Source organism: Hypanus sabinus, unplaced genomic scaffold, assembly GCF_030144855.1.
Source record: "Hypanus sabinus isolate sHypSab1 unplaced genomic scaffold, sHypSab1.hap1 scaffold_599, whole genome shotgun sequence".
NCBI classification, from domain to species: Eukaryota; Metazoa; Chordata; class Chondrichthyes; order Myliobatiformes; family Dasyatidae; genus Hypanus; species Hypanus sabinus.
Genome location: NW_026781455.1, coordinates 120407 through 192495, shown reverse-complemented (window position 1 = coordinate 192495; position 72089 = coordinate 120407). Strand labels below are relative to the sequence as shown.

Genomic DNA, 72089 nt, shown 5'->3' with positions numbered 1-72089 from the left:
GAGCGGCTGCAGGATATTCTCAAGGGGGAGGGTGAACATCCAGAGATTGTGGTGCATATTGCCACCAATGACATAGGCTGAACAGGGGAAGAGTTCCTACACAGTGAGTATATAGAATTACGAAAGGGTCTGAAGAGAAGGACCTCCGAGGTAGTAATCCGTGAATTACTCCCAGTGCCACGGGCTAGTGCAGGTAGAAATGGGTGATAACACAGATGAATGAGTGGCTGAGGAGATGGTGCAGGGACAGGGTTTCATGTTCTTGGATCATTGGAATCTTTTCTGGGGAAGGGGTGACCTGTACAAGAGGGACGGGTTGCACCTGAACTGGAGGGGAACCAATATCCTGGCCGGGAGGTGTGACCTGTACAGGAGGGATGGGTTGTACCTGAACTGGAGAGGAACCAATATCCTGGCCGGGAGGGGTGACCAGTACACGAGGGACGGGTTGTACCTGAACTGGAGGGGAACCAATATCCTGGCCGGGAGGTGTGACCTGTACAAGAGGGACGGGTTGTACCTGAACTGGATTGGAACCAATATCCTGGCCGGGAGGTGTGACCTGTACAAGAGGGACGGGTTGTACCTGAACTGGAGGGGAACCAATATCCTGTGAGGGAGGGGTGACCTGTACAAGAGGGACGGGTTGTATCTGAACTGGAGGGGAACCAATATCCTGTGAGGGAGGGGTGACCTGTACAAGAGGGACGGGTTGTACCTGAACTGGAGGGGAACCAATATCCTGGCCGGGAGGTGTGACCTGTACAGGAGGGACGGGTTGTACCTGAACTGGAGGGGAACCAATATCCTGGCCAGGAGGGGTGACCTGTACAAGAGGGACGGGTTGTACCTGAACTGGAGGGGAACCAATATCCTGGCCCGGAGGTTTGCTGATGCTACTCGGGAGAGTCTCAACTAGTTTTGCAGGAGGCTGGGAACTAAAGCCCCAGGTCAGTGATGGAAACATCGGACCAACAGGTAGATGTTAGGGAAAGAATTGAAAGGCAGATTTGAAATAACGTATGATGGGCCGGATAGTTTGAAGTGTGCGTATTTTAATGCTCGGAGTATTATGGGTAAAGGTGATGAACTTAGAGCATGGATCAGTACATGGAACTATGATGTTGTGGCCATTACTAAAACTTTGTTGAAAGTGGGGCAAGAATGGATGATTTATGTACCAAGTTTATGATGTTTAAGAAGTTAGAGAATGAGGTGAAAGAGGTGGTGATTCTGGTGGGGGGGGGGTTGCACTACTACTCAGGGACAGTATCACAGTTGCACTCAGGGGAGACATAACGGAGGGGTCAGACTCTGAGTCCACTTGTGTAGAACTCAGGAGAAGGAAGGGAGAATTCACACAGATGGGATTGTACCACATATTGTACCACAGGCCACCCCCCCCCCCCCCTTCGCCAATAGCCATCGGGACATTAAGGAACATATATGTAATCAAATTAATGAAATGTGTGAAAATAATAGGGTTGTTGTCATGGGGGTTTCAACTTCCCTCATGTAAACTGGGATTTTCTACATTTAAGGGGGTGAGATGGAGAAGAATTTAAGTGTATCCAGGTGGGATTCTGAAATCAATATGTGGACGGTCCATCGAGAGGAGGGCCTGTACTGGACCTGGTGTTGGGTAATGAACCTGGTCAGTGGGTGAGCAGGTCGGGCACAGTGACCACAACTCCTTTGCTGTCAGGATAGCTGTAGATAAGGATAGGTACAGTCCTTGTGGGAGAGATTTAAATTGGAGTAGGGAAAATTGTGTGGGGATTAGGCAGGAACACGTTTTTTTCTGGCAAGTCCACACCAGACACATGGGGGCTGTTTAAAGATCAATTGGACAGAGTACCGGAACGGTATGTACCTGTTCGAAGGGAGGATAGAGCTGGAAAGACAAGAGAAACTTGGATGACCAGGGAGGTGATAAATTTTGTCAAGAAAGAAAAGGAAAAGTATGTAAAGCTTCTGAAGTCAGGATCAAATGAAGCACATGAGGAGTATAAAGAAACCAGAAAAGAATTAAAGAAAGGAATTCGGAAAGCCAGGAGGGGCAAAGTAATGTCCTTGGCAAGTCGGATTAAGGGGAATCCCAAGGCATTCTATACATACATCAAGGAAGAGGATAACTAGGGAGAGGGTAGGAACACTCAAGGATTCTTTGCTTGGATGCAGAGAATGTGAGTGAGGTACTTAATGAGCACTTTGCTTCAGTGTTTACCGAGGAAAGGGATGTGGAGGACCAGGGGATCACTACTGAGTGTATAAATATGTTAGGGCATTTAGAGGGCAAGGAAGAGGAAGTGTTGGGCCTCCTGATGGGTATTAAGGTGGTTAAATCCCCAGGTCCCGATGGGATTTCTCCCAGGTTATTGTAGGAGGCAAGAGTTGAGATTGCTGGGGTATTGATCAGTAGCTTTGTGTCATCTCTTACCACAGGTGAGTTCCCAGAGGACTGGTGAGTAGCTAATGTTGTGCCTAGAATGAAACAAGGGAAAATCACGGGAACTATAGACTAGTGAATCTCACCCCACTGTCATCAGACTCTTGAACAGACATCTTGTACGATAAGAGGATCTGTCCAGGGACCAGTATGTAAGTGTCATTACAAAGAAGGCATGGCAGCTCCTCGACTTTCTGAAAAAAATTCCACAGATTCAGTCTGTCACCTAAAGCTTTGACCAACGTCTATAGATGTGTGGTGGAGAGTATTTCTGACTGGTTGCATGACAGCCTGGTATGGAAACACCAATGCCCAAGATCAGAACAGTAGTGGATACAGCCCAGTCCATCACAGGAAAAGCCCTCCCCACCATTAAACACATCTACAAGCAGCATCCATCGTCTAGGACCCCACCATCCAGTCCATGCACTCCTCTTTTCTTCAGGGAGATGGAAGGGAATGGGGGAGTGAAGGAGCATGGAGGAGTAGAAGAGGAAAGACGGCTGGTTGGGAAGTGGGAAGGGCAAGAGAAGGAGAGTGGAGAGGAGATGACAGGGGAAGGGGGAGCAGAAGGAGACTGGAGGTTGGGATGGGAGAAGGGTCTGGTGCGCAGGATGTAGGGGACTGAAAGAGAGCTTCCTTAGGGAGGAGGGCTTAGGAAGTTTCTGGAAGTTTCCCTCAAAGACAGACTCACCCCTGACTTGGAACTACATTGCTGTTCCTTCAGTGTCACCGGGTCAAAACCCTGGGCTCCTGAACATCACTGTGAATGTCCCCACACATCAAGCACTGCAGCAGTTCAAGAAGTCAGCTCACCACCACCACCTTCTCAAGGGCACCTCTGGTGGGGCAGTTAAACACTGGCTCAGTCTCTGAAACTCACGTCCTTTTGATGAATTAAAAAAAAACAAAATTATTGTTGCCCAGGGGTTGCTGAGTGGAAGTGCAGATGGGAGTTGTGGTTGGCAGAGAAAGAGGATGGGGAACGTGAGCTGTACATTAACACTGAACATCATTCTGTCCCTCAGTTACAGACTCCGCACTCGGTGATCCGTGTGTAAACCACACCGTCCTGGATCAGCCCTGGAGGAGCACGAATTGTTCCAACACTGAGTGTACCGGTGGTCAATGGATGGATGATGGAAATCTTGAAGTGGGATGGTACAGATTTAACAGGTAAAGTGAGGAGATAATCACTGAGAAACTGGACACAGAAGGGGTATGTAAACAGGGGAACAAGGGGTGTGTGAATGGGAAATGCAGGGAGACTGGGATCATCAGTGACTACACTGAGATGGGGAGTAAATACAGGGAGAGGGGAAATCCCACATTCTTGGGGTAGAGACATGGGGAGAGACAACAGAGAGGGAATTTCCAGGATTGGGGGGTTATTGACCAGAGACAGGGTATTATGGACAGGGTGAGTGTAATTTCCCACGTCTCTCTGAGTGAATAAACTCCCTCAGATCAGGGACTGACTCTCTGATTGTTGTTTCAGTTCCGGAGGATGGAAGATTCCCGAGACGGTCGTTCCACAGTATCGCTGTTCCGGGGAGACCCCAGGCTGGTTAAACGGTAGGGTCAGAGTTTACATCAGTGGGGCTCGGTTATTTTTGGGGAGGGTCAGATTGATAACCCAGATCTCTTCAGGTACGAACACAGAACTCAAACTCCCTAAGGGGACTTCTCACAGTCACCCAGACCACGCTCCATCCCGGCATCCTCGTAGAGTCCACTGGAGGAGTTCCAGCTTCCTGGAGTTGGTCTGTGGTTCCATGGATTCAGAGCTGGTGAATTCTCTGAATGTCGGTGAAATGTTTACAGTGGCTGAGTCTGGGCTTTCCAGCTAAATCTAAGTTGGGACCATCAGGGGTGGGGCTTCACCAGATGTCAGTCACATCAGTGGTGGGCTTTCACCAGCTCTCAGTCATACATGGGGTGGGGTTTCACCAGCTCTCAGTCATATTGGGGGTGGGGTTTCATCAGATGTCAGTCATATTGGGGGTGGGGTTTCATCAGATGTCAGTCATATTGGGGGTGGGGTTTCATCAGCTGTCAGTCACATCTGGAGGAGGGCCTCACCTGGTGTTCATCACATCAGGAGTGGGACAGCAGCATCTGCCAGCCACAGCTGGACCTGAATCTCTTCAGAGGGTCCCAGCATGGACACAGAACCCCATCTCCCTGAGAGGTCTCCCCACAGTCACTCAGACCGCTCTACGATCCTGTATCGTCATGGAGTCCGGTGGAGGAGTGACAACTTCCTGGAGTTGGGTTACAGAACTGATCTGCCCACTGACCCCATTCTGGATACGACCCGGAGGAGTTTCAACGACCCCAGACTCATTTCAATGTGGGGCAATCTCCAGGGAGTTGGGGGAGTCTGCAGACATCATCGTTCGCCAATTAGTGGGATAAATTATTGGTTACCATGGTAATGTAGCGGTTAGCATGTCACTATTACAAAGTTCAATTCCAGCGTCATCTGTCCTTTCACAGTCCCATGTCGTGCTGGGTAGGTTAATTTTTCATTGTAAATTCTCCCATGATTTGGTTAGGGTTAATCAGAGAGAGTGAGAGAGAAAATCCATCCATCCATCCATATTGGTCTCTCTTTGTGCTGAGCAGAGCTGTCAGTTTTCTCTGTGGGCAGGCTTTACAGTCGACCTCTCTCTCGCTCTCTTTCATTGTCCATCAGTTCAGTTTAGTGTCCTGCAGCGCCATGGCAGAGTGTTCCAAAAATATAAAACGTACTTCACCCCGGACTACACTAAAATGTACCAAAAATATAAAACGTACTTCACCCCGGACTACACTAAAGTGTACCCCTGCCTGAGAGGGGTCAAAAATAATGACAGTGTTGATGGCTGCACTGTTTGCAACAGAGACTTTTCTACTGCCCATGGTGGGTTAAATGACTGTAAAAGACACGTTGAGGTGAATATAACAAGGGTCATTCGTTCATTAGAATAGCTAAAGTTAATTAATCCAGCTGCTAAGGAGCTACTCTATTGATGTCCTACGTGATGAGGCCAAACTCCCTGTAGACTTGTTTAAAGTTGCAATAGTAGAAACAAAGACTCCATGATAATATAATATGATTGTGAATCTGATGTCTTGCAAGATTAACAAATTCATTGACACAGACTGCTGTGAGGTTGAGACTTCTGGCAAAATGCTCAAATCTGCCAAGCAAGCCACATCACAGTACAAGGAAAGTTTGCAAAAAAAATATAAAGCCCACTTGGATTAGCATTTAGCTATCAGCATTGAGACTGCCAACAGAATACTCAACAAGGAATATATATATATCAATGTGTAAATGTTTCAATATGTGATCAAATAAATTGTTGTGTTCTTTCATAATCAAATGTCCTGTATACATACACCCTTGGCGGTCGACCGGGCTGGGGGGGGGATATGGGGTTGCAGGGGGCAGGGGTGATGGTGCTACCTCCCTGAAATGAGTTTCTGCAGGGTGGGATGTCTGACAATGTATCACTAAATAAATAAATTATTAGTTAAACTTACCAAATGTTCAGTTCAATTGTGGAGAAAATATCGGGAAACTGAATAATTCTGGAAACTACAGACAAGTATGTCTCAGGTCAGTGATGGGGAAGCTAGTGGAGATGATTCTTAAGAATTCAATTTATGATCATTTGGAAGGTCATGGGTGAATTAGGGACAATGAACATTTCTTTATGTGGGGCAAGTCATGATTTACTGACTTAGTTGAGTTTTTCAAGGGGTTGACAGAGGTGATTGATGAAGGCAGAGCTGTGGATGTTGGCTTCATGTTGTCACCATGAGTTCATAAGACAGAGGAGCAGAATTAGGCCACTCGGCCCATTGAGTCTGCTCCACCATTCCATCATGGCTGATTTACTATCCCTCTCAACCCCTTTCTCTTGATTTCTCACTGTAACCTTTGATGCCGTCATGAATCAAGAACCTATCAACCTCAGCTTTAAATATACCCAATGATGTGGCCTTCACAACCGTTTATGGCAATGAATTCCATAGACTCACCACCCTCTGGATAAAGAAATTCCTCCTCATCTCTGACGTAGAGGGAGGTGCTTGTGTTCTGAGGCTGTGCCCTCTGGTCCCAGACTCCCCCACTATAGGAAACATCCTCTCCATGTCCACACTATCCAGGCCTTTCAATATTCGATAGGTTTCAGTGAGATCCCCCAGACGTTTGACAAGGCCCCTCATGGGAGGCTCATTCAGAAAATGAAGGTGCTGCTGGGGGGAGGGTGGGGTGGAGAGGGAGAGGGCAGCAGCTCAGTGCTGACTGAGGCCGGACCGGACCGTGGGTTGTGAACCACTGATTTACAGTGGGTCCTGATTCACATTCCCCGCTGTACTGTGGGACCGGGTACATTTTACAGTGTTTATAACTCTCATTCCAGGTTCCCATCCCAAGGTGGGAGAGGGGGAGGTGACCAGGACCATCTGCTTCACCCGGGATACAAACACCTGTTACTGGAGTCTGGAGATCAGGGTGAAAAACTGCTCTGGTTACATTGTGTATTGGCTGAAGCTGACACCCCAACTTTGGGGTACCGCTGTGTACTGTACAGGTAGGTCACCATTTCCCAGTGACAAAGCAGTTTGGTAGTTGTGGGGAAATTCTGGGATGTCCTGAGTCACCAACACACACCACGGGCTGAGTTTTCCAGTCGGCTGCCCTGCCCGTGGTCTGTGATCACCTTTCCCGTATTCCCCTTCACACCGGGGTCAGAATGAAACTGCCTAGTCTGACCTGTGACAGAGACAGAGACACCTGTGACAGGCCCTTCAGCCCACAATGTTGTGCAGACCTACTCTGAGATCATCTAACCCTTCCCTCCTATATAACCCTCCATGTTTCTGTCACTCACATACCTATGAGTCTGTTATACACCCCTAATGTATCTGTCTGTATCACCACCCCTTGCAGGTTGTTCCAAACACCCACCACTCTCTGTAAAGAACTAATCTCTGACATCCAACCACACTTACCTCCAGTCACCTAAAATTACACCCCCTGGTATCAGCCACTTCCTCCCTGGGGAAAAAAGTCTCTGGCTCTCTACTTGAACTATGCCTCTTACCAGCTTGTACACCTCCATCAAGTAATTTCTCATCTTCCTTCACTCCAAAGAGAAAAGCCCTCACTCACTCAATCTCACTTCACAAGACCTGCTCTCTGCTCCAGACATCATCCTGGTAAATCTCTTCTGCAGTCTCTCTGAAGCTTCCACATCCTTCCTACAATGAGGTGACCTGAGACTCCCGGGCTGCCAGGTTACACATAGGGACCATGTGAAGATTGTATTGGGGTGGGGGTAAGGGACATTGAGGAGAATGAAGGAGTAAGATGGAAATGATTGGGGTGGAGGAAAGTGGGAAAGTGGTGAGGAGGGACAGTGGTGGGGAGAGACGGGAATGAGGACAATATTGGGAGTGTGGGTGGGGATGGGAGAGAGGTCTAGGGCACAAGATGGGGTCTGGAGGAAGGAGCGGTGCTGAGAGGGAGCTGTAGACAGTTGTGGGGATGGTGGGGAGAGAAACAACAGATGCTGGATCGTCCGCAGCTCAGGAATTGGTGGTGGGGATCATCGAAGGGAATTCTGATCCCAGTGGTCAGTCCCAGAATTTCATCCCGACTCCAAATGGTGAGAGTCACCCGAAGTGATGATGAAGATTTTGGATGAGATTCAGTGGTGGGAGAGAGGGACAATGTTCCGGTGATTTTCTTTCTCCCCCATCTCTGTTCCTTTACCCTCGACCTGGGAACCTCTCCAAGGGAACAGGTTAAAGCGTGACTGACTGGAGGGGCCACCCAGGAACCGCCCTCTGTCCCATCGGGAGACATATCCTCAGGTGGTAAGTCCTGTGACAGTGGAGAGGGGGGTCATTCCACAACTCTGTGGTCGACTGGCTCTCGTGAGCTGATTCAGTGGTTATCTGTGTTTCTCAGTGGGATGTGAACGATGGAGTCCATTCTCTCCGCACTGACAATCTCAGGAGTACATGAGCTCTCCGGAAAGGGTGATTCACTCATCTGGAATGAACTGCTTTGGACGGAGGCCGGTCTGGAAGACATGTGGAGACGGCTCAGTGACAGAGCAGGGGGCTGAGACCTGGTGCTCAGGGGTGGGGGAAATGAAAGTGTCCAGTGGGTGAGGTTTGGAGTGACGTTCAGGCAGGATATTTTCACTGTTGTTTAATTGTTACCACTGCTGTCTGTAAGGAGATTGTACATTCTCCCTGTGACTGTGTCAGTTTCCTCCCACATTACAAAGACGTCTGGGTTAGTAGGTTAATTGGTCACATGGGTGGTGCAGGCTTGTGGGGCCAGTTACTGTGCTGTATCTGTAAATAATTGATGGCCCAGTCCATCACGGATAAAGCCATCCCCACCATTGAGCATATCGACATGGAGTGTTGTCAGCATTCATCATCAGGACCTCCACCACCCAGGACATGCTCTCTTCATGTTGTTGCCACCAGGAAGGTGGTACAGGAACCTCAGGACCCACACCACCAGGATTCCAGAGGTCCAATCAGTGTCAGGAGCAGAAAACTTCAAAGAGGTTGCTCACAGTCCGGTGAAGCTTGTATAAAAGGAGAGATTTGTGGGCATTTGGACACTCCAGAGGTCCAATCAGCGTTGGGAGCAGAGCACTGAGAATTAAATAAAAGTACAGAAGGGGCAAACGGGGCAGCTGTTGTTGAGAGTGGGCCAGTGGTGAGAGTAGGAGCATCAGGCTTTGTCTTAAGAGGCTTCGATGAGATGAGGGTGAGGCCGACGAAACAGGTGAGAAGATCTTGTCTCGGTTGCCCATTGTACAGTTCAGGCAGGAAGGCAGGTATGGCAGTGGAATGCTCCTCCTGTAGGATGTGGAAATTCATGGAAACTGATGGTCTCCATGATGACTACACCTGCAGGAAGTGACGCCAACTCCAGCTGATGAAAGACCGCATTAAGGAGCTGGATCTAGAGCTGGATGAACCTAAGAATATCCAGGAGGCAGAGCAATTGATAGATACAACGTTTGAACAGGTGTTACACACCCAGAGTGCAGAATTCGGGTAGTAGATGGGTGAACAGTGAGAGAGATAAAGGGAGAAGGAGGTCAGTGCAGGGTCTCCCTGTGGCCATTCCCCTCAGCAACAGGTAGGATACTGCTGAGGGGGGTGACCTGTCTGTGCAAGGCAGCAGCAGCCAGATCAATAGCACCGTGGTCAGCTCTGGGCCTCAGAAGAGGAGGGTGAAGTCCGGCAGAGCACAAGTCGTGGGGATTAGGGGGGACAGACAGGAGATTCTGTGGCAGCAAGAGAGAGGCCAGGCGGAGGCCGTGGTACATGTTAGGACCGATGACAGAGGCAGGAGAGGGGTAGAGGTCCTGTGCAGTAAGTTTAGGGAGTTAAGAAGGAGGCTGAAAAGCAGGTGGTAATTACCAAGGTGGTAATCACCAAGGTGGTAATCTCCGGATTACTCCCAGTGCCAAGAGCTCGTGAGGATCAGGACAGGAAGATAGTGCAGATGGCTGAGGAGATGGTGCAGGAGGCAGGGTTTCAGGTTCTTGGATCTTTGGAACCTTTTCTGGGGAAGAGGTGAACTGTACAAGTGGGACAGGTTGCACCTGAACTGGAGGGGAAACAGTATCCTGGGAGGGAGGTATTGAGAGTTTAAACTAGTGAAGAGGCAGAGGATGGTATAATTAGCGCACCAGTAGTGACAGCTTGTCAGGAATTATGAGGCAGGATAGGCAGATGATAGAGCAAAGAAGCACTCAGCCAGATGGTTTGAGATGTGTCTGTTTTAATGCAGGAGTATCATAAACAAGGTGGATGAACTTGGAGCGTGGATCAATACATGGAACTATGATGTTGTGACTGTTACAGGGTCTTAGAATGTCTCGGGCAGGAATGGCTGCTGAGTGTGCTGGGCTTTAGATGTTTCAAAAAGGGCGGGGAGAGAAGCAAAAGAGGTGGGAGAGTGGCACTGCTAATCAGGGAAAGTATCATGTTTGCAGAAATGGAGAAAGTCATGGTGGGATTGTCTTCTGAGTCATTGTGCGTGGAAGCCAGAAACAGGAAAAGGACAATAACTTTTTTATAGACTCCCCAATAGTAACAGGGACATCAAGGATCAGATAAGGAGGCAGATTCTAGTGTGGTGCAATAATAATAGGGTTGTTGTGATGGGTGATTTAAACTTTCCTAATATTGACTGGCATCTCTTTAGAGCAAGGAGTTTATAGACAATAGACAACAGGTGCAGAAGTAGACCATTCGGCCCCTCGAGTCTGCACCACCATTCTGAGATAATGGCTGATCATTCACTATCAATATCCAGTCCCGCCTTGTCCCCATATCCCTTGATTCCCCTATCCATCAGATATCTATCTAGTTCCTTCTTGAAAGCATCCAGAGAATTGGCCTCCACCGTCTTCCGAGTTTAGATGGGGTGGAGATGGTTTGGAAGGTTTCCTGACATAGATAAGCCAACTGGAGGAAATGCTGTACTTGATCTGGTATTGGGAAATGAACCTGGTCAGCTGACAGATCTCTCAGTGGCAGAGAATTTTGGAGGTGGTGATCACAACTCTATCTCCTTCACCATGGCGCTGGAGAGGGATAGGAGCAGACAATTTGGGAAAACATTTAATTGCGGTGGAGAGAAATATGATGCTATTAGGCAGGAACTTGGGACGTTAAATTGGGAGCAGATGTTCTCAGGGAAAAGCACAGCAGAAATGTGGCAAATGTTCAGGGAACATTTGCATGGTGTTCTGCATCGGTATATTCCATTGAGTCAGGGAAAGGCTAGTGGAGTAAAAGAACCATGCTGGACAAAAAGATGTAGAAAATCTAATTAAGAAGAAAGGAAAAACTTATGAAAGGTTCAAGAAACTAGGTACTATTAGAGCTCTAGAAAATTACATAGGTTCCAGGAAGGAGCTCAAGAATGGAATTAGAAGAGCTCGAAGGGGCCATAAGAAGGCCTTGGTGAGCAGGATTAAGGAAAACCCCAGGGCATTCTATAAAAATGTGAAGAGCAAGAGGATGAGCCGTGTGAGAATAGGATCAATAGTGGAAACGTACATGGAGTCAGAGTAGGTAGCAGAGGTAATTAATGAACGTTGTTCCCTTGTTCAAGAAAAGGAGTAGAGGTAACCCAGGAAATTATTGACCAGTGAGTCTGACTTCAGTGGTGGGCAAGTTGTTGGAGAAGATCCTGAGAGGCAGGATTTATGAGCATTTGGAGAGACGTAACCTGACTAGGGATCATCAGCATGGCTGTGTCAAGGGCAGGTCATGCCTTATGATCCTGATTGAATTATTTAAGGATGTAACAAAACACATTGATGAAGGTAGATCAGTGGATGTATGGATTTCAGTAAGGCATTTGATAAGGCTCCTTCAAAAAATAAAGAGGGGCGTAGGATCCAAGGAGACCTTCCTTTGTGGATCCAGAATTGGCTTGTCCACAGAAGGCGAAGGGTGGTTGTAGATGGTTCGTACTCTCCATGGACGTTGGTGACCAGTGATGTCCGCAGGGATCTGTCATGGGACCCCTCCTCTTTGTGACTTTTATAAATTACCTGAATGAAGAAATGGAAGGGTGGGTTAATAAGTCAGCTGAAGACAGAAAGGTTGGGGATGTTGTGGATAGTCTGGAGCGTTAGCAAAGGTTACAGTGGGACATCGACAGGATGCCGAACTGGGCTGAGAAGTGGCAGATGGACCTCAACTCAGATAAGTGTGAGGTGGTTCATTTTGTTAGGTCAAATATAATGGCAGAATATAGTATTCATGGTAAGACACTTGGCAGTGCAGAGAATCAGAGAGATCTTGGGGTTAATGTCCAATAGACACTCAAAGTTGCTGCGCAGGTTGACAGTGTTCTTAAGGCATACAGTGTGTTGGCTTCATCAACCGTGGGATTGAGTTCGAGAACCATGAGGTAATGTTACATCTATATAAGACCTTGGTCAGACCCCATTTGGAGTACTGTGTTCAGTTCTGGTCACCTCACTACAGGAAGGATGTGGACACTATGGAGAGAGTGCAGAGGAGATCTATAAGGATGTTCCCTGGACTGGAGAGCATGCCTGATGAGAATAGGTTGAGTGAACTTGCCTTTTCTCCTTGGAGCGATGGAGGATGAGAGGTGACCTAATAGATGATGAGAGGCATTGATCATGTGGATAGCCAGAAGCATTTTCCCAGAGCTGAAATGGCTAACATGAGGGGGCAGGAGAGAGCATGAAACCTCTATCTTCCTGCTAATTTTTGCTTTGTTGTCTGCCCTCTCTTTTGCTTTTACATTAGTTTTGACTTCCTTGTCAGCCATGGTTGTGCTATTTTGCCATTTGAGTGTTTCTTCACTTTTGGAATACATCTATCCTGCAGCTTCCTCATTTTTCCCACAAACTCACTCCATTGCTGCTCTGCTGTCATCTCTGCCAGTGTCTCTTTCCAATTTACTCTGACCAGCTCTATCCTACCACTGTAATTTTCCTTCACTACACTGAAAATCTGCTGTGTCAGTCTTCACTTTCTCCCTATCAAATTTCAAGCTGAACTTGATCAGATTGTGATCACTGCCTCCTAATTGCCTCCGGTTCATGATATAACACCCAGTCCAGTTTAATTGATGCCCAGTAGGCTTAACGACAAACTGCTCTAAAAAGCCATCTCGAAGGCATTTAATAAACTCACTCTCTTCAGATACATTATGAACCTGATTTTCCCAATAGGTGTACATGTTAAAATCTCCCATAACTATCATAACATTGCCCTTTTGACACAATGTTTCTATTTCCCATTGCAATCTGTGGACCACATCCCTGCTACTGTTGGGAAGTCATCAAAGTCTTTTTACCCTTGCAGTTTTTTAATTTAACCCACAAGGTTTCAACATCTTCCAGTCCCATCTCCCATCTTTCTACTGATTTGATGCCATTTGATTTGAGCTGAGCCAGGTCCCTCCCTCTGTCTACCTTCCTATCCCTCCGATACACCATGTAACCTTGGATATTCAGCTCCCAACTACAATCTCCTTCAGCCATGATTCAGTGATGGCCACAACATCAGTAATACTGCATCAAGAGCATCTGCCTTATTTATTATGCTCCATGCATTGAGATATAACACTTTGAGTATTGCATTTGCTATCCTTTTTAATTCAGCATCCCTAATGCACTGGAACTCGCCCTGCTCCCTGCAACTATGTCCCATCATCTGCTTGCCCTTCCTGACAGTCTGACTGCAAGCCATCTTTACTTTTTTTTACTTTCCATCCTATCCTGAGTCCCTTCACTCCAGCTCCCTCCCCCCTGTGGAATTAGTTTAAACCCTCCCCAACAGCTCTAACATAACTGCCCATGAGAATATTGGTCCCCCTTGGGTTCAGGTGCAACCTGTCACTTTTGTACAGATCATACCTCTCCCAGAAAAGAGCCCTGTGATCCGAGAACCTGAAGCCCTGCCCCCTGCACAAGCTTCTCAGCCACACATTTATCTGCCAAATCATCCTGTTTGTACCCTCGCTGGCACGTGGCGCAGGCAGCAATCCAGAAATTACTACCCTGGAGGTCCTGCTTCTCAGCTTTCTGCTGAGCTCTCTAAATTCTCTTTTCAGGATCTCTTTCCTTTTCCTTCCAAGACATCTGGCTGCTCTCACTCCCCCTCCGAAATGCTGTGGATACGATCTGAAATGTCCCTGATCCTGGCACCCGGGAGGCAACATACCATTCAGGTGTCTGTTCACATCCACAGAATCTCCTGGCTAATCCCCTGACTATGAGTCCCCATTCAGTACCACTCCCTTGTTCTCCTCTTTTCCTTTTGCACCATGGACCCTTGCTCAGTGCCAGTAATCCAGTCTCCATGGCATTCCCCTGGGAGGCCATCCCCCACACCAGTATCCAAAACTTCATATTAATTATTGAGGGAAATGGCCACAGGGATGTTCTGTGCTAACTGCCTATTCACATTTCCATTTCTTCTGACAGTCACCCAGCTCTCAGCTCCTGCAACTTAGGGGTAACTACTTCACCGTAACTTTGATCGATTATCCCCCCCAAGGACCTGGACTTCGTAGGAGACTGGACAATAAATAATCATGAAGCCTTGAGGGGGCATTTGTTTCATCATTAGCTGCTGGTGACTGGGAGGGAAGGAGGGATAGTTGGAAGGAAGAGGAAGAGGCAGGGGAGGACAGGAGAGAGTGTGAACAAGGAGATCGAGGGGAATGTGTCAGGGAGAGTATGGTGAGTGGAGGGATGGAAATGGGGAGAATGAATGGAGAAGTGAATGGGAAGGAGGGCTAATGGAGTGGAAAGGGAAGTTGGAGGGGAGAATTGAGTATGAGATGGTCCCATAGAGTTGGAGAGGGATGGGTGGAGATGGTGATGCTGAAGATTCACAGGTCCACAGCTGGACAGTGCAGATCAGTGGTGGGGATCATTGAAGGAAACACTGTGGAGATGATGGTCCATCGATCTCCACTGGTGCCTGAAATGTGGTGAATGTTGTTCTGTTGTTTAAGCAGGGCCGCAAGGACGAGCACGGTGGATAGAGGGGAACAGATAGATGATATTTACTTAGATTTCTAGAAGCCCTTTGATAACCCGCCACATAAAAGACTTATCCATGAGATAAGGATGCATAGAGTAGGGGGTGATGTGTGAGCATGGATAGAGGATTGGTTAATGAATGGAAAGCAGAGAGTTGAGATACATGGGTGTTACTCTGGTTGGCAATCAGTGGTGAGTGGTGTGCCACAGGGGTCGGTGTTGGGCCCACAACTGTTCACAACGTACGTTAATGATCTGAAAGAGGGGACCGAGTGTAGTAAGTTTGCAGATGATACTAAATTAAGTGAAAAAGCAAATTGTGCAGAAGATGCGGAGAGTCTGTAGAGAAATATAGATAGGTTAAGCGAGTGGGAAAGGGTCTGGCAGATGGAATATAATGCTGGTAATTACAAGGTCATCCACTTTGGAAGGAAAAATGGAGAAGCAGATTATTTAAGTGATTAAAAAATCACAACATGCTGTTGAGCAGAGAAACTTGGGAGTGCTTGTGCATGAATCACAAAATGTTGGTTTGCAGGTGCAGCAGGCTCTCGAGAAGACAAATAGGATGTTGGCCATTGCTAGAGAGATTGAACTTAAAAGCAGGGAGCACGCAACTGTACAGGGTACTGGTGAGGCCACACCTGGAGACTGCATGCAGTTCTAGTCTCCTTACTTGAGGAATGATATACTGACTTTAGAGGCAGTGCAGAGGAGGCTCACCAAATTGTTTCCAGAGATGAGGGGTTTAGACTGTGAGGAGTGATTGAGTCGCTGGGACAATACTTACTGGAATTCAGAATGAGAGGAGATCTTACAGAAATATATAAAATCATGTAAGTAATAGATACGATAGAGGCAGAAAAGTTGTTTCCACTGATAGGTGAGACCATAACTCGGGGACACAGCCTCAAGATTTGGGGCAGTAGATTTAGGACAGAGATGAAGAGAAATTGCTTTCCCAGAGCGTAGTGAATCTGTGGAATTCTCTGCCCAAAGAAGCAGTGGAGACATCCTCAGTAAATGGATTTAAGACAAGGTTGGATAGATTTCTGCATGGTAAGGGAATTAAGGGTTATGGGGAAAAGGCAGGTCGGAGATGAGTCCAAGGCCAGATCAGCCATGAACTTATTGAATGACAGAGCAGGCTCGACAGGCCAGATGGCCAACTCCTGCTCCAATTTCTTATGTTCTTATGTGAGGACGTGACAACGATAAGCGGAGATCAGGGGAACACTTGGTAATACGGGGCTGATCATATGGGTGGAATTGCGATGGGGTGGCTAAGGGAATGGAGACCGGTCATGTTGGGATTGGAGGAGTTGCCTGGAGAAATGTAGCCAAGTTGGAGGGCTGGAATACACAGGAAACCTGAATATTGGACTGTGCAAGAGATGTTCAGAGAGAGGTCAGAGAGGAAGACTGACAGATCAGAGGGAAGAGATTGGTGAGGAATGAGAGAGGAGAGGCATGAATCGTGACAGGATGGAGAGGGAAGGTGGAGAGATGGTGGACCCCAGTTGTTGGACAGAGCATTAGAGGAAAGTGTGATGTACTGGGTGATAGCCGAAGGACTGGGGAAACAGTGTGGTGGTGACTGGGCTGGAGAGGGATGGAGTGTCTAACAGGAGAAAGATGGAGTGAATGATGAGAGTTGTATGTGGTGTTGGGGAGAATTGAGAGGAGGGATTTCAGTGTCTCTAATGGGAGGGATGGATGGTAAAGACTAAAGACTGAGATATGAGGTGAAAGAAGAGCTTTGACTAAAGAGGGAGGTGTGAATAGTATCGGGCGGGCTGTGTGGGGTTAGAGGTTTGACCTCTTTGATGCTGGTCGATGGTTTCTGCCCATCTCCCCAGTGCCGTTACCCCACACCGCAGTTCTCTGACTGGTTCATATTCATACTAATCTTGTGGGAATCCAGGAAGCAATGACTGTAGAACCTGGGCTGGGTTTGTCCACCAGCCGAGCTGGTGTCAGTGGAGGATCATTCCCCATTCAGTCTGGGAACAGAGATTCATAATTACTTGAAAATGGCATCACAGGTAGATAGGGTCGTGGAGAGCTTTTGGAAGTTTGGCCTTTGTAAATCAAAGTATTGAGTACAGGAGTTGTGATGTTTTGTTGAAATTGTATAGGACATTGGTGAGGCTGAATTTGGAATGTGTAAAGTTCTGGTCACGTGCCTACAGGACAGATATCAATAAGATTGGAAAGAGTGCAGAGAAAACTTACACGGATATTGCTGGGTCTTCAGGACCTGTGTTACTGGGGAAGCTTCAGTAGGATGGAACCTCACTTCCTGGAGTGAAGGAGAATGGAGGGAGATTGGATGGAAATATATAAAAAGATGAGGGATATTGGTAGTGTAAATACAATCTGGGTTTTTTCCACTGACGTTGTGTGAGTGCAGAGCTAGGGGTTATGGGTTAAGGGTGGAAGGTGATGTAGTTCAGGGTCAACTTAAGCATCGCCTTCTTCACTCGGAGAGTACTGTGAGTGTAGGAGTACTGTCAGTGGCTTTGGATTAGAAATGTGGGCTTCCGGGATCACTGATAGGTCTGGGCTGATCAAATGGGTAGTGTTAAGACGGGATGGATGAGGGACAGGACAATGATCATTGTGTGTTGGGGATGGTGGGAAACACCGAGAGGGCCAAGGCCCCAGTGGCCGAGTGGGAACTCATTGGATTCCTGGTGAGTTCATGGAGGTTAGTGATATTGGGGAGCACTGTGTCAGTGTTCAGGGGTGTTTTTGACGTTGGGGCATTGGAGGGCATTGTTGGACTTGTCAATGGAGAATGCTGAATGTTTGAAGTAATTTGGTATCTCTGAGTAAAAATTAACATCATGGTGTTATGATAAGGATCTGGATTGTGGTTAGGTTTGGGTTGGCTTTGAGGGGAGGAGGCAGTGTAGGTCTTGGAGAGGATGAGAGAACAGAAAGAGGTGGAGGATGGAGTGGAGAGGTTGAAGGTGAGAAGCAGATGCAGATTTGACCATCAGCCCAGAGGAGTCTGCAAGCTCAGGAATCGGTGGTGGGGTTCACTGAAGGGATCTCTCATCTCCATGTTTGTTTGCAGAAATTCACCCTGACTCTCTGAGGAGAGAGACCTGGAGTCATGGTGGTTTGGGAGGGAGAGTCAGTGTAGGGAGATGGATAATGTTGGTTTCTTCACACTCCCCGTCCCCTTTCCCCCAGACTCATGTCTTGCCTAATGATCTGTTTCGGTGTTTCCACTCTCCTGTTTCTCCATTCCTTTACTCCAGAACCTGGGACTTCCACAGGGAGACAGTTTGAAGGGTCATCCACTGGAAATTTTTACAAGAAAACGTCTTCTCTCCCAGCTGCAATGCAGCAATGTTACCTGTTGCCTTGTACTGTTGCCGCAGAAATAAATCCTGACATAGTGATAGTAAACCTGATGGTCTGTGTGGACTGAGAGTGGAAAGGGGGCAGGGAGAGGGGAATCATGGTTGGGACAAGGTGAAGGAAGAGAGGAGGGAGCAAGAAACACATTCTGTAAAGGGACAGAAGTATGTGAGGTTGCCATTATGAGGGAGAAGGTTCTTGGGAGAGTAAAAGGTTTGAGGGCAGATAATTCACCAGAACCAGATTGTATGCAGCCCAGAGTTCTGAACGAGGTGGCTGAAGAGATTGTGGAGGTATTAGTAATGATCTTTCAAAAATCAATTGATTCTGGCATGGTTCTGGAACAAGGAATAATTGTCCTGCACTCCACTGTCACTCCACTCTTCAAGAAGGCAGAGAGGCAGGAGGAGGAAAATTATTGGCCAAATGGCCTAGTTCTGCTCCTGTACCATATGGTTTTATGGTCATTGGGAAGAGGTGACTAGAAGGGGAGGAGAAGGTGAGGAGGCAGGGGAGGGCAGAGAAGAGTGTAAACAAGGAAATGGGGGACAGTGTATCAGGGAGAGGAGGGGATGGAGAATGATGAATAGAAGGATGGAAACGAGGAATGTGAATGGAGAAGTGGGCAGGAAGGAGGCTAATTGGAGTGGAAGTCAGGCTGGAGTGGAAATGGGTAGGAGAGGGTGCCATAGAGCTGCGGGGAGGGGGAAGACGTGGGTGAAGATGGTGATGCTGAAGATTCACAGGTCTACAGTGGACAGTGCAGATCAGGGATCAATGGTACGGATTATTGAAGGAAGCAGTGTGGAGCCATGGGTGGGAGTACACTGGTCACCTGCTAAATATTGGACGTTATATGCAGATTGGGCAGGACTGTGGTATTTGGTGATTTTTGAAGTGTTTGGGTATCAGAGGGCATTGGGGGACTTGGTCATCAGAGAATATTGGAGGTTCGATGGGTCTTTGTGAAAAGGTTGTATCATGGGGTGATGAATAGGGTCAGGACTGGGTTGAGTTTGATAGATGTCAGTGAGGTAGTGAGCCACTGTGGGATTTAGACAGAGTGAGAGAGATGATTGAGCAGAGAGTGATGGAGTAAGTGTCAAAAGGATGTTCTGAGAGGTCAGAGAGAAAGACTGACAGATCTGAGGGAAGAGTGTGGTGAGGAATGAGAGAGGAGAGGCAGGAACTGTGACAGGATGGAGAGGGAAGGTGGAGGGATGGTGGACCCCACTAGATGAAAGTGGGATGTACTGGGCAGATGGAGACTGAAGAGACAGTGCGGTGGTGAATGGGGGGGAGAGGGACGGAGTGTCTAACAGGAAACAGATGGACTGATACTGGAAGTGTACAGACCCACAGCTGGACAGTGCAGGTCAGGAATCAGTGGTGGGGATTATTGAAGAAACCCTGATCCCCATGTTGATCCATGAACTTCATCCCGACTCCCACTGAAGGGAATGATCAGGGGTGACAGGGAATTGGAAGAGACAGTGGAGAGACCCTGTGTGATGTTGGTTTCTACACGCACCTATTCCTCTGTTCCTCTGACTCATGATGATTGCTTCAGTGTCTCCACTCTCTCACTCTCTCTGTTCCTCTATTCTACACACAGGTAGTTCCACAGGGAAACAGACCGATGGGTCAGTGTCTGGAGAACACACCAAGAAATCATCTTCTGTTCCAGCAGGAGACACGAGCTCAGGTGTGAATTCTTCTGTCTGTATGGATTCAATCTCACACTGTAAAATACAGCGACTCAGGGATCAGTTTACCTGCTGGATGCAGGGGATGGGGGGGTGAATGATGGAGTGAGAGGTTCCTCTCTCCTCCTGTGACAAATTTCTGCACCATCCAGGATCACTACGAGAGGGTGTTGTACAATTATAACGTGGGCAGTAATGACCTTGGTCTGAGTTTAGTTCATGGGGCCGGGTGAGGTGAGGTGGTGACCAGAGCATGAGGACTGAGTCCCTTGGCTTTGCTGAGTGATGGATGTGATGGTCACTGGGGATGTCTGAGTCACCTTCAGGAAGGGTCAGGATCTGGGTGAGGGATGGACACGGTCCTCACTGAGGGTGATGGTGGGGTTGACAAGCAGCGGCAGGGTTACGTGGTCCGTGTCACGGGAAATAGATACATAGGCTTCAGGGATTACTGACTGGGTCTGGGCTGATCAAATGGGTAGTGTTAAGACTGGATGGATGAGGGATAGGACAATGATCATTGTGTGTTGGGTATGGTGGGAAACACCGAGAGGGCCAAGGCCCCAGTGGCCGGGACGGAACTCACTGAATACCTGGTGAGTCAATGGAGGTTAGTGATATTGGGGAGTATCTGAAGAGTTGGGGCATTAGAGAACATTGTTGGACTTGTCAATGGAGAATGGTGAATGTTTGAAGTAATCTGGTATCTCTGAGTAAAGATTGCCTTCATGGTGTGATGAATAGGGTCTGGATTGTGGTTGGATTTGGGTTGGCTTTGAGGGGAGGAGGCACTGTAGGTTTTACAGAGGATAAGAGAGCAGACCTGGAATCATGGTGGTTTGGGAGGGAGAGTCAGTGTAGGGAGATGGATAACGTTGGTTTCTTCACACTCCCATCCCCTTTCTGCCAGACTAATGTCTTGCCTAATGATCTGTTTCAGTGTTTCCACTCTCCTGTTTCTCCAATCCTTTACTCCAGATGTGTATAAAGCAAAAAGAATCATCACTCCTGTGGGGCTAAGGTACAAGAGAAAGTAATGCAGCAATTTTACCTGTTGCCTTGTACTGATAGTAAACCTGATGGTCTGTGTGGACTGAGAGTGGAAAGGGGGCAGGGAGAGGGGAATCATGGTTGGGACAAGGTGAAGGAAGAGAGGAGGGAGCAAGAAACATGAGAGACCTGGGGGGAGGGGTTCTGACGTGGTTCTGGAAGAAGGAAAAGCTGTCCTCCACTCCACTGTCACTCCACTCTTCAAGAAGAGAGAGAGGCAGGAGGAGGAAAATTATTGGCCAAATGGTCTATTTCTGCTCCTGTACCGTATAGTTTTCTGGTCATTGGGAAACGGTGACTAGAAGGGGAGGAGGAAGGTGAGGAGGCAGGGGAGGGCAGAAGAGAGAGTAAACAAGGAAATGGGGGACAGTGTATCAGGGAGAGGAGGGGATGGAGAATGGTGAGTGGAAGGATGGAAACGAGGAGTGTGAATGGAGAAGTGGGCAGGAAGGAGGCTAATTGGAGTGGGGGTCAGGATGGAGGGGAGAGTGATAGGAGTGGGTGCCATAGAGCTGGGTTAGGGGTGGGGAAGATGTGTGTGAAGATGGTGATGCTGAAGATTCACAGGACTACTGATGGACAGTGCAGATGAGGAATCAGTGGTGGGGATTGTTGAAGGAAACATTGTGGAGACAAGTTTTCATCACTCGCCACCTCCACACCTCTGCAACATCTGTTCACAGGTTGTGGTTTTCCATTCCAAGACATCAGAGATGTCCTCATTTAATGAACGGAGTTTCCCCTCCCTCACCCACAACTCCTCCATTTCACGTACATCTGGACTCACTTTATCTTCCCACAGTCATAATAGTGATGGAGTCCTTCTTGTCCTCATCTACCACCATCAGCCTCCCTCTCCAACAAATTATGCTCTGAAACGTCAGCCATATCCAAAGAGATCAGACCACGAAACATATCTTTACCTTCCCCCCCCCCTCCACCCCTCTGCTTTTCACAGTGGTCGCTTCTTCAACAATTGCCTTGTCCATTCATCCCTTCCCACTAATCTCCCTCCCAGCACTTACCCTGCAAGTGGCCTAAGTGCTACCACTGCCCTTACACCTCCACCCTCACCTCCATTCAGGGCCCCAAACAGGTTAACCGTGAATCTGCTGTCTGTTGTGTCCAGTATTCCCGGTGTGGCCTCCTCTACAATGGTGAGACCTGTCGTGAGCTGGAGCAACAGCTTCTCGAGCACCTCCGCACTATCCATCATAAGCGGGATTTCCTGATGGCCAAACATTTTAATGACTATTCCCATTCCCGTTCCAACATGTTGATCCATGGTCTCCTCTTGAGCCAAGATGAGGCCACCCTCAAGGTCAAGGAGCAACACCTTATATTCCTTCTGTGTACCCTCCAGCCTGATGGTATGAATATTGATTTATCCTTCTGCTGAACAAATTCCCCCCTCCTCCCCCTACTTCCTCTATTCTCCACTCTGACCTTTTATTTCTTCTCACCCAACTGTTACTTACCGCTGGTTCACTTCCTCCTCTCCTTTCTCCTGTTGTCCACTCTGGTCTCCTATCAGATTCTTTCTTCTCTGGCCCTTGACCATTTCCACCCACCTGGCTTCACCTATCACCTTCCAGCCAACCTCTCTCCCCTACCCCCACCTTTTAATTCAGGCATCTTCCCCCTTTCCTCTCAGTCCTGAAGAAGTGTCTTGGTCTGAATCATTCAGTGTTTACTCTTTTCCACAGATGTTGCCTGACCTGCTGAGTTTCTCCAGCATTTTGTGTGTTTTGCTTTGGATTTCCAGCATCTGCCGATTTTCTCGTGTTTGTTACAGTAATAAACAAGTGCATCGATAATAAATTTAATCTGAACTTTAATCTTTGATGCATCTCCTTTTGAAAATGTCCTCGATGATGGGGAAGATCGTGCCCATGATGGAGCTGGCTGAGTTTACAACCCTCAGCAGCTTTTTCCGATCCTGTGCTGTGGCCCCTCCACACCAGACAGTGATACAACCCGTCAGAATCCTCTCCACGGTACATCTGTAGAAATTTGCTGGAGTCTTTGGTAACAAGGCAAATCTCCTCAAACCCCAAATGAGATACAGCTTTTGGTGTGCCTTCTTCGTGATTGTGTCAGTGTGGTGCCCAGAATAGATCTTCAGAGATATTGACGGCTTCTCTCCACCCACCACATCCCAACCCGTTCCACACTATTTACATCCACTGACCGATTTACAATTCTGAAATGTTACTTTGTGACTGACATAATGAAACGTCCTTTGTTCTCTCACAAAAAATTAACCTGTGATATGTTTCTATCAGAATTGTAATGGTTGCAACACCTATATACAATTATTCAGAAGATATGGTGTAGGAACGTGTAAATCAGTCTAGCAGCCCCATGACAGTAATTGATGGTGTCTGGGGAGTGTTGTACAATAGATGGTCAAGATGGTGTCTCGTTACTGGGGAGTGTTGTACAATAGATGGTCAAGATGGTATCTCGTTACTGGGGAGTGTTGTACAATAGATGGTCAAGGTGGTGTCTGGGGAGTGTTGTACAATAGATGGTCAAGATGGTATCTCGTTACTGGGGAGTGTTGTACAATAGATGGTCAAGGTGGTGTCTGGGGAGTGTTGTACAATCGATGGTCAAGATGGTGTCTGGGGAGTGTTGTACAATAGATGGTCAGGGTGGTGTCTGGGGAGTGTTGTACAATCGATGGTCAAGATGGTGTCTGGGGAGTGTTGTACAATAGATGGTCAAGGTGGTGTCTGGGGAGTGTTGTACAATAGATGGTCAAGATGGTATCTCGTTACTGGGGAGTGTTGTACAATAGATGGTCAAGGTGGTGTCTGGGGAGTGTTGTACAATCGATGGTCAAGATGGTGTCTGGGGAGTGTTGTACAATAGATGGTCAAGGTGGTGTCTGGGGAGTGTTGTACAATCGATGGTCAAGATGGTATCTGGGGAGTATTGTACAATAGATGGTCAAGATAGAGTCTAGCTGTGCTCTCCATCAAGGTAAAGTCTCAGATTTAGTTGTTTTTATAAGTTTGTAGAGATGGTATTGGGGACAGAGTGGGAAGTTAGTCATCAGGTTAGAGTTTAGGGAGAGGTATTTGGAGGAATTCGACGTTAGGCCACCACTCTATGTTTGAAGGCCAAATATCTTGCAGGTGAGAAGGGACATGAGGAGATGAGGCCTTTTGAAGATGTCCTCGTTGGTCGGGAGGCCAGTGACCATGATGGAGCTGGTTGAAGTTACAACCCTCAGTAGCTTTTTCAATCTTGTGCTTTGGTGTCTCCATCTCAGACAGTTATACAACCAGTTACAGTGCTCTCAATAGAAATCTGCTGTGTCTTCAGCTATAATTTATTATTATAAACTGATTATTATTAGAGCATTAAAACACATTATTAGAATATTAGAATTACTATGGCAAGAAGTACAGACAGACATTGTTTACCCTTCTTGCTGCCTCAGTAAAGCACCCAGCGTAATCAAAGACCCCACCCCGGACATTCTCTCATCTCCCCTCCCATCGGGCAGTAGATACAGAAGTCTGAAAGCACGTACTACCAGGCTCAAGGACAGCTTCTACCCCCACTGTCATCAGACTCTTGAACAGACATCTTGTACGATAAGAGGATCTGTCCTGGGACCAGTATGTAAGTGTCATTACAAAGAAGGCACCTCGACTTTCTGAGAAGTTTGCATAGATTCAGTCTGTCACCTAAAGCTTTGACCAACTTCTATAGATGTGTGGTGGAGACTATTTCTGACTGGTTGCATCACAGTCTGGTATGGAAACGCCAATGTCCAAGATCAGAAAAGTAGTGAATACAGCCCAGTCCATCACAGGAAAAGCCCTCCCCACCATTAAACACATCTACAAGCAGCATCCATCATCAAGGACCCCACCATCCAGTCCATGCTGTCTTCTCACTGCTGCCATCAGGAAGGAGGTACAGGAGCCTTAGCTCCCACACTACCCCTCAAACCATCAGGCTCCTGAACCAGTGTGGATAATGTCAATATTTATCTCAGTGTTTCTTAAATACCCCTAATATATCTGAATCTGCCATCACCCCTGGCAGGACATTCATGCACCCACCACTCTCTGTGTGTGTAAAAAAAAATAAAGAAAAAACTTGGCTTTGAACATTATGGCCCCTGGTATTTGCCACATCCATCCTGGGGGAGAAATAGCTGGCTGTCCATTCGATCCATTCCTCTTCCCATCCTTCACACCTTTATCAAGTCCCCCCTCATCCTCCTTCACTCCAGTGATAAAAGCCTGAGCACACTCTCGAAAGCTTCCACATCCTTCCTATAATGAGGTGAGCAGAACCACCCAACCCAGTCTGCCCTTTCACACATGGGGAGCAGGGAAATATTGTAAAGGCCACGGTGGGGAGGAAGGGAATGGGGAAGAGTGAAGGAGAATGGATGGGAAGGAAGGGAAAGACTGGGGTGGAGGGAAGACCATGGGGAGATGAAGGAGGGTGAGGAGGAGGCATCAGGGGAAGGGAAAGTGGAGGGACACTGGAGGTGGAAAATGGGATTAAGGGTGATTCACTCATCGGGAATGACCTGCCTTGGATGGAGGCCAGTCTGGAAGATGTGGAGACGGCTCAGTGACAGAGCAGGGGGGCAGAGACCTGGTGCTCAGGGGTGGGGGAAATGAAAGTGTCCGGTGGGTGAGGTTTGGAGTGACATTCAGGCAGGATATTTTCTCTATTTGTTTAATTGTTACCGTCACTGTCTTTAAGGTGATTGTACATTCTCCCTGTGACTGTGTCGGTTCCCTCCCACATTACAAAGACGTCTGGGTTAGTAGGTTAATTGGTCACATGGGTGGTGGGGCTCATTGGGCCGGTTACTGTGCTGAATCTGTAAATAATTGATGGCCCAGTCCTTCACAGATAAAGCCCTCCCCACCATTGAGCATATCGACATGGAGAATTGTCAGCATTCATCATCAGGACCTCCACCACCCAGGTCATGCTCTCTTCATGTTGTTGCCATCAGGAAGAAGGTACAGGAGCCTCAGGACCCACACCACCAGGGTCAGGAACAGTTATTACCCCTCAGACATCAGGCTCTCGAACCAGGGGGGATAACTTCACTCAACACTCAACACATTACTGAACTGTTCCCATAACCTATGGACTCACTTTCAAGGACTTTTCACCTCATGTTCTTGATATTTATTGTTTATTTACACATTATTTTTATTGGTCTTTTGTATTTGCACAGTTTGTTGTCTTTTACTCAATGTTTGCCCACATGGGTGTAATAGGACAGCACAGACTTGTTGGGCCAAAAGGACCCGTTACCCTGCTGTAACTTCCAATAAATGAGTGAATATTTTTAACAAATTTAAAGGAAATTTTAGTTTTCCACTGCACTGTTGCTGCAAAATGACAGATTTCCAGTGATGCCCAATGGTGATTATTATTCTGATTCTGAGGATATATAAAAATGTATAGAAGATTACGAGGTGTACAGATAGTGTCGACTCAGACTGAAAGTAAGATTTATTATCAAAGTACTTCTTTGTCTCTATATACTACCCAGAGATTCATTTTATTGCAGTCATTTACAGGAAAATAAAGAAATCCAACAGAATTTATGAAAAACTATGCAAAAGTAATGACTAACAAACTGCCAATGTGCGAAATAAGGCAAATTATGGAAATAAAATATGAAATAATACTGAGATAATGTGTAGTACATTCCTTGAACATGAGTCTGTAGGTTGTGGAATCAGTTCAGAGTTGATGTGAGTGAAGTTATCCGCGCCGGTCAGGCATCTGATGGTTGTGGGTGATAAATGTTCCTGAAGCTAAGAGATTAAAAACACTTCAAGCGGATATTATTTTTGTGCAAGGGACTCATGTACAGAGACAGCTTGAAGATCGCTTTTTTTAAATTTGGAACGGACCTTTATATCATTCTTTATCAACAATAAAGTTAGAGGGGTATCTAGTTTTGTTAATTCTAAAATCCCTTTTGTACATTTTAACACTGTTACTGATTCAATTGGAAGATATTTCATTGTCACTCATTTATTATGCATTCAAAAGATAGCTCTGGTGTGTGTTTATGCACCTAATTCAGACAGTTCTGATTCTTTTTAAGAAGCTTTTTTTCTGAGCTACTGAATCTAAATGAATATAAATTGATCCTGTGCGGAGACTTTAACTGTTGCCTAAATCCGGCGATTTTCAGGTCATCAACCAATCCGTCGCTTCCTAATAAAGCGGCAACCTGTATTAACTCTTTTCTTTTAGAATATGGCCTGGTCGATATCTGGAGATATAAACACCCTAATGACAAAGATTATTCTTTTTTCTCACACATTCATCAGAAATATTCAAGAATTAATTATTTTTTTCTAGATACACTGTTGTTATATTCTGTTGACGAGTGTGTGTATGATGTCATTGTGCTGTCAGATCATGTGCCTGTGAAGTTAACCCTGGCACTCTCTGATAATTTTTTGAAAATGTCACTATGGAGATTGAATCCCATATTGTTAAAGAATCCAGGTTTTGTTAGTTTTATCAAGGAGCAAATTTGTGTATTTTTTTAACTTAATTCAATTGACGGTATGTCAAATTTGGTTATGTAAGATACGGTGAAATCCTTTATTGGGGACAGGTAATTTCATATTCAGCAGATCTAAGAAGGAAAACCAAAGCGGAACTCTCAGTGATTACTAATAAAATTAGAGAGATAGATAAAGCATACTCAGTAAGACCTAGTGAAGACCTATATAAGGAAAGGGTTGAACTCCAAACACAATATGATCTGCTTTTGACCTTCCCCATTGAACAGCAAATTTTTAAATCTAAAAGTCAGTTTTATATACATGTTGTTAAATCATGTAAACTGTTGGTTGGTCAGTTAAAGGCAAATATGGTCAGAAGACAGATTTTGAAAATATGTAGTTCAGATAGAACTGAAATATTAGACCTGTATGAAATTGATAAGATATTTATGGATTTCTATTCTAATCTTTATAAATCTGAATTCCCTGATAATACTATTATTATGAATAGAGTTTTGCAAAAAATAAATATACCTAAAGTTTCTACTCAAGATATTAATGTATTAGATGCACCTATTAAACAAGAGGAAATAGCCAAGGCTATATCCTCTATGTAATTAGCGAAAGCACTGGGATATGCAGTGGAATTTTATAAGACCTTTAATGAAATGCTTACATCACATCTTTGTCAAACTTTCACTGATTGTATATCTTATGGGAATCTTCTGAAAACTTTTTATGAGGCATCAATTTCATTGATTCCTAAAAAAGGAAACGATTTTTCTGAATGTGCCTCTTATAGACCAATTTCCCCATTGAATGTGGATTTTAAAATTCTCTCTAAGATTTTAGCTAATAGGCTTGAGAATAATTTGCCCACTGTTATCTCAAATGATCAAACTGGATTTATTAAAACTAGGTATTCACATTTTAATATTCGATGACTGTTTAATATTATTCATTCTCTCTTAGTCAAATAATCTGAATGTTGTTTCTCTTGGTGCAAAGAAAGCTTTTGACAGGGTGAAATGGCCTTATTTGTTTCAGGTTTTGGAGAGCTTTAACTTTGGACTGGGATTTATTTCCTGGATTAAAACTGATTTATCAAGCCCCAATGGCTGCGGTTATAACCAACAATCAAAAATCTCCATATTTTAGATTATATAGAGGAAATTGTCAGGGATTCCCTCTTAGTCCTTTATTCTTTAATTTGGTTCTAGAACCACTTGTTATTGCTCTTAGGGATTCTAACTCTGTTCAGGGTATTAAGAGAGGGGATAAATTACATAAAGTTTTGTTATATGCAGATGATTTATTTCAGACCCTAGGAAATCTATTCCCTCTCTGATATCCATATTTACTGAATTCAGTATTTTCTCTGGATATAAAATAAATGTAGATAAAAGTGAATTATTTCCTATTAATAATTATTCTGATTTTTATGATCAAATACCTTTTAATATTGCTAAAAATTACTTTACCTATCTTGGTATTAAAATTACTAAAAATTTTAATGATTTAAATATAATTTTCTTCTTCTAATTGAATATACAAAACTAATGCTTTCTAAATGGTCACCTATGACGATGTCATTAATTGGTTAATAAATGCTAAAAAATGGTAATTTTACCAAAATTTCTATATACGTTTCAAGCTGTTCCATCCATTGTCCCGACAACTTTCTTTGATAGAGTACATTCTATGATCCTGTCATATATCTGGAATAATAAGCGTTCTAGATTGAGTGAACCTTTACTGCAAAAATCAAAAAAAGATGGAGGATTGGTGTTACTAAACATTAGATTTTACTATTGGGCAATTAATATTCGTTGTATTACTTTTTGGATTTACGGTATAGATAATCAAGATTGTCCTTCATGGTTTGACTTGGAGGAGAGCTCAGTAAGGGGGTTTTCTTTGGCTTCCTTACTGGGAGCTCCTCTTTTTTTGTTTTCTAGGATTGGTAGACAAGCTCGTAATCCTATTGTTAGACATACATGAAATATTTGGTATCAGTTTTGCAGATTTTTTGATTGGAATAACTTTGTTCTCTCTAGTAATATTCATCTTAACTAGTTTTTTTAAACCATCAATTCTAGATGAGGCCTTTTTAATATGGAAAACTAAGAGAATTAAAACTTTTTTAGATTTGTTTTTAGAGAATTGTTCAATGTCTTTTTCACAGCTTGTGGATAAATATGATATATCTAACGGAAAATGTTTTAGATATTTACAAGTTAGGAATTTTCTACGAGATTTATGACCAAATTATCTATTTGCTCATTTACCAAATATGATAGATGTTATTTTTCAGCTTAAACCACCTCATAAAAGATTGGTAGTCATTATATATAAAATGGCTTATGAATTTACGAATGATGTCTAATGATAAGGTTAAACGTGCTTGGGAACTGGAACTTCAGGAGTCACTTTCAGATGGTCAATGGAACAAAATTTATCAATTAGTTAACAATTTATCTATCTGTGCCTGTCACTCCTTCATTCAGTTCAAGGTAGTGCACAGGGTGCATATGTCAAAAGCTAAACTAGCACATATTTTTTCTAATATAAATCCCACCTGTGATAGATGTAGTGCTGAGGTGGGTACCGTAACTCATATGTTTCGGTCTTGTATAAAGTTAAATAATGTTTGGAGAGATGTTTTTAGAACGTTATCCAAAGTCATAGGTTTGGACCTGCAATGTAATCCACTTACGTCACTCCGAAGGAAGCAGAAAATGTTTCTGCATCCGCTCAACGTATTATAGCTTTTTCAACTTTCTTGGCTAGGAGAGCTCTTCGGTTGTATTGGAAAGATCCTAATCCACCTACTATTTTTTTGGTTCTCCTCCATTATGTCATGTTTAAGCCTGGAGAAAATTAGAAGTCGGACGTTTGATACATCTTTTGAATTTGACCAAACCTGGTGACCTTTCATTCAATATTTTCATATGATTTTAATGTTCTTCTTTTTTACTTTTTTCTGTTTTTTAGTTAATCTTTTTTCTTCTTCTGCGTGATGTTTCAGATTTGACCGGAAAGATTTTTCACTTTTTTTTGTAATTAGATCCTGAAATGGACTGCCCAGTCTCCTTTTTTTTTTGTTTTATGTTAGTTTAGTGGGTTTATTTCTTCATAATAATAGAAATGTTTTAGTCTTTTTTTGAATTGTTAAGAGGAGTTGTGGTTCCTTTTATATGTTAGCTCAATATTATACTATATATGATTTTAATAGTCTACACTCATTTGTTGTTTGTACTTTTCTTGGAATAGGTTTTTGATATAACCACTCCTCTGATTGGTATTTGTCTTTATATATATATTTTTTAAATTCAATAAAAAAAGATTAAAAATAAATGAAAAATGAATGTTCCTGAATCTGGTGGTCTGGTCTGGATTTCTCCTTCATCCCTTTATCTCTTCCACATATCACCTCCCAGCTTCTCATATCAGCCTGCTCATCACCCAGATATCTTCTCACTTGCCTGACTTCAGCTATCACCTACCAGCTTGTTCTCTCCTCACCACCTTATCATGGCTTCTGCCCCCTTCCTTTCCAGTCCTGACGAAGTGTCTTGGCCCAAAACATCGACTCTTTATTATTCTCCAGATGTGCTGCCTGACCTTCTCAGTTCCTTCAGCATTTTGTGTGCATTGCTCTAGATTTACAGCATCTGAAGAATTTCTCGTCTGTACAAATTATTGTCCCTGTTGTGTTGTTTAATCTCTGCCCATTTCCCATCTCTCTGTTACTTTGTTGCAGACCTGGAGACTTCAACATTGGAACAGTCTACAGGATTGCCTACTGGAGAACACACTCAGGAACTGTCCTCTGTCCCAGCGGGAGACACATCCTCAGGTACCAAGTCTCATGTCTGTCTGTGTTCATTCAGTCTCTTTCACTCTGTGAGGTTGAACCTCCCATGGACCAGTTCACCTACCGGATGTACAGTGCATTGTGGGTAGGGTTTTGAATGATGGAGTCAGTGGTTCCTCTCTCCTGTCTGTTGGGTTGGGTTTGGTGAGTCGTGAGGGATGAGGCTCTGTTGGGGTTGGAGTGAGTGGGGTGTGAGGAATGAACAGCGAGGGGTGGAATGAATGAGAATGACACAGGAGGGAGGAGGGATGATGGTTGTGTGAGGGGAGGATGATCACAGAGTGGAAGGGAGGAATGACTGTGAGCAGTTACATGGTGACTGATGAGACATAGAAATGACCGGATTGGGATTTGAGTAATTCAGTACATGGACAGAAGGAAATGGGTGAAAACACACTGGAGAGAGGGATGGGGAGATTGGTGGGATGCTAGAGTGGGAGGAATGAGGCAAGTGAAGAGAGAGTGATGACTGTGTGAGAAGCGCTGGGCAGAAAGATCAGTGAGAGTGACGCTCCAACTGGAGAGAAGGAAGGAGAGACTGACGGAGGTGATGCAGACAGAGTGAATGCTGAGAGAGGGGGGTGTGAAGAGAGGGATTTGAGAGACAACGGTGGAGGGATTAAAGAGCAAAGGAGAGGGGAGTGTGTGTTTTTCAGAGGACAGATTTGACCTGGACTTGAGCCTCCTGTTCCTGACATTGAGTTCCTTCCTTATGTACTGCATATGTTAATTCAAAATGGCGTCTTTGTTCGTTAAATGTAAATCTGCTTCTTTGTTATGCTAACTAGTGAGAGAGTGTTGTCTTGCAGAGCATTCTCGAAGCTTCTCGCAGCCTGTTTAGGTTTAGAATTGCTGGCCGGGCCTGTAGATCAGAAGGGTAGGGATAGAAGAAAGAGGACCATAGTAATAGGGGACTTGATAGTCAGGGGTTCAGACAGGTGGTTCTGTGGAAGTGATCAGGAGTCCCGGATGGTAATTTGCCTCCCTGGTGCCAGGGTTCAGGACATTTCTGATCGCGGCCAAGATATCCTGAAGTGGGAGGGTGAGGAGCCAGAGGTCGTGGTACATGTAGGTACCAATGACATAGGTAGGAAAGGGGAAGAGGTCCTGAAACGAGAGTATAGGGAGTTAAGAAGGCAGTTAAGAAGAAGGACCACAAAGGTAGTAATCTCGGGATTACTGCCTGTGCCACGCGACAGTGAGAGTAGAAATGGAATTAGGCGGAGGATGAATGCGTGGCTGTGGGATTGGAGCAGGGTGCAGGGATTCAAGTTTCTGGATCATTGGGACTTCTTCTGGGGCAGGCGTGACCTGTTCAAGAAGGACGGGATACGCTTGAATCCTGGGGAGACCAATATCCTAGCGGGGAGATTTGCTAGGGCTACAGGGCAGACTTTAAACTAGGAAGATGGGGGGGGGGGGCGGGAATCAATTTGAGGAAACTATGGGAGAGGAGGTTAGTTCACCAGTAGAGCAAGTAAAGAGACAGACTGAGGGAGGAAAGTCAGGTGATGGAGAAGGGATGCACTCAGCCCGAAGATGTAGGGGAGATGAAAGAAAAGGATAATAAATTTGAATGCATTGTTAGGGATAAAAAGAGAGGAGGAGGTGGAGAGTAACTTAAATGTATCTATTTTAATGCTAGGAGCATTGTAAGAAAGGTGGATGAGCTTAAAGCGTGGATTGATACCTGGAATTATGATGTTGTAGCTATTAGTGAAACATGGTTGCAGGAAGGGTGTGATTGGCAACTAAATATTCCTGGATTTAGTTGCTTCAGGTGTGATAGAGTAGGAGGGACCAGAGGAGGAGGTGTTGCATTGCTTGTCCGAGAAAATCTTATGGCGGTGCTTTGGAAGGATAGATTAGAGAACTCCTCTAGGGAGGCTATTTGGGTGGAGTTGAGGAATGGGAAAGGTGTAGTAACACTGATAGGAGTGTATTATAGGCCACCTAATGGGGAGCATGAGTTGGAAGAGCAAATGTGTAAGGAGATAGCAGATATTTGTAGTAAACACAAGGTGGTGATTGTGGGAGATTTTAATTTTCCACACGTAGACTGGGAAGCTCATTCTGTAAAAGGGCTGGATGGTTTAGAGTTTGTGAAATGTGTGCAGGATAGTTTTTTGCAACAATACATAGAAGTACCAACTAGAGATGGGGCAGTGTTGGATCTCCTGTTAGGGAATGCGATAGGTCAGCTGACAGATGTACGTGTTGGGGAGCACTTCGGGTGCAGTGATCACAATCGCATTAGCTTCAATATAATTATGGAGGGGAGGACAGGACCTAGAGTTGAGATTTTTGATTGGAGGAAGGCTAACTTTGAGGAGATGCGAAGGGATTTAGAGAGAGTGGATTGGGTCAAGTTGTTTTATGGGAAGGATGTAATAGAGAAATGGAGGTCATTCAAGGGTGAAATTATGAGGGTACAGAATCTTTATGTTCCTGTTAGGTTGAAAGGAAAGGTTAAAGGTTTGAAAGCACCATGGTTTTCAAGGGATATTAGAAATTTGGTTCGGAAAAAGAGGGATGTCTACAATAGATATAGGCAGCATGGAGTAAAGGAATTGCTTGAGGAATATAAAGAATCTAAAAGGAATCTTAAGAAAGAGATTAGAAAAGCTAAAAGAAGATACGAGGTTGGTTTGGCAAATAAGGTGAAAGTAAATCTGAAAGGTTTCTACAGTTATATTAAAAGCAAGAAGATAGTGAGGGATAAAATTGGCCCCTTAGAAAATCAGAGTGGTCAGCTATGTGTGGAGCCGAGGGAGATGGGAGAGATTTTGAATGATTTCTTCTCTTCGGTATTCACGAAGGAGAAGGATATTGAATTGTGTAAGGTGTGGGAAACAAGTAAGGAAGTTATGAAACCTATGACAATTAAAGAGGTGGAAGTACTGGTGCTTTTAAGAAATTTAAAAGTGGATATATCTCCAGATCCTGACAGGATATTCCCCAGGACCTTGAGGGAAGTTTGTGTAGAGATAGCAGGAGCTCTGACGGAGATCTTTAAGATGTCATTAGAAACGGGGATTGTGCCGGAGGATTGGCGTATTGCTCATGTGGTTCCATTGTTTAAAAAGGGTTCTCGAAGTAAGCCTAGCAATTATAGACCTGTCAGTTTGACATCAGTGGTGGGTAAATTAATGGAAAGTATTCTTAGAGATAGTATTAATAATTATCTGGATAGACAGGATCTGATTAGGAGTAGCCAGCATGGATTTGTGCATGGAAGGTCATGTTTGAAAAACCTTATTGAATTTTTTGAAGAAGTTACGAGGAATGTTGATGAGGGTAAGGCAGTGGATGTAGTCTATATGGACTTCAGCAAAGCCTTTGACAAAGTTCCATATGGAAGGTTAGTTAAGAAGGTTCAGTCGTTATGTATTAATGCTGGAGTAATAAAATGGATTCAACAGTGGCTCGATGGGAGATGCCAGAGAGTAGTGGTGGATAATTGTTTATCGGGATGGAGGCCGGTGACTAGCGGGGTGCCTCAGGGATCTGTTTTGGGCCCAATGTTGTTTGTAATATACATAAATGATCTGGATGATGAGGTGGTAAATTGGATTAGTAAGAATGCCGATACTAAGGTAGGAGGTGTTGTGGATAATGAGGTGGGTTTTCAAAGCTTGCAGGGAGATTTATGCCGGTTAGAAGAATGGGCTGAACGTTGGCAGATGGAGTTTAATGCTGAGAAGTGTGAGGTTCTACATTTTGGCAGGAATAATCCAAATAGAACATACAGGGTAAATGGTAGGGTATTGAGGAATGCAGAGGAACAGAGACATCTAGGAATAACAGTGCATAGTTCCCTGAAGGTGGAGTCTCATGTAGATAGGGTGGTGAAGAAGGCTTTTGGAACGCTGGCCTTTATAAATCAAAGCATTGAGTACAGAAGTTGGGATGTAATGTTAAAATTGTACAAGGCATTGGTAAGGCCAAATTTAGAATATTGTGTGCAGTTCTGGTCACCGAATTATAGGAAAGATATCAATAAATTAGAGAGAGTGCAGAGACGATTTACTAGGTTGTTACCTGGGTTTCAGCACTTAAGTTACAGAGAAAGGTTGAACAAGTTAGGTCTCTATTCATTGGAGCGTAGAAGGTTGAGGGGGGATTTGATCGAGGTATTTAAAATTTTGAGAGGGATAGATAGAGTTGACGTGAATAGGCTGTTTCCATTGAGTGTAGGGGAGATTCAAATGAGAGGACATGATTTGAGAGTTAGGGGGCAGAAGTTTAAGGGAAACATGAGGGGGTATTTACTCGGAGAGTGATAGCTGTGTGGAATGAGCTTCCTGTAGAAGTAGTGGAGGCCAGTTCAGTTCAGTCATTTGAGGTAAAATTGGATAGGTATATGGACAGGAAAGGAGTGGAGGGTTATGGGCTGAGTGCGGGTAGGTGGGACTAGGTGAGATTAAGAGTTCGGCACGGACTAGGAGGGCCGAGAAGGCCTGTTTCCATGCTGTGATTGTTATATGGTTATATGGTTATAACGGGGATTGTATTCATTTGTTAACCAGTGGGGTTGGATGTCATTTTTTCCTTGTGGATTTGGGAACTGGGTTTTTGCGGTCTTTTCGAGAGTCGGGAAGAAGATGCCGAAGAAGGTGGACGTGTGCCGCACTGCTCGGTCGACCACCCGTGTGGTCCCAGGTGCGAGGTTGTGGAGATTGGAGGAGAGCGAAGAGCCGTCGAACGGTTCGATGGTTGATCTCCAATGATGTGCACTAAACTGACTAAACTCTGATACGTTTTGGCGCCTTTTTCTTTACTTTCTTTTCCTTCATATATACTGTATCGTTAGTAATCACTTAGTTCTAGTAAAGTCCTTAAAGTATAATCTATAACTGTATCCGGTGTGAGCTTGATATTGTGTGTGCGACGCTGTGTTAACTTGTTTTCCACAGCATCTGCTTATACGGGAGGCGGGGTTGGCAAGTGGCTGGAATTTTCCCCTTGACATATACCAGCCCATCGCATAAACGTTACATGTAAAACTTGTTTACTACTTTACCCTTCCTTTGTATTTTTTCTTATTGCAGAACCTCTGTCGGACACAACTCAGGAACGCCAGGGATCGGTGACCGGACAGCCTGGTCCAGGGTTGACCACCAGCCCAGCAGGGTCTTTGAGCTCAGGTACAGTTCCCAGTCAGACACAACTTGGGAAGCCCAGGAAACAACGACAGGAGAGCCTGGTCTGGGTTTGACCAGCAGCCCAGCAGGGTCTCTGAGCTCAGGTATTCATGATGGGGTTTGTGAGGGTCAATGAATAGAATGATCTTTCCCTCCTTTAGTCCTCGATATTCATCTGGACTTTGTCTGAGAGACGTGTCCAGTCACAGAAATTTTGGGAGGGAGAGGTGGTGAATGGTGACTACATGGTTTTAGTTTCTTTTCAAATCAGAGATCTCTTTGTCAAATTCTTGTTCCGGTGGCTACCCAATTTAATTCTACTTACCATTCCCTTCTGATATGACTGTCCACAGCCTCCTCTGACTTGATGAGACCACCCCCAGGTTTGAAGAGCAACACCTCATAGTCTGTCAGGGTCACCACCAACCTGATGGCATGAATATCGATTTCTCTTACATCCTGTAATTTCTTCTCCCTCCCACTTCCCTCTTTTTCCATTCCCATTCTGGCTCTCCTCTCAGCCCTTCCCCTCACTTCATCTGCCCATCTCCTTCCACTGGGCCCTCTTCTCCATCTCTTTAATCCATTGTCCACTGTCCTGTCTCGTTGGATTTCTCCTCCTTCATCCTCTTCCACATATCACCTCCCAGCTTCTCGCATCATCCTGCTCAGGTTCCCAGACACCTTCTCACTGCCTGGCTTCACCTATCACCTGCCAGGTTGTACACTTTCCACCTTCTTATTCGGGCTTCTGCCCCCTTCCTTTCCAGTTCTGAAGAAGTATCTTGGCCCAAAACTTTGACTGTTTATTCTCCTCCAGAGGTGCTGATGGACCTTCAGCATTTTCTGTGCATTGTTCTAGATTCACAGCATCTGGAGATACGCTCGTCTGTACAACTGCTTGACCCTGTTGTGATTAAGGGTCTGCCAATCTCCCGTCTCTCTGTTACTTTGTTCCAGACTTGGAGGCTTCAACATTGGAACAGTCTACAGGATTGTCTACTGGAGAACACACACAGGAACTGTCCTCTGTCCCAGCAGGAGACACATCCTCAGGTACGAAGTCTCATGTCGGTCTGTGTTTATTCAGTCTCTGTCACTCTGTGAGGTTGAACCTCCCATGGACCAGTTCACCTACTGGATGTACAGTGCATTGTGGGTAGGGGTGTGAATGGTGGAGTCAGTGGTTCCTCTCTCCTGTCTGTTGGCTTGGGTTTGGTGAGCCATGAGCGATGAGGCTCTGTTGGGGGTTGGAGAGAGTGGGGTGGGAGGATTGAGTGGAAAGGTGTGGAGTGACTGAGTGATACTGGAGGGAGTGGAGGAGTGATGGAGGTGAGAGGGAGGATGGTCACAGAGAGGAAGGGAGGAATGACTGTGAGCAGTTACACGGTGACTGATGAGACGTAGAAACGACCGGAGAGGGATTTGAGTAATTCAGTACGTGGACAGAAGGAAATTGGTGAAAACACACAGGAGAGAGGGATGGAGAGAGAGTTGGGATGCTGGAGTGGGAGGAATGAGGCGAGTGAAGAGAGAGTGATGACTGTGTGAGGAGAGTTGGGCAGAGAGATCAGTGAGAGTGATACTCCAACTGGAGGGAGGGGAGGGGGGACTGACAAAAGAGATGTAGTCGGAGTGAATACTGAGAGGGAGAATTGAAGAGGGGGATTTAAGAGTGAAAGACTGAGGTATTAAAGAGCAATGGAGAGGGGAGGGTGTGTATTTCAGAGGACAGATTTGGACTCTGGTGGGTGTGGGGGAGTAAATTTTACTTACTGGAAGGAGAAATGGATATTCATACCAATCGGTAGGAGACTACCCATGTAAGGTGTTGCTCCTTCATATTGAGGGTGGCCTTATCTTGACTCAAGTTGCACCACCACATCTCTGCAACATCTGTTGTGGCTTTCCATTCCAAGACATCAGAAATGTCCCCCTCATTTAAAGAACTGGTTTTTCCCTCCCTCACCCGCAAATCCTCCATTTCACGTACATCTATCTTCCCACCGTCATAATAGTGATTGAGTACTTCTTGTCCTCATCTACCACCCATCAGCCTCCCTCTCCAGCAAATTATGCTTGGCAACTTCAACCATATCCAAAGAGATCAGACCAAGAAACATATCTTTCCTTTCCCCCCACCACCCCTCTGCTTTTCACAGTGGTCGCTTCTTCAACAGTTGCCTTCTCCATTCATCCCTCCCCACTAATCTCCCTCCCAGCACCTACCCCTGCAAGTGGCCTAAGTGCTACCCCTGCCCCGACACCTCCTCCCTCTCCTCCATTCACGGCCCCAAACAGGTGAGGCAACACATCAACCGTGAATCTGCTGTCTGTTGTGTCCAGTGTTCCCGGTGTGGCCTCCTCTACAATGGTGAGACCTGTCGTAAGCTGGGGGAACAGCTTCTCGAGCACCTCCGCACTATCCATCATAAGCGGGATTTCCTGATGGCCAAACATTTTAATGACTATTCCCATTCCCGTTCCGACATGTTGATCCATGGTCTCCTTTTGTGCCAAGATGAGGCCACCCTCAAGGTCAAGGAGCAACACATTATATTCCTTCTGTACCCTCTAACCTGCTGGTATGAACATCGATTTCTCCTTCTGCTGAACAAAATTCCCCCCTCCTCACCCTACTTCCTCTATTCTCCACTCTGACCTTTTATTTCTTCTCACCCAACTGTTACTTATCCCTGGTTCACATCCTCCTCTCCTTTCTACTATTGTTCACTCTGGTCTCTGATCAGATTCTTTCTCCTCTGGCCCTTGACCTTTTCCACCCACCTGGCTACACCTATCACCTTCCAGCTAACCTCTCTCCCCTACCCCCACCTTTTAATTCAGGCATCTTCCCCCATCCCTCTCAGTCCTGAAGAAGTGTCTTGGGCTGAATCATTGAGTGTTTACGCTTTTACACAGATGTTGCCTGACCTGCTGAGTTTCTCCAGCATTTTGTGTGTTTTGCTTTGGATTTCCAGCCTCTGCAGATTTTCTCGTGTTCGTTACAGTAATAAACAAGTGTATCGATAATAAATTTAATCTGAACTTTAATCTTTGATGCATCTCCTTTTGAAATTGTCCTCGATGATGGGGAAGATAGAGCCCATGATGGAGCTGGCTGAGTTTACAACCCTCAGCAGCTTTTTCCGATCCTGTGCAGTGGCCCCTCCACACCAGACAGTGATACAACCCGTCAGAATCCTCTCCACGGTACATCTGCAGAAATTTGCTGGAGTCTTTGGTAACCAGGCAAATCTCCTCAATCTCCGAATGAGATATAGCTTCTGGTGTGACTTTTTCATGATTGTGGCAATGTGTGTTACCCAGAATAAATCTTCAGTAATGTTGATGGAATCTCTCCACCCACCACCTCCCTACCCATTCCAGATTATTTACATCCACTGACCAATTTACATTTATGAAATATTACTTTGTATCTGTCATAATGAGACGTCCTTTGTTCTCTCACAAAAATTTAACCTGTGATATGTTTCTATCAGAATTGTAATGGTTGCAACACCAATAGACAATTATTCAGAAGATATGGTGTAGGAACGTGCAAATCAGTCCAGCAGCCCCATGACAGTGATTGATCGTGTCTGGGGAGTGTTGTACAATAGATTGTCAAGATGGTATCTGAGGAGTGTTGTAGAATAGATGGTCAAGATGGTGTCTGGGGAGTGTTGTACAATCGATGGTCAAGATGGTGTCTGGGGAGTGTTGTACAATCGATGGTCAGGATGGTGTCTGGGGTGTGTTGTACAATCGATGGTCAAGATGGTGTCTGGGGAATGTTGTACAATAGATGGTCAAGATGGTGTCTGGGGAGAGTTGTACAGTAGATAATCAAGATGGTATCTGGGGACTGTTGTACAATAGATGGTCAATATGTTGTCTGGGGAGTGTTGTACAATAGATGGACAAGATGGTGTCTGGGGAGTATTGTACAATAGATGGTCAAGATGGTGCCTTGCTGTGCTCTCCATCAAGATAACGTCGCAGATTTAGTTGTTTTTATAAGTTTGTAGAGACGGTATTGGGGAGAGAGTGGGAAGTTAGTCATCAGGTTAGAGTTTAGGGAGAGGTATTTGGAGGAATCAGATGTCAGGACACCACTCTATGTTTGAAGGCCGAAGATCTTCCAGGTGAGAAGGGACATGAGGAGATGAGGCCTTTGGAAGATGTCCTCGATGGTGGGGAGACCAGTGACCATGAGGGAGCTGGTTGAAGTTACAACCTTCAGCCTTTTTCAAGCTTGTGCTTTGGTATCTCCATATCAAACAGTGATGTAACCAGTTACAATGTTCTCCGCTGTACATCTATAGAAATCTGCTGTGTCCTCAGTTATAATTTATTATTATAAACTGATTATTATTAGATCATTAAAACACATTATTAGAATATTAGAATTACTTTGGTAAGGGGAAGTACAGACAGACACTGTTTACCCTTCTTGCTGCCTCAGTAAAGCACCCAGCGTAATCAAATACCCCACCCCGGACATTCTCTCATCTCCCCTCCCATCGGGCAGTAGATACAGAAGTCTGAAAGCACATACCACCAGGCTCAAGGACAGCTTCTACCCCCACTGTCATCAGACTCTTGAACAGACATCTTGTACGATAAGAGGATCTGTCCTGGGACCAGTATGTAAGTGTCATTACAAAGAAGGCATGGCAGCTCCTCGACTTTCTGAGAAGTTTGCACAGATTCAGTCTGTCACCTAAAGCTTTGACCAACTTCTATAGATGTGTGGTGGAGAGTATTTCTGACTGGTTGCATGACAGCCTGGTATGGAAACACCAATGCCCAAGATCAGAACAGTAATGGATGCAGCCCAGTCCATCACAGGAAAAGCCCTCCCCACCATTAAACACATCTACAAGCAGCATCCATCATCAAGGACCCCACCATCCAGTCCATGCTCTCTTCTCACTGCTGCCATAGGGAAGGAGGTACAGGAGCCTTAGCTCCCACTCTAACCTTCAAACCATCAGGCTCCTGAACCAGTGTGGATAATGTCAATATTTATCTCAATGTTTCTTAAATACCCCTAATATATCTGACTCCACCATCACCCCTGGCAGAACATCCGTGCAGTCACCACTCTTTGTGTGTAAATAAGTTGGAACAATTTGATTCATATTAGGAAAAATGATTTAACTACATAACTCCTCATCGGCCTGATTTTATTCTCACAAGTCAATGAAGATGTTGTAAAAAAAAATCACTCCCTACTTTATACGTGGTTTTCTTATTTTGATTGTTCTTTCTCTCCTTTCTCTAAGTATATGCCTTACCGTATTTGTGACAAATATGATTATATGATATATATGTACAGTATCTGAACTTAACCGCACCTAAGGCATTTAAACACACATTGCTCTGTGACGATACTGATGCCAAGCTCTATGGGTCCTATTGCCCTTCCCTTGGACAACATCGGTGGCGTGGACAGGGGAGATTTGCAGCTTGGGCAACTGCTGGTCTTCCATAAAAAAAAACCATGCCCAGGCTTGTGTCCTGGAGACTTTCCAAGGTGCAAACCCATGGTCTATCGAGACTAACAGAGGCCTACACACACAGTATCTGAAGTACATCTTATGGAAATATTTGTTTAATGATAAACTTCAATAAAAAATAAATTACTAAAAAAAACAATCATACTTAGCTTTGAACATTATGGCCCCTGGTATTAGCCACATCCATCCTGGGGGAGAAATAGCTGGCTGTCCATTCGATCCATTCCTCTTCCCATCCTTCACACCTTTATCAAGTCCCCTCTCATCCTCCTTCACTCCAGTGATAAAAGCCTCCTATAATGAGGTGAGCAGAACCACCCAACCCAGTCTGCCCTGACACACATGGGGAGCAGGGAAACATTGTAAAGGCCCCGGTGGGGAGAAAGGGAATGGGAAAGAGTGAAGGAGAATGGATGGGAAGGAAGGGAAAGACTGGGGTGGAGGGAAGACCATGGGGAGAGGAAGGAGGGTTGGAAAGAGGCATCAGGGGAAGGGAAAGTGGAAGGAGACTGGAGGTGGGGAATGGGATTAAGGTCTGGTGTTTGGGATGAAGCGAGGTGATTGGAGGCGGGGTGGAGTAATTCCCTTCTTACCCCTCCCTTCTTCTCAGTGTCCCCTCCCCTCTTCCCTTTGGGATCTTCACATGCACATGTATGTGTGACAGTGTCACAGGTCACCTCATTGTAGGAAAGATGTGGAAGCTTTAGAGAGAGTGCAGAATACATTTACCAGGACAATATCTGGATGAGAGAACAGGTCTTATGAGGAGAGGTTGAGTGAGTGAAGACTTTTCTCTTTGGAGTGAAGGAGGATGAGAGGTGATTGATGGAGGTGTACAAGAAGGTAAGAGGCACAGATCAAGTAGACAGCCAGACTTTTCCCCAGGGAGGAAGTGGCTAATACCAGGGGGTATAATTTTAAAATGACTGGAGGAAAGTATAGGGTGGATGTCAGAAGTGAAAGTCTTTACATTGAGAGAGAGGTGGGTGTGTGGAACACCCTACAAGGGGTGGTGGTAAAGACAGATACATTCGGGGCATTTAACAAACTCATAGGTAAGTGGTTGACAGAAAACTGGAGGGTTATATAAGAGGGAGGGGTTAGAGTGATCTCAGAGTAGGTCTGCATAACATTGTATCTGTCTGTACCAGCTCCCCTTGCAGGGTGTTCCACACACTCACCACTCTCTGTGTAAAGAACTTTACCTCTGACATCCACCCTATACTTTCCTCCAGTCACATAAAATTACATCCCCTGGTATTAGCCACTTCCTCCCTGGGGAAAAGTCTGGCTGTCTAATCGATCTATGCCTCTTACCATCTTGTACATCTCCATCAAGTCACCTCCCATCCTTCTTCACTTCAAAGAGAAAAGCCCTCGCTCACTCAACCTCTCCTCACAAGACCTGCTCTCTAATCCAGACATCATCCTGGTAAATCTATTCTGCAGTCTCTCTAAAGCTTCCACATCCTTCCTACAATGAGGTGACCTGAGACTCCCGGGCTGCCAGGTCACACATAGGAACCATGTGAAGATTGTTGGGGGGAAGAGGGGAGGGGAAGAGGGGAGGGGAAATTGAGGAGAATGGGGGGCGGGTCAGAGGGGAATGACTGGAGTGAAGGGAAGTGGGAAAGTGGAGAGGAGGGAGAGGGGAGTGAGGAGGAGGAATGAAGACAAGGGAGGGAGATTGTAGGTGGGGATGGGAGAGAGGTCTGGGATACAAGATGGGGACTGGAGGGAGGAGGGGTGCTGAGAGGGAGCTGTAGACAGTTGTGGGGGTGGTGGGGGGAGAGACAATGGACATTGGACAGTCCACAGCTCAGGAATTGGTGGTGGGGATCATCAAATCGAATGCTGATCCCCGTGGTCAGTCCCAGAATTTCATCCCGACTCCGAATGACGGAGTCTCTCAGTGTCTCTCAGTGGGATGTGAACGATGGAGTCCGTTCTATCCCCACTGACAATCTCAGGAGTACATGAGCTCTCCGGAAAGGGTGATTCACTCACCCAGAATGACCTGCCTTGGATTGAGGCCGGTCTGGAAGACATGTGGAGTCGGCTCAGTGACAGAGCAGGGGGGGCTGAGACCTGGTGCTCAGGGGTGGGGGAAATGAAAGTGTCCGGTGGGTGAGGTTTGGATGAAGATTTTAGGTGAGATTCAGTGGTGGCAGAGAGGTACGATGTTCTGGTGATTTTCTTTCTCCCATGTCTCCATTCCTTTATCCTAGACCTGGGTATTTCTCCAAGGGAACAGGCCAAAGGGGCATCGACTGGAGGGGCCACCCAGGAACCATCCTCTGTTCCATCGGGAGACACATCCTCATGTAGAAAAGCATGTGACTGGAAGAGGTGGGTGGGTAGGGGGTTCATTCCACAACTCTGTGGTCGACAGGCTCTCGTGAGCTGATTCAGTGGTTATCTGTGTCTCTCAGTGGGATGTGAACGATGGAGTCCGTTCTATCCCCACTGACAATCTCAGGAGTACATGAGCTCTCCGGAAAGGGTGATTCACTCACCCAGAATGACCTGCCTTGGATTGAGGCCGGTCTGGAAGACATGTGGAGTCGGCTCAGTGACAGAGCAGGGGGGGCTGAGACCTGGTGCTCAGGGGTGGGGGAAATGAAAGTGTCCGGTGGGTGAGGTTTGGAGTGACATTCAGGCAGGATATTTTCACTATTTGTTTAATTGTTACTGCTGCTGTCTGTAAGGAGTTTGTACTTTCTCCCTGTGACTGTGTCGGTTTCCTACCACATTACAAAGACGTCTGGGTTAGTAGGTTAATTGGTCACATGGGTGGTGGGGCATGTTGGGCCAGTTACTGTGCTGCATCTGTAAATAATTGATGGCCCAGTCCATCACGGATAAAGCCCTCCCCACCATTGAGCATATCGACATGGAGAATTGTCAGCATTCATCATCAGAACCTCCACTACCCAGGACATGCTCTCTTCATGTGGTTGCCATCAGGAAGAAGGTACAGGAGCTTCAGGACCCACACCACCAGGTTCAGGGACAGTTATTACCCCTCAGACATCAGGCTCTCGAACCAGGGGGGATAACTTCACTCAACACTCACCGCATTACTGAACTGTTCCCACAACCTATGGACTCACTTTCAAGGACTTTTCACCTCATGTTCTTGATATTTATTGTTTATTTACACATTATTTTTATTGTTCTTTTGTATCTGCTCAGTTTGTTGTCTTTTACTCAATGTTTGCCCACATGGGTGTAATAGGACAGCACAGACTTGTTGGTCCAAAAGGACCCATTACCCTGCTGTACCTTCCAATAAATGAGTAAATATTTTTAATAAATTAAAGGAAATTTTAGTTTTCCACTGCACTGTTGCTGCAAAATGACAGATTTCCAGTGATGCCCAATGGTGATTATTATTCTGATTCTGAGGATATATAAAAATGTATAGAAGATTACGAGGTGTACAGATAGTGTCGACTCAGACTGAAAGTAAGATTTATTATCAAAGTACTTCTTTGTCTCTATATACTACCCAGAGATTCATTTTATTGCAGTCATTTACAAGAAAATAAAGAAATCCAACAGAATTTATGAAAAACTATACAAAAACAATGACTAACAAACAGCCAATGTGTGAAATAAGGCAAATTATGGAAATAAAATATGAAATAATACTGAGATGATGTGTTGTAGATTCCTTGAACATGAGTCTGTAGGTTGTGGAATCAGTTCAGAGTTGATGTGAGTGAAGTTATCCCCGCTGGTCAGGAGTCTGATGGTTGTGGGTGATAAATGTTCCTGAAGCTAAGAGATTAGAAACACTTCATGTGGATATTATATTTGTGCAAGAGACTCATGTACAGAGACAGCTTGAAGATCGCTTTTTTTAAATTTGGAAGGGACCTTTATATCATTCTTTATCAACAATAAAGTTAGAGGGGTATCTAGTTTTGTTAATTCTAAAATCCCTTTTGTACACTTTAACACTGTTACTGATTCAATTGGAAGATATTTAATTGTCACCCGTTTATTTGCGTTCAAAAGATAGCTCCGGTGTGTGTTTATGCATCTAATTCAGACAGTTCTGATTTTTTTTAAGAAGCTTTTTTTCTGAGCTACTGAATCTAAATGAATATAAATTGATCCTGTGCGGTGACTTTAACTGTTGCCTTAATCCGGCGATTTTCAGGTCATCAACCAATCCGTCGCTTCCTAATAAAGCGGCAACCAGTATTAACTCTTTTCTTTTAGAATATGGACTGGTCGATATCTGGAGATGTAAACAGCCTAATGACAAAGATTTTTCATTTTCTCACACGTTCATCAGAAATATTCAAGAATTAATTATTTTTTTTCCAGATACACTGTTGTTATATTCTGTTGACGAGTGTGTGTATGATGTCATTGTGCTGTCAGATCATGTGCCTGTGAAGTTAACCCTGGCACTCTCTGATAATTTTTTGAAAATGTCACTATGGAGATTGAATCCCATATTGTTAAAGAATCCACGTTTTGTTAGTTTTATCAAGGGGCAAATTTCTGTATTTTTTTAACTTAATACAATTGACAGTATGTCAAATTTGGTTATGTAAGATACGATGAAATCCTTTATTGGGGACAGGTAATTTCATATTCAGCAGATCTAAGAAGGAAAACCAAAGCGGAACTCTCAGTGATTACTAATAAAATTAGAGAGATAGATAAAGCGTACACAGTAAGACCAAGTGAAGACCTATATAATGAAAGGGTTGAACTCCAAACACAATATGATCTGCTTTTGACCTTCCCCATTGAACAGCAAATTTTTAAATCTAAAAGTCAGTTTTATATAAATGTTGTTATTAATGTAAACTGTTGGTTGGTCAGTTAAAGGCAAATATGGTCAGAAGACAGATTTTGAAAATACGTAGATCAGATAGAACTGAAATATTAGACCCGTATGAAATTAATAAGATATTTATGGATTTCTATTCTAATTATAAATCTGAATTCCCTGATAATACTATTATTATGAATAGATTTTTGCAAAAAATAAATATACCTGAAGTTTCTACTCAAGATATTAATGTACTAGATGCACCTATTAAACAAGAGGAAATAGCCAAGGCTATATCCTCTATGTAATTAACGAAAGCACTGGGATATGCAGTGGAATTTTATAAGACCTTTAATGAAATGCTTACATCACATCTTTGTCAAACTTTCACTGATTGTATATCTTATGGGAATCTTCTGAAAACTTTTTATGAGGCATCAATTTCATTGATTTCTAAAAAAGGAAAAGATTTTTCTGAATGTGCCTCTTATAGACCAATTTCCCTATTGAATGTGGGTTTTAAAATTCTCTCTAAGATTTTAGCTAATAGACTTGAGAATTTTTGCCCACTGTTATCTGAAATGATCAAACTGGATTTATTAAAACTAGGTATTCATGTTTTAATATTCGATGACTGTTTAATATTATTCATTCTCCCTTAGTCAAATAATCTGAATGTTGTTTCTCTTGGTGCAGAGAAAGCTTTTGACAGGGTGAAATGGGCTTATTTGTTTCAGGTTTTGGAGTGCTTTAACTTTGGACTGGGATTTATTTCCTGGATTAAAACTGATTTATCAAGCCCCAATGGTTGCGGTTATAACTAACAGTCAAAAATCTCCTTATTTTAGATTATATAGAGGAAATTGTCAGGGTTTCCCTCTTAGTCCTTTATTCTTTAATTTGGTTTTAGAAACACTTGTTATTGCTCTTAGGGATTCTAACTCTGTTCAGGGTATTAAGAGAGGGGATAAATTACATAAGGTTTTGTTATATGCAGATGATTTATTAGTTTATATTTCAGACCCTAGGAAATATATTCCCTCTATGATATCCATATTTACTGAATTCAGTATTGTCTGGATATAAAATAAACTTTCATAAAAGTGAATTATTTCCTATTAGTAATCATTCTGATTACTATGATCAAATACCTTTTAATATTGCTAAAAATTACTTTACCTATCTTGGTATTAAAATTACTAAAAATTTTAATGATTTAAATATAATTTTCTTCTTCTAATTGAATATACAAAACTAATGCTTTCTAAATGGTCACCTATGACGATGTCATTAATTGGTTAATAAATGCTAAAAAATGGTAATTTTACCAAAATTTCTATATACGTTTCAAGCTGTTCCATCCATTGTCCCGACAACTTTCTTTGAGAGAGTACATTCTATGATCCTGTCATATATCTGGAATAATAAGCGTTCTAGATTGAGTGAACCTTTACTGCAAAAATCAAAAAAAGATGGAGGATTGGTGTTACTAAACATTAGATTTTACTATTGGGCAGTTAATATTCGTTGTATTACTTTTTGGATTTACGGTATAGATAATCAAGATTGTCCTTCATGGTTTGACTTGGAGGAGAGCTCGGTAAGGGGGTTTTCTTTGGCTTCCTTACTGGGAGCTCCTCTTTTTTTGTTTTCTAGGATTGGTAGACAAGCTCGTAATCCTATTGTTAGACATACATGAAATATTTGGTATCAGTTTTGCAGATTTTTTGATTGGAATAACTTTGTTCTCTCTAGTAATATTCATCTTAACTAGTTTTTTTAAACCATCAATTCTAGATGAGGCCTTTTTAATATGGAAAACTAAGAGAATAAAAACTTTTTTAGATTTGTTTTTAGAGAATTGTTTAATGTCTTTTTCACAGCTTGTGGATAAATATGATATATCTAACGCAAATTTTTTTAGATATTTACAAGTTAGGAATTTTCTACAAGATTTATTACCGAATTATCTATTTGCTCATTTACCAAATATGATAGATGTTATTTTTCAGCTTAAACCACCTCAAAAAAGATTGGTAGCCATTATATATAAATGGCTTATGAATTTACGAATGATGTCTAATGATAAGGTTAAACGTGCTTGGGAACTGGAACTTCAGGAGTCACTTTCAGATGGTCAATGGAACAAAATTTATCAATTAGTTAACAATTCATCTATCTGTGCCCGTCACTCCTTGGTTCAGTTCAAGGTAGTGCACAGGGCGCATATGTCAAAAGCTAAACTAGCGCATATTTTTTCTAATACAAATCCCACCTGTGATAGATGTAATGCTGAGGTGGGTACCGTAGCTCATATGTTTCAGTCTTGTATAAAATTAAATAGTTTTTGGAGAGATGATTTTAGAACGTTATCCAAAGTCATAGGTTTGGACCTACAATGTAATTCACTTAGGTCAATCTTTGGGATCACTCCGAAGGAAGCAGGAAATGTTTCTGCATCCACTCAACGTATTATAGCTTTTTCAACTTTCTTGGCTAGGAGAGCTCTTCGGTTGTATTGGAAAGATCCTAATCCACCTACTATTTTTTTGGCTCTCCTCCATTATGTCATGTTTATGCTTGGAGAAAATTAGGAGTCGGACGTTTGATACATCTTTTGAATTTGACCAAACCTGGTGACCTTTCATTCAATATTTTCATATGATTTTAATTTTCTTCTCTATTACTTTTTTCTCTTTTTTAGTTAATCTTTTTTCTTCTTCTGCGTGATGCTTCAGATTTGACCGGAAAGATTTTTCACTTTTTTTTTTGTAATTATATCCTGAAATGGACTGCCCAGTCTCTTTTTTTTTGTTTTGTGTTAGTTTAGTGGGTTTATTTCTTCATAATAATAGAAATCTTTTAGTCTTTTTTTGAATTGTTAAGAGGAGTTGTGGTTCCTTTTATATATTAGCTCAATATTATACTATATATGATTTTAATAGTCTACACTCATTTGTTGTTTGTACTTTTATTGGAATAGGTATTTGATATAACCACTCCTCTGATTTGTATTTGTCTTTATATATATTTTTTAAATTCAATAGAAAAAGATTAAAAATGAATGAAAAATGAATGTTCCTGAAGCTGGTGGTGTGGGACGTCCTGCTGGAAATATTACCACTGATCAGGGTGAATATAACTAGAGGACATCGATTTATGGTCAGTGGCCAGAGATTCAGGATCGGAATCAGGTTTATTATCACTAATGTCTCTTGTAAAATTTGTTGTTTTTGGCAGCAGTGGAGAGCAAGACATAAAAAATATTCCTGTACGTTCCAATCAAAAATAAATAAATAAATAATGCGAAAAGAGGAATAGTGAGATTGTGTTCATGAATTACAGAAGAACACCAGAAGAATGAACGACAGAAAAACTCTTAAAACCCCAAAGCCCCCATCCCCTTCACACATACAAGCAGTAACAAGCATCAAGAAATCACACTTAACTCCACCCATTGGTCAGGTAGAGGAAGGGAGGAATGACTGTGAGGAATGACTTTGAGGGGTTGTACGGTGACTGATGAAGTGTCTTGGCCCAAAACATCGACTCTTTATTATTCTCCAGAGCTGCTGCCTGACCTTCTCAGTTCCTTCAGCATTTTGTGTGCATTGCTCTACATTTACAGCATCTGCAGAATTTCTCGTCTGTACAAATTATTGTCCCTGTTGTGTTGTTTAATCTCTGCCCATTTCCCATCTCTCTGTTACTTTGTTGCAGACCTGGAGACTTCAACATTGGAACAGTCTACAGGATTGTCTACTGGAGAACACACCCAGGAACTGTCCTCTGACCCAGCGGGAGACACATCCTCAGGTACCAAGTCTCATGTCTGTCTGTGTTCATTTAGTCTCTGTCACTGTGTGAAGTTGAATTTCCCATGGACCAGTTCACCTACTGGATGTACAATGCATTGTGGGTAGGGATGTGCATGATGGAATCAGTGGTTCCTCTCTCCTGTCTGTCAGGTTGGGTTTGGTGAGTCGTGAGGGATGAGGCTCTGTTGGGGTTGGAATGAGTGGGGTGGAAGGAATGAACAGCGAGGGGTGGAATGAATGAGAATGACACAGGAGGAACAGCGAGGGGTGGAATGAATGAGAATGACACAGGAGGGAGGAGGGTTGATGTTTGTGTGAGGGGAGGATTGTCACAGAGAGGAAGAGAGGAATGATTGTGAGGAGTTGCATGGTGACTGATGAGACATAGAAACGACTGGAGAGGGATTTGAGTAATTCAGTACGTGGACAGAAGGAAATGGGAGAAAGCACACAGGAGAGAGGGATGGAGAGAGAGGTGGAATGTTGGAGTTGGAGGAATGAGGCGATTGAAGAGAGAGTGATGACTGTGTGAGTAGAGTTGGGCAGAGAGATCAGTGAGAGTGATGCTCTAACTGGAGGGAGGGAAGGAGAGAATGAAAAGAGAGTGATGCAGACAGAGTGAATGCTGAGAGAGGGAAATATTAAGAGAGGGATTTGAGAGACAAGGGTAGAGGTATGAAAGAGGAAAGGAAAGGGGAATGTGTGTATTTCAGAGGACAGATTTGACCTTGACTTGAGCTTCCTGTTCCTGCCTTTGAGTTTGTTCCTGATCGAACATAAAGCTTGTATACTACTTTAACTTTCTTTTGTATATCTTCTGAATACAGATTCTCAGTTGGACACAACTCGGGAACCCCAGGTATCACAAACCGGAAAACATGGACCTGGTTTCACCACCTCCCTAGCGAGGTCTGCGAGCTCAGGTACAGATTCCCAGCCAGACACAACTTGGGAATTCCAGGAAACAGCAACTGGAGAACCAGGTCCGGGCTTGATCACCACCACAGCAGGGTCTGTGAGCTCAGGTGCAGATTCCCAGTCTAATAGAACTCAGGGTCCCCAGGGAGCAGCAATGGAAAAAAAAAACTGGTCTAAGTTTGTTCACCACTACAGCAGGGTCTGTGAGCTCAGGTCTTTGTGAGGGGGAGGGAGGGGTCAATGAATGGAGTGATCTTTCCCTCCTTCAGTCCTTGATATTCACCTGGGCTTTGACAGAGTACTGACTAGTGACAGAAATTTTAGATGGGAGAGTTTGTGAACAGGACTGGATGGTTTTGGTTTCTTTTCAAATCAGAGACCTCTTTGATAAGTTGTTCTGGTTGAGTCCCACTTTAATTCTATGTCCCACTGATGAGAGCACCCTCAGGTTTGAAGAGCATCACCTCATATTCCGTTCTGGGTAACTTCCAACCTGATTGCATAAATACCAATTTTGCTAACTTCTGGTAGTTTCTCCTCTCTCCCACTTCTCTCTTTTTCCATTGCTATTCTGGCCCCCCTCTTAGTCCTTCTCTTCTCCTCTCCTGCCCATCTCTTTCATCTTGTCACCCCATCCATCTCTTTATTCTCTGGTTCACTGTCCTCTCTCCTTGGATTTCTCCTTCTTCATCCCTTTATCTCTTCCACATATCACCTCCCAGCTTCTCATATCAGCCTGCTCAACACCCAGATATCTCCTCACTTGCCTGACTTCAGCTATCACCTAGCAGCTTGTTCTCTCCTCACCACCTTATCATGGCTTCTGCCCCCTTCCTTTCCAGTCCTGATGAAGTGTCTTGGCCCAAAACATCGACTATTTATTATTCTCCAGTTGTGCTGCCTGACCTTCTCAGTTCCTTCAGCATTTTGTGTGCATTGCTCTAGATTTACAGCATCTGAAGAATTTCTCATCTGTACAAATTATTGTCCCTGTTGTGTTGTTTAACCTCTGCCCATTTCCCATCTCTCTGTTACTTTGTTGCAGACCTGGAGACTTCAACATTGGAACAGTCTACAGGATTGTCTACTGGAGAACTCACCCAGGAACTGTCCTCTGACCCAACGGGAGACACATCCTCAGGTACCAAGTCTCATGTCTGTCTGTGTTCATTCAGTCTCTGTCACTGTGTGACGTTGAACCTCCCATGGACCAGTTCACCTACTGGATGTTCAATGCATTGTGGGTATGGATGTGCATGATGGAATCAGTGGTTCCTCTCTCCTGTCTGTCAGGTTGGGTTTGGTGAGTCGTGAGGGATGAGGCTCTGTTGGGGTTGGAGTGAGTGGGGTGGAAGGAATGAACAGCGAGGGGTGGAATGAATGAGAATGACACAAGAGGAACAGCGAGGGGTGGAATGAATGAGAATGACACAGGAGGGAGGAGGGTTGATGTTTGTGTGAGGGGAGGATTGACACAGAGAGGAAGAGAGGAATGATTGTGAGGAGTTGCATGGTGACTGATGAGACATAGAAATGACTGGAGAGGGATTTGAGTAATTCAGTACGTGGACAGAAGGAAATGGGAGAAAGCACACAGGAGAGAGGGATGGAGAGAGAGGTGGGATGCTGGAGTTGGAGGAATGAGGCGAGTGAAGAGAGAGTGATGACCGTGTGAGTAGAGTTGGGCACAGAGATCAGTGAGAGTGATGCTCTAACTGGAGGGAGGGAAGGAGAGAATGAAAAGAGAGTGATGCAGACAGAGTGAATGCTGAGAGAGGGAAATATTAAGAGAGGGATTTGAGAGACAAGGGTAGAGGTATGAAAGAGGAAAGGAAAGGGGAATGTGTGTATTTCAGAGGACAGATTTGACCTTGACTTGAGCCTCCTGTTCCTGCCTTTGAGTTTGTTCCTGATCGAACATAAAGCTTGTATACTACTTTAACTTTCTTTTGTATATCTTCTGAATACAGATTCTCAGTTGGACACAACTCGGGAACCCCAGGTATCACCAACCGGAAAACATGGACCTGGTTTCACCACCTCCCTAGCGAGGTCTGCGAGCTCAGGTGCAGATTCCCAGCCAGACACAACTTGGGAATTCCAGGAAACAGCAACTGGAGAACCAGGTCCGGGTTTGATCACCACCACAGCAGGGTCTGCGAGCTCAGGTACAGATTCCCAGCCAGACACAACTTGGGAATTCCAGGAAACAGCAACTGGAGAACCAGGTCCGGGTTTGATCACCACCACAGCAGGGTCTGCGAGCTCAGGTACAGATTCCCAGCCAGACTCAACTTGGGAATTCCAGGAAACAGCAACTGGAGAACCAGGTCCGGGTTTGATCACCACCACAGCAGGGTCTGTGAGCTCAGGTGCAGATTCCCAGCCAGACACAACTTGGGAATTCCAGGAAACAGCAACTGGAGAACCAGGTCCGGGTTTGATCACCACCACAGCAGGGTCTGTGAGCTCAGGTGCAGATTCCCAGTCCAATAGAACTCAGGGTCCCCAGGGAGCAGCAATGGAAAAAAACTGGTCTAAGTTTGTTCACCACTACAGCAGGGTCTGTGAGCTCAGGTCTTTGTGAGGGGGGAGGGAGGGGTCAGTGAATGGAGTGGTCTTTCCCTGCTTCAGTCTTTGATATTCATCTGGGCTTTGACTGAGAGAACTGACGAGTGACAGAAATTTTGGATGGGAGAATTTGTGAGCAGGACTGGATGGTTTTGGTTTCTTTTCTAAGCAGAGACCTCTTTGACAAATTGTTCTGGTTGAGTCCCACTTTAATTCTATGTCCCACTGATGAAAGCACCCTCAGGTTTGAAGAGCATCACCTCATATTCTGTTCTGGGTAACTTCCAACCTGATTGCATAAATACCAATTTTGCTAACTTCTGGTAGTTTCTCCTCTCTCCCACTTCTCTCTTTTTCCATTGCTATTCTGGCCCCCCTCTTAGTCCTTCTCTTCTCCTCTCCTGCCCATCTCTTTCATCTTGTCTCCCCATCCATCCCTTTATTCTTTGGTTCACTGTCCTCTCTCCTTGGATTTCTCCTTCTTCATCCCTTTATCTCTTCCACATATCACCTCCCAGCTTCTCATATCAGCCTGCTCACACACCCAGATATCTTCTCACTTGCCTGACTTCAGCTATCACCTAGCAGCTTGTTCTCTCCTCACCACCTTATCATGGCTTCTGCCCCCTTCCTTTCCAGTCCTGATGAAGTGTCTTGGCCCAAAACATCGACTATTTATTATTCTCCAGTTGTGCTGACTGACCTTCTCAGTTCCTTCAGCATTTTGTGTGCATTGCTCTAGATTTACAGCATCTGAAGAATTTCTGGTCTGTACAAATTATTGTCCCTGTTGTGTTGTTTAATCTCTGCCCATTTCCCATCTCTCTGTTACTTTGTTGCAGACCTGGAGACTTCAACATTGGAACAGTCTACAGGATTGTCTACTGGAGAACACACCCAGGAACTGTCCTCTGTCCCAGCCGGAGACACATCCTCAGGTACCAAGTCTCATGTCAGTCTGCGTTCATTCAGTCTCTGTCACTGTGAGGTTGAACCTCCCATGGACCAGTTCACCTACTGGATGTGCAGTGCATTGTGGGTAGGGGTGTGAATGGTGGAGTCAGTGGTTCCTCTCTCCTGTCTGTTGGGTTGTGTTTGGTGAGTCGTGAGGTTGAGGCTCTGTTGGGGTTGGAGTGAGTTGGGTGAGAGGAATGAACAGTGAAGTGTGGAATGAATGAGAATGACACAGGAGGGAGGAGGGATGATGTTTGTGTGAGGGGAGGATGATCACAGAGAGGAAAGGAGGAATGACTGTGAGGAGTTACACGGTGACAGATGAGACATAGAAATGACCGGAGTGGGATTTGAGTAATTCAGTACGTGGACAGAAGGAAATGGGTGAAAACACACAGGAGAGAGGGATGGAGATAGAGGTGGGATGCTGGAGTGGGAGGAATGAGGCGAGTGAAGAGAGAGTGATGACTGTGTGAGGAGAGTTGGGCAGAGAGATCAGTGAGAGTGACGCTCCAATTGGGGGGAGGAAGGAGAGACTGAAAAGAGAGAGATACAGACAGAGTTAATGCTGAGAGAGGGAGCTGCGAGGAGAGGGATTTAAGCGTGCAAGACAAAAGTATTAAAGAACAAAGGAGAGGGGAGTGTGTGTATTTTAGAGGACAGATTTGACCTGGACTATTCCCTGCCATTGAGTTCCTTCCTGACCTAATGTAAACCTTAATTACTGCATTACCCATCCTTCATATATCTTCTTATTACAGATTTCCATTCTGACACAACTTGGGAATCCCTGGGGTCATCGACCAGAGAACCTGGTCCGGGTTTTAACACAACCACAGCAGGGTCTTCAAGCTCGCATGCAGATCTCCAGTCAGTCACAACTTGTGAACCCGATGGATCAGTGACAGGTAAACCCAGTCTGGGTCTGACCAGCATACCAGCTGTGTCTGTGAGTTCAGGTACAGATTCCCTATGGGATACAACTTCAGAAGCCCACAGATCAGTGACAGGTAAACCCAGTCCAGATCCGACCAGCATACCAGCTGTGTCTGTGAGTTCAGGTACAGATTCCCTGTCAGTCTCAACTTGTGAACCCGATGGATCAGTGACAGGTAAACCTGGTCTGGGTCTGACCACCATACCAGCTGTGCCTGCTAGTTCAGGGACAGATTCCCTGTCAGTCTCAACTTGTGAACCCCAGGGATCAGTGACAGGTAAACCTGGTCTGGGTCTGACCACCATACCAGCTGTGTCTGCTAGTTCAGGGACAGATTCCCTGTCAGTCTCAACTTGAGAACCCCAGGGATCAGTGACAGGTAAACCTGGTCTGGGTCTGACCACCATACCAGCTGTGTCTGCTAGTTCAGGGACAGATTCCCTGTCAGTCTCAACTTGTGAACCCCAGGGATCAATGACAGGTAAACCTGGTCTGGGTCTGACCACCATACCAGCTGTGTCTGCTAGTTCAGGGACAGATTCCCTGTCAGTCTCAACTTGAGAACCGCAGGGATCAGTGACAGGTAAACCTGGTCTGGGTCTGACCACCATACCAGCTGTGTCTGCTAGTTCAGGGACAGATTCCCAGTCAGTCTCAACTTGAGAACCCCAGGGATCAGTGACTGTAGATCCTTCACAATTCAGGAAACTCAGGGTCTGTGAACTCACATATCCATGGTGGGGTCATGTTCCCCTTCTTCAGACCTCAATATTCATCTGGGCTTTGACTGAGACTCGTGACTGGTCACAGACATACACGAGGGAGAGTAACTGAACTGGATGGATTTGGTATCTCTTCAGATCTGAGACCTCCTTTTCAAATTGTTGTCCCATTGTCTACCCATTTCAATTCAACTTCCCATTCCCATTCCCACACGTCTTTCCAAGGATTCCTCCACTCACCTGATGAGGCCAAAATCAGGAGGGGCAACACCTTATATTGTATCTGGGTAGCTTCCAAACTAACGGTATGAACATTGGTTTTTCTAACGTCCAGTAATTTCCCCCTTCTACCAATTCTCTCTTTTTCAACTCCCATTCTGACTCCCCTGTTAACCCCTCTCTTCTTCTCACCAACCCATGACCTCCTTCTGGTCCCCCTCCTCTATCATTTTATTCTGTTCTCTGTGATTGGATTACTCCTCCTTCAGCCCTTCACCTCTTCCACATATCACCTCCCAGCTTCTCAAATCACCCCCTCCCTCACCCACCCATCTTCCCACTCACCTCGGTTCACCTATCACCTGCCAGCTGTACTCCTCCCCACCTCTTTATTCTGGCTTCTTTCCACTTCCTCTCCAGTGCGGATGAAGGTTCTCAGCCCAAAACATTCACTGTTTATTCCCCTCCAGAGATGCGGCCTGACCTGCTGAGTTCTTCCAGAAATTTTGTGTGTGTTGCTCTGGATTTTCAGCATCTGCAGAATCTCTCATCTTTATAAATTATTGTCCCTGTTTAATCTCTGCCACTCTCCCATGTCTCTGTTACTTTGTTCCAGACCTGGAGGCTTCCACAATGGATCAGCCCGATAGATCATCTACAGGACAACCCACCCCATCACCATCCTCTGTCTCAGTGGGAGAGAGATCCTCAGGTATCAGGTCTCGTGTCCATTGGGGTTTTTCAGTTTCTCGCTCTGTGACATCGAACCTCTTATAGACTGATTTACCTGCTGGATGTGCGTCCTGGTGAGGTGGTAGTGATCGTTCAGCTGATCCTTCTCTCCATCTTGCATCAATTTCCACCGACATCCATCATCTCTCCAAAGGCAATGAGTGTTGTTGTGGAGAACAGTCCATGGGGTTGGTTGCTATAAGATGGCAGAGAACTGGTGGGGTGGAGATACATCTCTACCAAAGGAGGTGTAAGGTGCTTCTTCCTTCTGTTACCCTGCTACTCAAATGTGGCTGAAGTGCAGCAACCCTCCTCGCCCCTCCCACCCCCACCCGATCAGAGTCACGTGAAGCCATGGGGCAGGTAGTGGATGGTCGTGTGAACAGCTGGTACACATCACATATACGGGTTCTGTAACCACTGACACCAGGATGACGATCAGAGTCACGTGAAGCCATGGAGCAGGTAGTGGATGGACGTGTGAGCAGCTGGTACACATCACATATACGGGTTCTGTAACCACTGACACCAGGATGACGATCAGAGTCACGTGAAGCCATGGAGCAGGTAGTGGATGATCGTGTGAGCAGCTGGTACACATCACATATACGGGTTCTGTAACCACTGACACCAGGATGACGATCAGAGTCACGTGAAGCCATGGAGCAGGTAGTGGATGGTCGTGTGAACAGCTGGTACACATCACATAAACGGGTTCTGTAACCACTGACACCAGGATGACGATCAGAGTCACGTGAAGCCATGGGGCAGGTAGTGGGTGGTCGTGTGAACAGCTGGTACACATCACATATACGGGTTCTGTAACCACTGACACCAGGATGACGATCAGAGTCACGTGAAGCCATGGAGCAGGTAGTGGGTGGTCGTGTGAACAGCTGGTACACATCACATATACGGGTTCTGTAACCACTGACACCAGGATGATGATCAGAGTCACGTGAAGCCATGGAGCAGGTAGTGGATGGTCGTGTGAACAGCTGATACACATCACATATACGGGTTCTGTAACCACTGACACCAGGATGACGATCAGAGTCACGTGAAGCCATGGAGCAGGTAGTGGATGGTCGTGTGAACAGCTGGTACACATCACATATACGGGTTCTGTAACCACTGACACCAGGATGACGATCAGAATCACGTGAAGCCATGGGGCAGGTAGTGGATGGTCGTGTGAACAGCTGGTACACCTCACATATACGGGTTCTGTAACCACTGGCACCAGGATGACGATCTCTGAAGAGTATTGATAATGGCTGGAGTCACCCATCCTGTAAAGACACTGCCCAGATGAAGGCAATGGCAAACTGTTTCTGTTGAAAAATTTGCCCAGAACAATCATGGTGATGGACAGACCTTGATCACCCATGTGATATGATATGGCACGTAATGATAACGATGCCGGAGAACAAGGACTGAGAGATGTGGTTTGGTGGTGAGCGGATTTCAGTGGTTTTAAACACGGAATACTGGAGGAACTCCACAGGCCAGGGAGCGTCTACAGAAAAGAGGAAAAAGTCAATGTTTCAGGCCAAGACATCTAATCAGGACATCCAGCATCTGCAGATTTTCTCTTATTTGTGATTTAAGTGGTTGTTTCATAATGGTCATCGGGTGAGAGATGGGTGTGAGGTAGAGGAGTGAAGGATGGTAGGGGGGTCAGAGGAGTGAGGAATGGGCACTGAGGGGAGAGGATTGAGTGAAGAGGGAGGGTGCGGACTGTCTGAGGGGATTAGGTTGTGTGCAGATCCAGAGGTTTGACCAGTTTCACACTGGTAGATTATAGATGTTTCTGTTCGTGATGACCACTCCCCAACTCATTTACTCTCTCCACCCTGATCCGCTGCTCGCCTGTCCCCACCCACCCTGTTTCTCTCTTTGCAGATTCCCAGTCGGACACCACTCAGGAACCCCAGGGGTCTGCGACTGGAGGACCTGGTCCGGGTTTGTCCACCACCCCAGCAGGGTCTGCAAGCTCAGGTATCCATGGTTGGGTTCACCAAAGGGAATGATTCTCCTCGGTTTCAGTCCTGGAAATTCCTCCTCACTCCCACTGAGGGGAGTCACGTGGAGTGACGGAGGTTTGAGGGAGCGAATCGGTGAAGGGACACCGAATGGTTTTGGTTTCTTCCCCTGTCCTGGTCTGGTCACCAGGTCTGGTGTCTCCTCTCCGTCACCCTCCCACGTCTGTGGTCCGTTATTCCAGTTCACTGGAATTCCACAGAGGAACAAGCCAAAGGACCGTCTACTGGTGAACTCAGCCGGGAACTGTCCCCTGTCCCAGCAGGAGATACATCCTCAGGAACCAAGACCTAGTTTCGGTGGGGAATGGAGAATCTCTCTCACTGGATGCCCTTGTAGCTGATGTACATCGTCTCCCCTGTTGGATGTGGTTTCCCGTGGGGTGGGGATCACCGGTGTCAGTGACTCGTCCCCTGTCTGGACAATTCTCAGTCGTGCATCGTCTCTCCTGTTGGATGTGGTTTCCTGTGGGGTGGGGATCACCGGTGTCAGTGACTCGTCCCCTGTCTGGACAATTCTCGGTCGTGTATTGTCTCCCCTGTTGGATGTGGTTTCCCGTGGGGTGGGGATCACCGGTGTCGGTGACTCGTCCCCTGTCTGGACAATTCTCAGTCGTGCATCGTCTCCCCTGTTGGATGTGGTTTCCCGTGGGGTGGGTAGCACCGGTGTCAGTGACTCGTCCCCTGTCTGGACAATTCTCTGTCCTGTATTGAGATCCCTCTGTTGGAGGTGGGGAGAGAATTGTACACTGAGGTGCTGGTGTTGTGTGTGGGCTTTGAAAGGAAGATGCTGTAACTTTCAACAACAAGCCACTGTGGCTGTTTGTGTGGCGAGCTTGTGGGTGGTCCAACAGTCGGGAACAAGGGTTGAGAGCTGGGCTTTGTGAAGGAGGAGAGTTAAGTGACAGACTGGTCGTGAGTTAGAGGGTTCGTCACGAAGGAATGGGGCCTGAAGTTGGAAATGGTTCCAGGAGCCCAAGGTCCCACACCCCCAGGTTCAGGAACAGTAACCATCTGGCTCCTACACCAGTGTGGGCGACTTTACTCAACTCACTTCTGAACTGATTGCACAGCCTACACACTCATTTTTATGGACTCCACAACTCATGTTCTCAGCATTTATCATCATCTATCTTTGATTTATTTCCACAAATTGTCTTCTGTTGCACACTGGTTGTTTGTTTTTATGTCGAGGTTTTCACACTTTCTGTTGTATATTTTAGTTTTTTCCTGGGAATGCTTGCAAGAAAATGATTCTCTGGGTTGTATATGTTGGCATGTATGTACTGTGATAATAAAGTTACTTTATGTTTCATTTATATTAGAGTTATGGCTGCCGAGTAGGGACATTGTCTCTCTCAACCTCATTCTCCCGCCTTGTCCTGTAACCTTTGACACCATTACTAATCAAGAACCTATCAACCTCTGCTTTAAATATAACCAATGACTTGGCCTCCACAGTCTTCTGTGGTAATAAATTCCATAGGTTCACCATCCTCTGGCCAATGAAAATCCTCCTCACTTCTGTTTCAAAGGAACGTCCTTCTGTTCTGAGGAAGTGCCCTCTCTGTCCTAGACTCCCCCACTATAGGAAACATTGTCTTCACATCCGCTCTATACTGACCTTTCACTATTCCATAGGTTTCAATGAGATCCACCCTCTTTCTCTGAACTCCAGTGAGCACAGACCCAGAGCAATGAAACACTCCTCATTCTCGAACATTTTCATTCCCAGGGGGATCATTCTCGTGAACCTCCTCTGGACCATCTCCAATGCCAGCACATCCTTTCTGAGATAAGAGGCCCAGAAATGCTCCTGACCACAAAGCCACCAATTCCATCATCCATATCATTGACATATAATGTGAAAAGAAGCTGTCATGGCCAAACAAACCAAAACAATTGCCACTGCTGGCAACCCTACGGATTTGACATGATGCACCCTCACTCCAATAATCAATTTTACAAAAAGCTCAATATGTATTTGATCCTTTATTAGCAATTAGTAAACGTACAATCTTGAATCAATGAAACTTAAGCATGCCCAAGTCTAAGCTAAGTGTAATTGAGTGTTATTGCGTGATCAGCAAAAGATACGACATCTGTCCGTCCCCATCTACTACAAACTGCAATGAATAAAGCATGAAGGTGGAACTTACTCCCTTCACTTTTACCCCGTCCCCACTCATGTGACTAGTTACCATAATAAACGTGAAACTCAGAATAGCATGCAGATGGAGAACAGATACATGGGTCATACAGAAGCCGTTCCAATATTGAACCCTATGGAACACCACCAGTCACCAACAGCCAACTAGAAAAGGCCTTTAATCCCAATCTTTCCCTCTGTCAGTCAGTCAGTCTACTAACTACAGTATGCTCGTATCTTTCCTGTAAAATCATGGGCTCTTGTTTATTAGTATCGTGTGTGACAGCTTGTCAGAGGCCTTCTGAAGATCCAAATGCACAACATCCACCAATTGTCTATTCTGCCTGTTATTCCAACGGATTTCTCAGGCAAGATCTCCCCTTAAGGAAACGATGCTAACATCGGCCTTTTCTCTCATGTGCCTCCAAGTACCCCAAAACTTCATCTTTAATAATGGACTCCTTCCCAGCCTGTGAAGTCAGGCCTAACTAGCCTATAATCTCCTGTCCTTTGCCTCCCTCCCTTCTTTAAGAGCAAAGTGACATTTGCAATTTTCCAGGACCATTCCAGAATCCAGTGTTGTTGAAATATCCCTGCTAATGCCTTCATCTCTTGCAAAGCCCCGGAGTGTATTCCATCTGGTCCAGGTGATTTACCTACCTTTAGCCCTTTTGGCTTCCCAAGCACCTTCTCCTTAGTATCAGCAAGTTCACTCACTCTTACCCCATGACACTCTCCAGTTTCAGATGTACAGCTGCTTTCTTCCATCGTACAGACTGACACAAGAACTATTAGAATGGGAAACAACTTCTTTCCCCGGGCTGTCAGACACTGAACTCCCAGCCTCCTGCCAGGTCACATCACACTTGAAGCATGATGCGGTCTACTTTTTAACTTGTGTCACAAATGCACCTTATTATTTATGAATCTACAAGTGTTGATATTAATCTGTGTGAGTGTTTTACGTATGTCCGGAGGAACGTTGTTTCGTTTGGTGATTTTAAAAAAGTGTACTGTTGAATGAAAGTAAACTGAACTGGAACTTGAGTTTGAAAACATTTATTAAGTTCATCCACCATTTCTTTGTCCTACCTCTGCAGCATCATTTTCCATCCGTCCAATATCCACTGTCCCCTCTCTTTTACTCTTGATATATCTGAAAAACCTTTTTGCATCCTCTTTTATGCTGTTGGCTAACTTACTTCCATATTTCAGCTTTTTTCTCCTTATTGTTTTTTCCAGTTACCTTCTATTGGTTTTTAAGAGCTTCTGAATCCTCGAACCTCCCACTAATTCTTGCTCTATTCTCTGCCCTCTATTCTGCTTTTATGCCGACTTTCACTTCCCTTGTCATCATGGTTGCATCATCCTCCATTTAAAAGACTTCTTTTTCTTTGGGTTTATCTATCCTGCACCTTCCGAATTGCTCCAGAAATTCCAGCCATTGCAGTTCTACTGTCATCCCTGCTAGTATTCCCTTTCAATCAACTTTGGCCAGCTCCACTCTCATGCCTTCTCTTGGAATCCAGCCCCAATCTGAGTTTCCTAATCTGCTGCACATTGAAATCGCCCATGACCATCGTAACATTGCCCTTTTGTCCTGCCTTTTTTTTATCTCCCGTTGTAATTTCTGCCCCACATCCTGGCTACTGTTGAGAATCCTGTATATCACCCCCAGGAGGGTCTTGTTATCCTTGCATTTTCTTAACTCAACCCCCAAGGATTTAACATCTTCCAATATTATTCACCTGTTTCTAAGGATTTGATTTTAGTTTTTAGCAAGAGAGCCACCCCACTTCCTCTGCCTACGAGCCTGTCCTTCTGAATGACGGATGAGGTTGGGGGATGAGCAAACGGAGGGATTGGGAAGGAGTCTGTGTGTGGAGTGTGTCAGAATGATGGAACTGAGACTGGGGGAGTGTGGTGGAAGAACAGAGCTGGCTGGTGTGTGGACGTTGTAGGAAGAATCAGTCTCAGCCCTGGACCTATCCCCCAAACTCCATTTCTCACCTGGACCTTCTCTCGTCCCAGATCCAGATAGGAGGACAAGCCCCAACGCCGGGCAGGAGAAGCCGACGGACACCACGTGCAAAACCTATGAGATGATCCCAGGTAACCACTGAGTTCTGATAGGGGATCGTCAGGTACTCCTGATCAGAGGGACCCTTTCTGATGTATCTGGCCTTCATGTGGTTGGGGTCTGCATGGAGCATCTCCCCAAACAGAGACTGGCATTCCCTCTCCCCCAAACCCCACCACTTTCAGCCCTGGTGGGGGGGAGTCCCTGCTCTGTCTGCCCCGTGGAAGTGGTATGCCGATGTTTACGGAGAGATGCAGGGGGGGTGGAATTCTTCCACAAGCAAGGCATGGATACCCAAAAAGGGGGTTTGACGTTACAAAAGTTTGTGCTCATGAAGGGGACGTTGCTCACTTTTGAGCTGGAGCTGAGAAGTTCTGACGATATCACAGTTGCACTCGGGAGAGACACAATGGAGGGTCAGAGACTGTTCATTTGGGTAGAACTCAGGAATAGGAAGGGTGAAATCACACTGATGGATTGTACAACAGAACCCCCAATAGCCATCGGGACATTGAGGAATAGATGTGTAATCAGGTTAAGGAAATGTGTAAAAATAATAGGGTTGTTGTCATGGGGGGGGGTTAAACTTCCCTCATGTAAGCGGGGGCCTTCTTTGTGCAAGCAGTTTGGCTGGGGCAGAAAACGGGTTTTTTCTTTGCAGCAGTGGAGGCTGAGGGAAGATCTCATCGAGGTTTTTATGATTATGAAAGGTTGAGATGGAGCAGATAAGGAGAGTCTGTTTCCCAGGATTGAAACGCCCAACTCCAGAGGACAGGTATTGAAGGTGAGAGGGGATTAGGTTCAAGGGGGATGTGAGGGGTAAGTTTTTTACTCAGTGGTGGGTACCTGGAATGCACTCTCTGGTATAGTGGGAGAGGCAAATACATTAGAGGCTTTTAAGGGACATTTAGATTGACAGATGGATGTGAGGAAGATTGAGGGATTTGGACATTATGTGGGAAGGAGGTATTAGATTCTGTGTCCTTTTGATTTACTTTTTAGCTGGTCCAGTACAACATTGTGGGCCGAATGGCCTGTTCCTGCGCTGTACTGATCTCTGTTCTGTATGAGACCAAGGTAAACTGAATCGGCCAGTGTGTGGAAGACACCAACACTGGGGGCATAGTGGGCGTGAGGAAGGCTGTCAATATCTGCAGCAGGATCTGGATGAGCTGGGGAAATGGCAGATGGAATTTAATGCAGACAAGCATGATCGCACTTTGGGAATGTAAAGCAGGTTCAGACTCACACAGGGAACGGTGCGGTGGAACAGAGGAATCTGGGAATACAGATCCATAACTCTTTGAAAGTGGTGCCACAGGTAGATAGGGTTGTAAAGCGAGCTTTTGGCACATTGGCCTTCATAAATAAAAGTACTGACTGCAGGCGTTAAGATGCTATGCTGAAGTTGTACGAGACATTGGTGAGGATTAATTTGGAAGATCTTATGCAGTTCTGGTCACCTACCTACAGGAAAGATATCAATAAGATTGAAAGAGAGCAGAAAAAATTCACAAGGATGTAGCCAAGACTTGAGGACTTGAGTTTTGGGGAAAGGTTGGATAGGTTAGGAGTTTATTCCGGGGATGTAGGTGACAGAGGGGAGATTTGATAGAGGTATAAAAAATTGTGAGGGATACAGAGAGGGTAAATGCAAACAATCTTTTTCCACTGAGGTTGGGTGGGACTGGAACTTCAGTTCATGGGTTAAGGGTGAAAGGTGAAAATATTTGCGGGAAACCTGAGTGGGAACTTCTTCACTCGGAGGGTAGTGAGAGTGTACAATGAGCTGCCAGCAGAAGTGGTGGATCTGGGTTTGATTTTAACATGTAACACAAGATTGGAGGGACACAGACCTGGTGCGAGTAGATGGGACGAAGCAGAATAATAGCTTGGGAAGGACTAGATGGGCTGAAGGGCTTGTTTCTGTACTGTAGTGCTGTATCACCCAAAGATCTAGATCCCTCTCTAGATGTCATTACTCTCCCTCTGAGAGGGGAAGCCCCCCCCTCCACAGTATCCAACTTTCAACAAGGACTTGGGGTCAAATTTCTCTTCAATCCATTCCACTGGATGGGGTTAGTTGTTCCCCTTCAGTTCTATACGTCATGCGATGCTTTGAAAAACTTGTTCTTCTTTGTATTATTGACCATGCCAATCTTTACTGGCTTCAGTTAACATACACACTTCCCTTCTTACTGAATTCAAATCTAGCCAGGGAAAGCAAAGTGAATTTACACGTTGTACAGAAAGGCTGGTGGTGGATCAGGAGAGGGACTGGTTACTGGAACGATGAGCAGGAGGGGAACCTGGGGTCAGCCTGGGTCCCCGTGCTTACACAGAGAGGCTGGTGGTGGATCAGGAGAGGGACTGGTTACTGGAACGATGGGCAGGAGGGGAACCTGGGGTCAGCCTGGGTCCCTGTGCTTACACAGAGAGGCTGGTGGTGGATGGGGGAGGGATTGGTTACTGGAACGATGGGCAGGAAGGGAACCTGGGGTCAGCCTGGGTCCCCGTGCTTACACAGAGAGGCTGGTGGTGGATGGGGGAGGGACTGGTTACTGGAACGATGGGCAGGAGGGGAACCTGGGGTCAGCCTGGGTCCCCGTGCTTACACAGAGAGGCTGGTGGTGGATGGGGGAGGGACTGGTTACTGGAACGATGGGCAGGAGGGGAACCTGGGGTCAGTCTGGGTCCCCGTGCTTACACAGAGAGGCTGGTGGTGGATGGGGGAGGGACTGGTTACTGGAACGATGGGCAGGAGAGGAACCTGGGGTCAGTCTGGGTCCCCGTGCTTACACAGAGAGGCTGGTGGTGGATGGGGGAGGGACTGGTTACTGGAACGATGGGTAGGAGGGGAACCTGGGGTCAGCCTGGGTCCCTGTGCTTACCATCACCAACACTCCAGCCCAACCACCCATCTTACCGTGTAAGTCTGCTGTCTCTGGATCTGCTCTGACTGAACACTTCTCTCAATCTCCCAGTGAATGAGCTCCTGTTGGATGAGGAGTGTGAGGGGATGATCAGCAGTGTCAAAGTGCTGTACCTTGGACAGAAGAACCTGGGAGACCCCCAGGAGCGAGAGGCCTACCTCGATCAGGTGAGAGATGTTGTCCACATTCATTCCCAGAGGTGGAGATTCTGATTCATGTGCCTTTGGTCATTCCAGGTCAATGATCAGTGAGTCTCCCTTCCTGATGAACGGTGAAACACCCAACCCTGAAATGATTACATCTGAGTCACCAGAGACTCCCCGTCCTCAGTCACCACCCAACGCAGGATATAAGAACAGAATTAGGCCATTGGGCCCATCAAGTCTGCTCCATGAATGTGTTTCACCATGGCACTTTCTCCCTGTAAGACAAACCCTCTTACCGATCAATCTCTGCCCTAAGTACACCCAGTGTGAATGGGGACTGCCCCACCACCTGATAAACACCATCTCCCCGTCTCCCCCACCTCCACCCCATTATACACGACTTCCAAAGACAAACTATTTACAGTGATCATTGTCCCCTCGTTGTCCCACCATTCCTCTGAATCCCTTATTCCTGAGTACATTGCGTGCTCCTTATCTAGGCACGTACATAGCCTTGAACAGTTGGCTCCCAGCCCACCTTCCTCCTCTATTGGCAACAAGTTTCCATCGACCGACCATCTCGATTCATATCCCTTCAGCTTTGCATCTCCCCCATGGTCTCAGCGACCATTCGGAGCCGGCGATCACTTTGCATCACCCCCATGGTCTCAGCGACCATTCGGAGCCGGCGATCATTTTGCATCTCCCCCATGGTCTCAGCGACCATTCGGAGCCGGCGATCACTTTGCATCTCCCCCATGGTCTCAGCGACCATTCGGAGCCGGCGATCACTTTGCATCTCCCCCATGGTCTCAGCGACCATTCGGAGCCGGCGATCACTTTGCATCTCCCCCATGGTCTCAGCGATCACTTTGTGACTTTCCTGCTCAGGGTTCCCCGTCATTAGCAGAGCAGAGGTTCCCCTGGTTTGGGGAAATGTTTTCCTCTGGTGCCCGTTTTCCAGGAAAGTTTATCTCCCATTCTGTGGACCGTCTGTTGTTTATGGGATATGCTGATTTACAGGTTTAGGGGACATGATTACATTCATTAGGGAGTTAATGTTTCAACTCAGAGACCCTTGGACAGAACTGTCCGGGAAAGGGGGAGATAGGTCTGCTCTCAGTTTGGGAGACAGCGATACACTGAACTGGGCAATCAATTTCACAGGTCTGTGAGGAGGTGTGTTTCGGTGCAGTAGGGCAGGGAACTTGCCTGGTTTTGGGAGCTGGTGAGTGGAATTCCTGGTCTGAAGGGGTGAGGGGAATATCCTGGTCTGGAGAGGGGAAATCCCAGAATCCGAGTGGGGAAATCCCCTGGTCTGAGGGAGGGGGCATCCCCCTATCTTCAGGGTGAGGAAAATCTCCTGGTCTTAGAGGGGTGATGAGAATCCCTTGGTCTGAGGTGGGGGTGTGGTACAAATCCCCTGATCTGAGGGGAATGAGAGGCATTCTCTGCAATCGGGGTAGGGGGATCCCCTAGCCCGAGGAGGGTGGAAATTTCCTGGACTGGGTGGGGGAAGAGGTGGGAATACCCTGGTCTCAGTTGGTGAGGAGAATTCCCTGGTCCGAGGGTGAGAGGGAGGTGAATGGCATTCTCTGGCCTCAGGGGGTGAGGAGAATCCCCTGATCTGAGAGGGTAAGAGGTATTTTCTGGTCTCAGGGGCTGAGGAGAATCCCCTGATCTGAGAGGGATGAGAGGTATTTCCTGGTCTCAGGGGGTGAGTAGTATCTCCTGGTCTGAGAGGTTAAGAGGTATTTCCTGGTCTCAGGGGGTGATTAGAATCCCCTGATCTGAGAAGGTAAGAGGTATTTCCTGGTCTCAGGGGGTGAGTAGTATCCCCTGGTCTGAGAGGGTAAGAGTTATTTCCTGGTCTCAGGGGGTGAGTAGTATCCCCTGGTCTGAGAGGGTAAGAGGTATTTCCTGGTCTCAGGGGGTGAGGAGAATCCCCTGATCTGAGAGGGATGAGATGTATACTCTGGCCTCAGGGTGAGGAGAATTCCCTGATCCGGGGATGAGATCAATCCCCAGTTGGAGGGGTTAAGGGGCATTCTGTGACAGGGGAGAGTTTTCTCAGGTCTGAAGGAAAAGCTGATTCCATTTTCCGGGAAGCTCTATCCCCAGTTTGGAGCACGGGAATTTCTCTGATCCCGAGAGAAGGTGGATCCTTGTTGTGGGATGTTTGGAGGAGCAGATTTTCCTGGTGAAGGGATTGGGTTTGGGGAGGGGTTGATGGTGATTTCTGAGGAATTGAATTTTCCTGGTGTATAGGGAGTGTAGTTCTTGGTGTAAAGAAGGGAATCTCCTGATGGTAAGTGATGGATTTTGTGGGTGATGAGAGGAGGGTCTCTCTGCTGTCCTGATCCCCCACACAGTGCGGTCTAACTGTGTTTCTTCACCCGTCGCTCACCATTGACATCCCTGGTCCACAGATACGTGAGATACTGAGGAAACAGCTCCCCTGCAAGCAAATCCTGTCCAGGAGAAATCGCGACAAGGGAAATAACTGAGAAGGAAGATCTCAGACTGTGTTTGTCCAGCGTATCACAGGGTGATGGACGATGTGTGAAGTGTTCATGGGTTGTGGTGGGGAGTGTGAGGTTTCAGTCGGTTGTGTGATGGTGGTGGGGAATCCAATATCAGTGAAATATTATTAGCATCAATTAGACTGTGTATCTGTCATTGAGAATCAGGTTTATTATCAGTGACATATTACTCTTTCATCTTTCATTATTTCTCATCGATTGAGTGTAATAATGGGTTTAATCCAAGCAATGAAAGACACATTCAGATTCCTGGGAAGTGTCTCTGTAATTGTTTCTGTATTTCCAATGATCCACGGTTACTTTAATTAAGAATGTATTTCTGTTTTACTTCAGTTGTGATGTTACATTCATTTATGACTGTTATTAAAAGTAATATCATAAAGACACAAAATAAATGAACATTCCCAAACAGCTGGCGGAGAAAGGAGACTGTTTCTGCACAATTGATCTTCCTTTGCACGTCAGCTGTTTGTCAGTCTTTATTTAAGTGTAGATTTTGGTAAGTTGTATCGTGCTTTATTTTCATGTGAATGCTTGTATGAAAATGAGTCTCAGGGTAGTATATGGTGATGTATACGTACTTTGTTAATAAATTTACTTTGAACTTTGATTGCAAAGCTGTTCTTTTCAGTATCTGAATCAGGTTTAATAACACTGACATATGTCATGAAATTTGTTGTTTTGTGTCAGCAGTACAGTGTAAGACAGAAAATTATGAATTACAATAACAAATGTACAGAATATGAAAATAAGTCGTGTAAAAACAGAGCAAGAATATCTTCAAGCTGATTATCTTGCCTGCAATTTCCATTAAGCACTGAAGACTGGTTCTGGATTGAATTAATATCTGCTACACACACGTAATTCCACAATTCCTGAATCATTCCGAACAGAACCTATCAAATACCTTGAAGAGGCCTGAACTGCTACAGCACAGGAGGCTGTGGATCAACAGCGGGTAAGAGGGATGAGTGGAGATGGGTACCTGCTGTGTTTTGTAACTACAAAACTTTAAACTAATGAAAAGAATGACACGGGAGCGGGAATGTGATTCTAACTTTGTTTTTTTACTTTAAGCGAGGCACACACATATCACGTGGTAGCTTCATGATGCATGCACTGCGTTAATTTTTACAGATAATCCTTAAATTATTTAAACAAACAGGAATGTTTAATCAACAGTATATTTACAATATTACTGAGATATTAAATACACACCATTCCTACCTGCTTTGCTGTAAACTCCAATGGAGAATGCATCTCAACTCTCTATACACAGTATACTATATAATACAACTGCTGTAGACAGACATCATGCAGAGTCAATTTCAAATTGTCCCATTCGGGCGAAAGATTGATTCACTATGGATGGAGGTTTTCTTACTCTGATGGGATAATGTCTTTCCTGACTGAGGGATCACTACACTTGGCAGGTGTGACTTTTGAAGCATTGAGCCTCACCCACATTAGCACTGGTTAAAACATTTTACACCCCAAACCAGACTCGAGGCCTTTCTGTCGATCTGTGCATGTTGTTTGTCACTGCAGCATGAAGGCAACGTGATGCAGAGGCTGTGGGGTGTTCACGTCCATCACCCAGAACTTGTGACATGACTGCACCTGCACCATAAGGCGAGGTGTCATGGGCAAGCTTCCCTAGACAGAGTGGATCACGATGTGTGAGTACAGTGTGTGTTGTCACCATTTCCTCTACCTTTTGTCCATTACCATCTCTTCCCCGTCTGTGATGATGAGTGCAGGGAGTGGAGGAGAGTAGCCAGGTTTGGCAGGAATTAACAAATCCTAAAAGTTCACTGGGCTGAATTCACAGGCATATAATGGACAGAGAGGGTGAGAGAGGGACAGTTCACAGGATAAATCCCCCCACACCAGCAATGTGTCATTGTTGGACACTGGGCTGAGTTTACAAGAATATAATGGGCAGAGAATGTGAGAGAGAGACAGTTCAGAGGATAAATCCCCCCACACCAGCAATGTGTCAGTGTTGGACACTGGGCTGAGTTTACAGTAATATATTGGACAGAGACGGTGAGAAAGGGACAGATCACAGTATCAATCCCCCCACACCAGCAACGTGTCAGTGTTGGACACTGGGCTGAGATCACAGGAATATAATGGACAGAGAGGTTGAGAGAGGGACAGTTCACAGGATAACTCCCCCCACACCAGCAATGTGTCAGTGTTGGACACTGGGCTGAGTTTACAGTAATATAATGGACAGAGAGGATGAGAGAGGGACAGTACACAGTATAAATCCCCCCACACCAGCAACGTGTCA

The 72089-nt window shown here is 45.4% G+C and overlaps 2 long non-coding RNA genes across 2 annotated transcripts; both read left to right on the top strand.

Moving 5' to 3' along the window:
- Positions 1 to 31445: 31445 nt before the first annotated feature.
- On the top strand, positions 31446 to 51780 carry LOC132389552 (uncharacterized). The gene is made up of 5 exons (XR_009510592.1): positions 31446 to 31544; positions 36614 to 36709; positions 37667 to 37762; positions 50747 to 50842; positions 51672 to 51780. It is a non-coding gene; the product is annotated as an uncharacterized LOC132389552 (long non-coding RNA).
- Positions 51781 to 52808: 1028 nt separating this feature from the next.
- Positions 52809 to 56096, top strand: LOC132389554 (uncharacterized). Its single transcript, XR_009510593.1, has 4 exons — positions 52809 to 52903; positions 53733 to 53828; positions 55176 to 55271; positions 56049 to 56096. It is a non-coding gene; the product is annotated as an uncharacterized LOC132389554 (long non-coding RNA).
- Positions 56097 to 72089: the final 15993 nt, after the last annotated feature.